This window comes from Lolium perenne, chromosome 2 (genome assembly GCF_019359855.2).
Source record: "Lolium perenne isolate Kyuss_39 chromosome 2, Kyuss_2.0, whole genome shotgun sequence".
Taxonomy (NCBI): domain Eukaryota; kingdom Viridiplantae; phylum Streptophyta; class Magnoliopsida; order Poales; family Poaceae; genus Lolium; species Lolium perenne.
In genome coordinates, this window is record NC_067245.2 from 153,542,092 (window position 1) to 153,593,348 (window position 51,257).

At 45.1% G+C, this 51,257-nt stretch overlaps 2 protein-coding genes across 2 annotated transcripts; both read right to left on the reverse strand.

The window, feature by feature from the left end:
- Positions 1-18,750: 18,750 nt before the first annotated feature.
- LOC127321979 (probable sucrose-phosphatase 1) lies at positions 18,751-23,599 on the reverse strand. The gene is made up of 9 exons (XM_051350930.2): positions 23,334-23,599; positions 22,632-22,700; positions 22,235-22,534; positions 22,033-22,134; positions 21,730-21,924; positions 21,342-21,629; positions 20,951-21,137; positions 19,292-19,338; positions 18,751-19,118 (listed from the first exon to the last, which is right to left on the reverse strand). The coding sequence occupies exons 2-9, from the start codon at positions 22,689-22,691 to the stop codon at positions 19,029-19,031; spliced, it is 1,269 nt and encodes a 422-aa protein (XP_051206890.1). The 5' UTR covers positions 22,692-22,700; positions 23,334-23,599; the 3' UTR covers positions 18,751-19,028.
- Positions 23,600-24,976: 1,377 nt separating this feature from the next.
- LOC127322077 (cyclin-L1-1) lies at positions 24,977-28,706 on the reverse strand. The gene is made up of 8 exons (XM_051351026.2): positions 28,403-28,706; positions 27,258-27,339; positions 27,027-27,167; positions 26,628-26,794; positions 25,980-26,241; positions 25,558-25,897; positions 25,430-25,471; positions 24,977-25,336 (listed from the first exon to the last, which is right to left on the reverse strand). The coding sequence occupies exons 1-8, from the start codon at positions 28,552-28,554 to the stop codon at positions 25,284-25,286; spliced, it is 1,239 nt and encodes a 412-aa protein (XP_051206986.1). The 5' UTR covers positions 28,555-28,706; the 3' UTR covers positions 24,977-25,283.
- Positions 28,707-51,257: the final 22,551 nt, after the last annotated feature.

Here is a 51,257-nt window from a genome sequence, read left to right on the forward strand (position 1 = left end):
CAATAGTGGAGTTTGTCCATCCAAATGAAGGATAGATATACTCCGGGCCCTATCGGTGGAATGTCATCCAATTAACTTGCAAGCATGTGACTGGCTCACAAGTGATGTCATATCACGGTACGAGTAAAGATTACTTATCGGTAACAAAGTTGGACTAGGTATGGAGATACCAACGATCAAACTTCGGATCAGTAAAATATCACGAGACAAAGGGAATCAATATCGTATGTAAATGGTTCTTTCGATCACGAAGTCATCGTTGAATATGTGGGAGGTATTATTGATATCCATGTCCTCTATTAGTTATTGCTCGGAGAAGAGTCTCGATCATGTCTGCATAGTTCATGAACCGTAGGGTGACACACTTAAGGTTCGATGTCGTTTTAAGTAGATATGGAATATGGAATGTAGTTCGAATATTTTTCGGAGTCTCGGATGGGATCCAGGACATCACGAGGATTTCCGGAATGGTCCGGAGAATAAGATTCATATATAGGAAGTCACATTCCAAGTTTGGGAATGGTCTGGTGCATTTATGGAAGGTTGTAGAAGATTCTAGAATCATCCGAAATAAATCCCTATGGCAGGTAGAGTCCCGGAGGGACTCCACCAGCCCTAGACAACCCACCAAGTGGGAAGGTGGAGTCCATGGTGGACTCCACCTTGTTGGCCGGCCATAGAAGAAGGAAAGGGAGAAATCCCTTTCCATCTACGTTTCCAATTTTGGTAAGTTTGGGAGTTGGACTCCAAAGTGGTTTTTGGGGGAACCCTAGGTTTTCCACCTATATATAGAGGAGGAGAGGGAGGGGCTGAACACATCAATCCAGCCGCACCACCAAGGGGCTCCCAGGTCGGTGCCCCAAGTGCCCCCTCTCCCAAACCCTAGCTACTCCCTCCTCCTATTTCTCCCGCGGTGCTTACGACGATGCGCTGTCGGAGATATTCACCACCACCATCACCACGCCGTCGTGCTGGCGGGATTCCGAGGAGGATATACTACATTTGCTGCCCGCTGGAACGAGGAGAAGGACGTCGTCATCAACATCGTATGTGTGACCGAGTGCGGAGGTGCTGCCCGATTGTGGCACCGTCAAGATCTTCTACGCGCTTTCGAAAGCGGCAAGTGATCGACTACATCCACCATGACATTTATCTCGTTAGCGCTTAGCGATCTTCGAGGGTATGTTGATGTTCACCTCGATGCTACCATCTACTAGATTAGATCTTGGCTTGTTATTCGTCCTTGCGGTATAATTTTTTGTTTTCTATGCTACAAATCCCCACAAAAACAATGCGGGAAATTCCAAGCGATCATCGAGGGCGACGAGAACTCCAAGTTCTTCCACGCGCGAGCCTCCCAACGCATGCGGTGCAACTCCATTCGTGTGCTTGACATCGGTGGCGTGAAGGTTGCTGCTCATGACGCCAAGGTCGCCGCTCTCTTCTCCTTCTACAACAACCTCCACGGGCGGCGGGCGGAGGTCCGGTGGGATTTCTACGTCGATGCTCTCTACTCCAGCTGTCCTCGCGTCAATGGAGATGCTCTGATTGGGCCGTTTTCGACCCAAAAAATCGAGGCGGCGGTCAACTTGCTCGACCGTGCGAGTGCGCCCGGGCCGGACGGTATTGGGCCGGCCTTCTACCGCGCCATTTGGGCCACGACCCGCCCGGGGTTCCTTCGCCTTTTCGAAGATTTCCATTCCCGGGCGGTCGACCTGGAGCGCATCAACAAGGCGCACGTCGTCCTCCTCCCCAAGCATATTGCTGTGCTCACCCCCGCCTCCTTCCGCCCCGTCTCGCTGTAGAACTGCTCCATCAAGACCCCGTGCAAAGCGCTCACCTGCCGTCTGCAACAACAGATTGGTGCACTCATCGACGTCGACCAAACAGGTTTCCTCACCGGGCGGAGCATTTTCGAGAATTTTGTATATGCAACGGATCTGGTTCAGACATGCTTTCGCCGCAAAGCTCTGACAGTCGTCCTCAAGCTCGACTTTGCCAAAGATTTTGACTCTGTCAGCTGGTCCAGCCTTCGCTCGGTGATGCTCGCCAAAGGTTTCCCCGTGCGACTGGCTCGATGACAACTTCACCTCCTCGCGCTCTGCGGTCCTCCTCAACGGTGTGCCTGCTAGGTGGATTCGGTGCATGAGAGGGTTGCGCCAGGGTGACCCGCTCTCGCCCTACCTCTTTCTCCTGGTCACCGACGTGCTCCAACGGCTGGTCCGCCGCGATGAGGTCCTCCTGCACCCTCTCGTCGACGGGGCTCCCTGCCCGGTTCTGCAGTACGCCGACGACACCCTCGTCATTCTGCGCGCTGACGACGCTGCTGCTCATCGCCTGAAGCTCCTCCTCGGACAATTCGAGCGCGCGACAGGGCTGGCCGTCAACTATGAGAAGAGTATACTTGTGGCAATACACGTCGCACCGGGGATCCTCAACGACATCCAAGCTGCCCTCAACTGCCGTGTCGAAGGGTTCCCTCAGACGTACCTCGGGCTCCCCCTGTCCACGGAGAAGCTGTGTTTGGCCGCGTTCAACCCTCTCATCGCAAAGGTGGACAGGTACCTTTCGGGCTGGCGCGCTCTCCTCCTTTCCTCCGGTAGGCGGCTGGTTCTGCTCAACGCGGTGCTGGATGCTCTGCCCAGTTTCGCCATGGGTGCCCTTGAGCTCCCTCCTGGAGTGCTCGCTGCCCTCGACACACTCCGCCGCGCCTTCCGCTAGTCTGCCACCGATAAAGTCACTGGTGCCCAGTTCCTTGTCGCTTGGGAGCGTGTCAGCCATCCTAAATGTGAGGGAGGGCTGGGCGTGCGCTCCATCGCCGACCAGAACTCCTGCCTGCTGCTCAAGCTCCTGCACCGGCTCCATTGCGCGCCCGGTGAGTCCTGGCCACGGCGGGTCCGGGACTCTCAGGCGGGGCTCCCGTTTGATCGTGACGACTCGGCGATGATCCTATGTGGTGCTCACTGGACGTTGCTGCGGCGCCTCCTTCCGCTCCACCGCTGCATCTCCCGTGTCAAGCTTGGGGATGGCACGCGCACCGCGTTATGGCTCGACTGGTGGCTACCCTCCAGGCCTATCGCCACCACCATGTCGGAGCTCTTCTCCCACTGCTCGCTGCAGTGTGCCTCCGTGCGGCAGGTGCTCAACCACGGGATCGACACCATCCTCGCCCCGCGCCTGTCCACTGTGGCCACTGGGCAGCGCGACGATCTTCTCCGGAACCTGTCTCCGATCCACCTGGATAGCTCTGTCGACGTGCGCTCCCTCCCGCTCTGCGGCAAGGCCGGCGGCAGGCTCAACACTTCTGCCCTCTACAAACTGTGCACCTTTGGCGGGGTCCAGGACGAGCATCACATGTTCATCTGGGGCAGTTGCGCCCCGTCCAGGGTCAAGTTTTTCGGGTGGCTCGCCGTCAAAGATCGCATCCAGTCCGGAGCAACCTCCTTCGCAAGGGGATCCTCGTCGCTGCAAACAATGGGTGCCCCATCTGCACGGCGCCCCTCGAGACAACGAGCCACATCCTGTTCGGCTGTCCATTCGCGCGGCGGTTCTAGGTCTCTCTCGGAGCGTCTCCCGACGGTGATCACCTCACGTTTGCAGCTGCGGAGTGCGCCCTACCTCTTGCTGCACCTCCGGACTCCGCTTCCACCCTTCGTCTGAACACCGGAACGGCGTTGTGTTCAACGAGCTCACGCCTTCGCTCGTCCGAATTCGTAAACGATGCCGGGATGACACTATGATCTGGCGCGCTCGCCTTCCAATGGAACGCCGTCCAGATGTTGACGTGTGGCTTTCTTTCTTCCTCCCCTGAGCTGCCCAAACCCCTTGTAGCTCTATTTCTCCCCTCTAAACCTCCTGTTTTCTGCTGCTGTACACACGATTTACACTCGGGGAATTCACCCGATCCTAGCTCACCCCAGGTGAAAAAAAATAAAAATAAAAATCAACAGATGAAAAGCTGTCGGCTTATCAGGAAAGCCTCACTGTTTTAATGTGGACGAACAGCCCCGGACATATATCTCACTCGGCACGGCCAAAGAAACACCCAATTTTTTCGCTCTATGCATGAAAACATCATCCGGAACCTCCATCCAACGAATATTCCGTAACTTGGGTTCAAATACTGGTGGATATTAACCGACATATTGCAATGGTACAAGGGTGGAAGATCTTCATTATCTGTACGCCGGCGTCTCCATCCACCACAGGTACTAGCATGCAACCGGGATAGTTTCCTTCATCACAACATTGTGCCAGCGCCTCAATAGAAGCTCAAGTGTAGCCGACCCTGACATGTCCACCTGTGAAGATAGTAACCTGACCTGACGGTGTATCGACTACTTAGCAGAGCGCCCCAATTAAGCAATGAAAATCGTCAAACACGTAGTGGACGCCGGTGCAATCGATGGACCACCATCGGACAAGCATAAGGATAAGCTGCGCGCGGCCAAATTAAAGGCGGACGACTCCGATCGAAGGGTGGACACGCTTCGCCGCGATTCCTTGGTGGGTGCCCTAGCCGTGCGCGCTCCTCTTCCTTCAGCCGTCGCCCCGGGTCGAGATCATGCCGGGAGGCAGACGCCCGCGCGCACTGCGTCCGTGGCTCTGTGGTCGCGCTGGGGCTGGGCGGAGATCGCATTGAGGCTCCGATCGGACGCTTGGCCTCGCGCGCGGTTCAGAGCAGATCGGTGCGATGCATGCGTGAGTAGTCAATGTTTAGTCCCACACCGCTTCCTTATGTCCGGATGAAGTGGTTCAAATAGTGGCGGATATCATCCGTGATCGCCGAGCCAAGTAGCGATGGTCTGTAACCCTAGCGGGGGCATTAAGGTGGCGGGATCGACCGGGCTTGGGACGCATTGTAGGGGCCGTGTTCCATTACGGTGCACGAATGTGCAGCTTGGCATCGCCCTACGTCGGCGCAGGCCTTCTGGACGCACTCCTGATTCGGCGGGAGTCACGCGCTGCTGGCATGCCGAGCAGCAACGGCACCTGTTCGCTGATGGGTGGAATCGGCTCGGTCCGTGCGGCCTCATCCCCGGCCAGACTGCCAATCCTTTTTTGTCGCTCTAGGAATTAGCATGATCTTGCACACTCTCTGCCTGCCAGTGACACACATTAAGCATCAGGTTGTGCTCCGAACTCCGATGCTTCCTTGTACTCTTACTGAATCTTTGATGCCGGGACTCGACAGTTATATCCTGTAATAGGTTCTAAGTCGAAAATTCGTTGTCTTCTCTGGTAATCATGCTGTTATCAGGGCGATATCAGGTACCTATGGATAAATTGGACAGTGTAGCCAGCAGCTATATATGCTCACCGCCTCATCAGAGAATGTGGTACCTGATCGACAAGCTCATTTCAGTTAAATCCACAGAGAGGAAGATAGCCTATGAGCCTATGAGGACAGAGAGAATGTGGTACTTGCATCCATAAGGATAAAGATAGTCTTTGATTGTTCCATCCTATGAGCCTAGGACTGCTATCTGCTCCGCATACTTAGCTTACTTTGTTGTAGAATCGATTTACTTAAAAAAATGTTACTAAACCAAGTTTCGAGAACTTCTTGGTGACTTGATTGGTTCCCTTCCCCCAATTTTCAAAGGATGATTCCCGTGAAGGTGATCTCGATCACCATTCTATGAGATTTCTGGATGCTTTTGATAAGCTTTTCCTATATCAGACTGACCTGACAAAAAATAATCAACTAATTTGGATTTATTGAGAGTTCAATTCGATTCCCTAAATCAATATTTTATATATATCTCTGGCCTTTGGTTTATACATTGATTTTCTCCGGGGCAGAGGTCAAGTCGAGCTGGGATCAGAGCAGGAATCGAGTCAAGGAAAAGCCAACTAGTAGCTGGGAAAAGGATCTTGTTTCTGGGAATTCCTGGTTTGAGGATATGCCTGGGTTCAGATCACCATTTGGCATGCTGTAAGGGTCATGCCGAGCTTTTTGTGATGCTCTCTGTCTAAGTCAATGTGGTCACAATATTTTCTCTTCGCTCCAGAGGCCACATAACCTGCCTGTGGTAGCAACTACCAGATGCCTATGAAACGAAAGCAAGCTCATATAGTGGCCTCTTGCGTTCAAAATGCTTCAGTAGCAGTTTCTTGTCACTCATGTTTGGTTTGCCATTCAGTTTTCAGTTTTTTTTTTTTGTTCCTCGTCAGATGATGTTGCTGCGAGCATGTCATTATGTTCAATTACGCTGTGAAATCAGTCTATGAATTCTGAAGGCATCACTAGTTGCTGTCCGTTTGCTAAGACTTGAACTAGTTGGCCATACTTCTGATCATGACCTGACACGAACCGTGAGTGTTTCCTCGTATTGATTCTGTCTCCTTAACATCTGAAAATCAGACTACGTACTTACTTTCTTGGTTGACACTAGATTATCTCTTGTAAAAAAATAGCAGGTCCTACTAGCTGGTATCAAGCAAACAATTTAAACCATAATGTGTCCCTTTTTCGTATTGTTTCCGTTGTTTACACACATCAGTTATTTCACCATTGAATCCCAAGATTTATTCAGTGATCACGTTATATTAACTTACTTAATCATGATGATATGCAGAGGCGGAGCTATGTACAAGTCGGGGGGGGCACCCCCCGCCAACTTTTTAAGAATTACTGAAGGAATTTTTTTTACAAGTCTTAGAAGAGATTGTTTTGAGCTGCTCCTGCGTGGAGGCAGGCGGAGGCGGGCCAGGTGCCAGCAGGCCGCGGTGACGGGCCGTGGCCCGGGAGGCAGGCCACAGGCCGTTTTCGGCATGGGCGTGACAGCAGGCCCTGGGCCGAATGTTGTGCGCCAAGTTTTTTCCAGTTTTTGTGTTCTGTTTTATTTTTCCAGAGGCATTTTAAACATATTTAGGATAGTTTGTGGCTAAATTTTGTCTAGTTTTTTCCTGCACAAATTGAACCAACGAGATATTTGTTTAGGAATTAAGAGTGAAAATAATGTCTCTGAAAAAGTTCAAAGCTCTGTTGGACAAGGCGACGCCTAGGCACCGCTTAAGCACGCTTAGGCCCTAGGCGATGGACAAACACCTCGCCTAGGGCATAAACGGAAGTCTAGACAGTGTAACCAACAAATTATATTCCACAATAAGAAATCATGTCATACTTCATGATCGAGCTAGGTGAGCATTATTATAAAGGTAGTTATTAAAAATTTACGCATTTACATGCTATAAATTAATGTTTATTCACATATAATAACAAATATACACACTCGATGGTATAAATTAATGTCATACTGCCCCCCCAACTTTTTAAGAATTACTGAAGGAAATTTTTTTACAAAGCTTAGAAGAGATTGTTTTGAGCTGCTCCTGCGTGGAGGCAGGCGGAGGCGGGCCAGGTGCCAGCAGGCCATGGTGACGGGCTGTGGGCCGGGAGGCAGGCCACAGGCCGTTTTCGGCATGGGCGTGACAGCAGGCCCTGGGCCGAATGTTGTGCGCCAAGTTTTTTCCAGTTTTTGTGTTCTGTTTTATTTTTCAGAGGCATTTTTAACATATTTAGGATAGTTTGTGGCTAAATTTTGTCTAGTTTTTTCCTGCACAAATTGAACCAACGAGATATTTGTTTAGGAATTAAGAGTGAAAATAATGTCTCTGAAAAAGTTCAAAGCTCTGTTGGACAAGACAACGCCTAGGCACCGCTTAAGCACGTTTAGGCCCTAGGCGATGGACAAACGTCTCGCCTAAGGCATAAACGGAAGTCTAGGCAGTGTAACCAACAAATAATATTCCACAATAAAAAATCATGTCATACTTCATGATCGAGCTAGGTGAGCATTATTATAAAGGTAGTTATTAAAAATTTACGCATTTACATGCTATAAATTAATGTTTATTCACATATAATAACAAATATACACACTCGATGGTATAAACTATGCCCGCCTAGACTACGCCTAGGCCACTTAAGCATCGCCTAGGCACTAGGCGAATGCCAACCGCCTCGCTTACGTCTAACGCTTTTTTCAACCTTGGTTCAAAGTTTAATGTTTTTTCACAATTTCCGCTAGAAATAGTTAAAGGGAGCATTTTAAATTTAAAAAATGCAAAAATGATAATTAAAATTAATGTTTTTTCATAGTTTCACCATGTCGACGCCCTCAGCTTCCTCCTCACAGGGAGAAGGTAACTCATCTCCCTCTCCCTCTCACAGCACACACATGATTTGCTTACAGATATGGTTCCTACTCGATTTGATCTACACTAGATGATCCAACGAAACTAACACCACGTTATTTCCAAATGTGCCACACCCTATAGCAAGCCAGTGTGGTTGTCTCCTTTCTATAGTCTTTGGTAACGCAAGTCTGAATTTTTCCCCACCAAGCCTTGACGGTGGTGGGAGCAGTCACTAGTCACCACCTCAAAAAAAGCATCATGATTGTCGTCAAGTCCGGCGAGGATGTAAGATGAAAATTCCCTAGCGAATCCGGGAGCGTCTTCATCTAGTGGAAGTAGACATTATCGTCTTGTTCTCCCTTTTCAGCTAGGCCATCTGTTTTCAAATCACTGAAGATCGTGCGATGGAGGTAGAGGCAATAACTCCACTGAGAGTCTTCGAGGCCTCAAACACGAGTTATGGAGGACAGCTTAGTCCTGGGTTCGTCTGCATGCTAATGCATGTCACCAACATGAGTGATGATGACGTGGGGGTTGGGGCAGAGGATGGAGCCATCAACATAGATCATGAGCAGATAATAGCCACTAGTAGAAAAAGGACCTGTAATCCAGGTTGGTAAGGGCCTTTAGTCCCGATTTTGGAACCGGGACCAACCATCCGGGGACTAAAGGCCCTCCCCTTTAGTCCCGGTTGTAAATTAAACCGGGACTAAAGGTTCCGCCACGTGGGCTTCTGGCGTGCGTTGAGGAAATGACCTTTAGTCCCGGTTTGTAACACGAACCGGGGCTAAAGGTTATTTCGTTATTTTTTTAATCCATTTGGTTATTCCCAATTATTTTTCGCTCTTTTTTTCCTATTTTTTTCAGAATTTTTAGTATTTCAGTTATTTAACTAGTTTAGTCTCTAACTACACTTAATCTCTAACTACGCTTAATCTCTAGTCAAATTACTTATCTGTGGTCCAACTTCCCGCTCGATCATCCATCCTTCCACTACTTCAGCACTAGCACGCTTAACTTCCAAGTTCCTTTCCCGTCCCACTTCCAAGAGCTTCGCGCGCATGTTGTGATACTAGTATCATATCAATCCTATTAACATGTTGGTCGATGTCACACTTATTTATTATTTGAATTCCAAATAATTATTTTAATAAACAAAACTAATGACGTAATAACATGTTGTGGTAATACTATTATAATTTTATTTTTTTAAAATATTAAAATATTAATTTGTATTATAATTGTTTGTTAATTTATTATTTTTTAATATTTTTTGCCAAACTTCAAAATTTGAAAATCTAAAAATTGGCTAACTTTATGGTTAAGTAATAGTAATCTTTATGCATGATGTAATTATTATTTTAAAAAATTAAAAAATATAAATTCCGAATTTCTGGCAAAAACTAAAATCTTCCTGCTTTCATATTTTCATTTGGAATTTTGAGAATCTAAAAATTGGCTAACCGGGTTTACCATTTTTCCCTAATAGTAGGTTTCATAACATACAAGAATCTGAAAAGATTTTATTTTTTGAATTTTCTATCATTTTCTTTTATATTTTACAGTGTTAAAAAAGGCGATCCACGGGGCGGGGGGGGGGGGGGGTGGAGGTGTGTGGGGACGTAAAAAAACCCAAAAACCCTTTAGTCCCGGTTGGTAATACGAACCGGGACTAAAGGCTTTTGCCCCAGAGGCCACCCCTTTAGTCCCAGATTGTATTACCAACTGGGACTAAAGGGTCCAAACGAACCGGGACTAAAGGGTTTTCATGATGAACCGGGACCAATGCCCCCCATTGGTCCCGGTTTGGTCAAAACGGGGACATTTGCTCCCAGGCAGTGGCGGAGCATGCATCAACTGGAAGATTGGGCCGGTCTGCAAACTAGGCCTAAACAACATATATATAATGGCCATTTTTATTGGTTGGCCGGAATAATACCAACAAAACTCAAATTAAAGGGTGGGCCACGGCCCAGGTTGGTCCACCTGTAACGCCGCCACTGCTCCCAGGGGCTTGGGACGAAATGCCTCGTCTCCACTGGTGAGCTGCAAAGGAGCGGACTAACTTGTGTACGTCAGAACATGTAGTTTTAGCTTGTGAGCTTAATGGCCATGGATGATTACCCCAGAAATGGGTACCCGGCTAGCCGTACCATGGTCGCCGCGACTAGGACATCGATGTAGATGGCCGCAGACGAGGACATTGGTGGCATCGAGTCGGTGGCCGTGAGCGCTGAGAGGGGCGGCATTGTGCCAAGGCCAGACATGGGCGGCACCGAGGCGGGCATAGAGAGGTTGGAGGTCTCCAACACCGGCATGGACGGCATCGAGGCCGAGGTCACCAGCATGGTGAGTGCCGGTGAAGAGCTTGACGAGGTAAGACACGACGGCCATCGCGCAAGGAGGTGCAGCAACAGCAGCGGCGGAACCGAAAGGAGACGTGGCGGAACCCTAGGTTTAGGTCAGGCCATAAGGGTCGCATGCTCTGATACCATGATAAAATTAAGACATGGACAGATTGGCCGTCCCGACGTGCAGTATGGATCTCTTTCAATATATAGGGGAAGTATTACAAATACAATCCTATACTGCTATACATATACAATACGATATACTCTAACAGATGATGCCGATTAGTGGACTATGCAAAGCTCGCCGAGAGCCACCTGATAATTTTGCTGGGAATTTTCATCTGCCACATTGTTTACAGGATCAGCTGCCGAGAGCCACCTGGTAAAGCTACTAGCTGAAGATAACCTGACCTGACCGTGTATGGACTGCTTAGCAGAGCCCCAGTTAAGCAATGAAATCGTCAAACACGTAGGGGACGCCCGCGCAATGCTAACGGTGCCGGATGGAGCTGCATCCGATCCGATCTGTGTAAAAAGCACTCCGGTTCGACCACCATGGGACAGTCCGTCTCCGTCTCCGAGAAGAGTCTGGCGTTGACATCGACTCCGAAGGATAAGCTGCGCGCGGCCAAAGGCGGAGCTGGCGTTGAGGCACGCACGAGTCCGATGGAAGAATAGATCGGTGAGTAATCTTTAGTCCCACACCGCTTCCTTATGGTTGGATGAAGTGGTTCAAATAGTGGCGGATGTCATCCGTGATCGCCGAGCCAAGTAGCGATGGTCTGTAACCCTAGCGGGGGCATTAAGGTGGCGGGATCGACCGGGCTTGGGACGCATTGTAGGGGCCGTGTTCCATTACGGTGCACGAATGTGCAGCTTGGCATCGCCCTACGTCGGCGCAGGCCTTCTGGACGCACTCCTGAATCGGCGGGAGTCACGCGCTGCTGGCATGCCGAGCGGCAACGGCACCCGTTCGCTGATGGGTGGAATCGGCTCGGTCCGTGTAGCCTCACCCCCGGCCAGACTGCCAATCCTTTTGTCTCTCAATCTAGTCTTCACTTTTTTATCGTGATCTTGTACTCTCCCTCACTGCAAGAAACCTTCCGATGCTTTACAGTCTCTGTCGCTCTAGGAATTAGCATGATCTTGCACTCTCCCTGTCTATCTGTCTGTCACTGAGACACATTAAGCATCAGGATGCTTTCTTCTGCAATGTTCTTTGAATCTCTGACGCGGGACTCGAGATTTATACCCTGCCCTGCCCAAGGCTCCTTGTATAAATAAACTGGACAGCTACCTGACGTCGATCAGTACAACATGGAAAATAGAGGCTGGCACCTATATATACTCATCAGAGACATGGTATCTCCTTTCAATCGCATCCATATAAGGATAAAGATAGTCCTTGATTGTATATCATACGAGCCTAGGACTGGTATCTGCTTCACATGCTTACTATGATGTAGAATCGATTTACTTAAGAAGAAAACTAGTTACTGAACCTCTGCTAAAATTTGAACCAGTTGGCCATACTTCCAGTTATGAAGACATCACTAGTTGTTCAACCTCGATCAGCTGCCAAGATTTGAACTAGTTGGCCATACTTCTAATGATGACTGTTAACCTACCTGACACGAGTGCTTCCTCATATTTTGCCGCCGTCTCCTGAACATCTGAATTCAGACTACTTATTTTGTTGGTTAACACTAGATTGTCTCTTGTGAAAAAAGAACATGTCCTACTAGCTAGCATCAAGCAAACAGTTTACACCTAAAGCATTTGCAATCATGTGTCCTTTCTTATTTTGTTTCCCTTGTTTACGCACATCAACTATTCACCATTGCATCCCAAGACTAATTCAGTAATCACGTTATATTTACTTCCAGATCCTGATGATATGATAGCAGTCGTCCGCTGTCGTTATGCTGGGATATTTTATCAGGCAGCGTTGTATTCTGGGTGCAGGGAATTCCTGGAAGATGGGCACCAACAATATACAGCATCATCATATGTCCTCTGAATCATCCATAATCCATTGACTGTCTGCTAGTAGACTACTACTTATCACAGCACTGTCTGCAGCTCTGCGCATGAATTTTGTTCACCTGAGACAGCATGCGTGGGCTTCTGTGGGGTTTGGATTCTTCCAGTGAGGTTCTGTTTGTTTGTTGGTTGGTTGGTTCATGCCCCTCCTCTGTTTGGCAGTAGATAGGCAGGCAGGTGCCTTAACTTTATTGGAGGTTTGCAAGCTTGATTGTTCTTTCGGTGGTGTTTGTTTTTCTTTTCCATTGCAATAAGTGTTTATCTACTTTTTACTAGCCAGAACTTCATGCAAATATAAAGGATATGCTTCTGATAATTGATTTCTGGTTGATGGGTTTGGGAAACGATGTCTTTTGATTCTCTTATAGGAGGGTTCAGCATTTCACTGAATTTTGGCTGCCCCCAAAATATTCATGCTTCTCTAAAGAATCATCATTTAAATTTTGGGTAAAATTTCCTGAATTCTGATTCACTATCAGTAGGGTTTGCCGTACTGAAGTCCGAATCACTCCAAATTTTTGTCAACTGTGCGGCCAGATTTTGATCGAAAACGAAACAGTGATATGTTTTCTTTCAAATCTGAAACCTGTAGGAATCAATGGAGAGAAATAGTAACCAAAAAGAAACTAGTACTATGTGATGGGTGCAGGGATGGTAGCCACTCCGACCTCAGAAAAACAACACTGCTACCCTCAGGTCCATTGTATTGTATGAGCAGTCACGATACACAGAGAATCTTCTGGATAGAGAAATGACCAAACTCAAGACAAATTCCTCTTTTTTTTCTTATTTCTTTTCTCAGCCTTCGGTCATACAAATCTCGTACTGAAAACGAAGAGATGGGACTATATACACATTTTTCTTCTTTGATCTTTCTGCCTCTTGGATGCAGGCACTCTCCCTCACTGCCAGAAATCTTCCGATGCTTCACAGTCGCTATCGCTCTAGGAATTACCACCGTCTTGCAACCTCCCTGTCTGTCTGTCACTGATACACATTAAGCATCAGGATGCTTTCTTCTGCAATGTATTAACCTATGACGCAGGACTCGAGATTTATAACCTGCTTAAGCCCCTAACGTCGATCAGTACAACATGGAAAACAGAGGCTGGCAGCTATATATACTCATCAGAGATATGGTAGCTTCCATATAAGGATTGATTTTCTAACCTATGAGCCTAGGACTGGTACCTGCTCAACGTGCTTAGCTTACTATGATGTAGAATCGATTTATTACTTAAGAAAAAAATGTATGATGTTCTCTGTCCTACTCAATATGATCGCCATATTTTCTCTGCGCTCCAGAGGCCACATAACCTGCCCGTGATATGTAGAAACCTTGGGACAATTATCTTGTCATCATCATGATATATTGTACTTCCACTCATGGCATCATGTCATTTAGTTGCATGGTTAAACACTTAAACCCCTCAAAACTTAAATTATGCAAATGTGCTCAAATCTTCCTTTCGAAAAATTATTAATTGCAATGGAAATTATCACTAAAATATTGAAGATGAGTGCGAGGAAGACGGCGGTAGCGATTTCTGTGGCGTGTGTAATGGCGTGCGCTCAGGGTGCGAGATCGCATTGAGGCTCCGATCTGGCCACGCTTGGCCTCGCGCGCGGTTCAGAGCAGATCGGTGCGATGCATTCGTGAGTAGTCAATCTTTAGTCCCACACCGCTTCCTTATGTCTGGATGAAGTGGTTCAAATAGTGGCGGATGTCATGTGTGATCGCCGAGCCAAGTAGCGATGGTCTGTAACCCTAGCGGGGGCATTAAGGTGGCGGGATCGACTGGGCTTGGGACGCATTGTAGGGGCCGTGTTCCATTACGGTGCACGAATGTGCAGCTTGGCATCGCCCTACGTCGGCGCAGGCCTTCTGGACGCACTCCTGATTCGGCGGGAGTCACGCGCTGCTGGCATGCCGAGCAGCAACGGCACCTGTTCGCTGATGGGTGGAATCGGCTCGGTCCGTGCGGCCTCATCCCCGGCCAGACTGCCAATCCTTTTTTATCGCTCTAGGAATTAGCATGATCTTGCAACTCTCTCTGCCTACCAGTGACACACATTAAGCATCAGGTTGTGCTCCGATGCTTCCTTGTGTTCTTCTTACTGATCTCTGATGCCGGCACTCGAGAGTTATATCCTGCAGTAGGTTCTAGGTCGAATTCGTTGTCTTCTCCGGTAATCAGGCTGGTACCTGCGGATAAATTGGACAGTGTAGCCAGCAGCTATATATGCTCACCGCTTCATTGGAGAATGTGGTACCTGATCGACAAGCTCATTTCGTTTCAAGTTGAATCCAGAGAGAGGAAGATAGCCTTCATGCTGTCTGATCCACATGCTTACGATATACTACAATCTATTTATTTAAGAATAAATTGCCTGATGTTCTCTGAGAAAGCCAATGCGCTGTAGCACTGTAGCAGTTACAGTAGTACTTCAATAGTAATCGCTCCTCTTTCTATTCCTCATTCAGCTCTGTTTTTTTGTTCCTCATCTAATGATTTATGCTCATATCATTCTGTTCAATTACCCTGCGAAGATCAATCTATGAATTATGAAGGCATCACTAGTTGCTCACCCTTGTCTAAGATGTGAACTAGTTGGCTATAATTCCAATCATGACCTACCTCACAACGAGTGCTTCCTCATATTTTGTTGCTGTCTCCTTAACGTCTGGATTCAGACTACTTACGATGTTGGTTAACATTAGAATATTAGATCATCTCATATAAAAAAAAAACAGGTCCTACTAGCTAGTATCAAGCAAACAATTTATACCTAATATTTATTTACCATCACGGGTTCCTTTTTCATTTGGTTTCCCTTGTTTGCACATATCAACTATTTCACCATTTCATCCAAAGATTGATTCAGTGATCACGTTATATTATTTACTGAATCCTGATATATGATAGCAGTTGTCGGCTCTTGGTTACGCTGGGATATTTCACCGGCAGAATTATATTCTGTGTGCGGGGGAATTCCTAAAAGGTGGGCACCGACCATATACAGCATCATCATATGTTCTGAATAACCCATCGACACTACAAAGACTCCAGAACCTTGCGTTGTGTCTCTGGTAACTGTCTGATGCATATGGAACGAAATTCTTCCTCTTGAGTGTACTTTTGCATGCAAAATGCTTCAGTAATAGCTATTTATCAAAATAGCTTGGACTCATGATTTAATCGCCATCCCGCTCTGTTTTCTTTAAATGATGTTACCGTGAGCTTAGCATTATGCTCAATTAGCCTATGAACTCAATCTATGAATTCTGAAGGCATTACTAGTTGCTGAACCTCTGCTAAGATGTGAACTAGTTTGCCATGCTCGAAGTTCTGAAGGCATTACTAGTTACTGAACCTCTACTAAAATTTGAACTAGTTAGCCATACTTCTAGTTCTGAAGACATCACTAGTTGTTCAACCTCTGTTAAGATTTGAACTAGTTGGCCATACTTCTAATGATGGCTGTAAACCTTGACACGAGAGCTTCCTCATATTTTGCCGCTGTCTCCTAAACATCTGAATTCAGACTACTTATTTTGTTGGTTAACACTAGATTATCTCTTGTGAAAAAAGAACAGGTCCTACTAGCTAGCATCAAACAAACTGTTTATACCTAAAACATTTACAATCATGTGTCCTTATTTTGTTTCCCTTGTTTACGCACATCAACTATTCACCATTGCATCCCAAGACTAATTCAGTAATCACGTTATATTAACTTCCAGATCCTGATGATGTGATAGCAGTCGTCGACTGTCGTTATGCCGGGATATTTCATCAGGCAGTGTTATATTCTGGGTGCAGGGGAATTCCTGGAAGGTGGGCACCAACCATATACAGCATCATCATATGTCCTCTGAATCATCCATCGACTGTCTGCTAGTACAGACTACTAATCACATCTGCGCATAAATTGTTCTCCTCGGACATCATGCACGGGCTTCTGTGCGGTTTGGATTCTTCCATTGAGGTTCTGTTTTTTTTTTTTTTTGACAATCAATACCACATATATTCATAGTAACAAATAGTACATGGTAGAGATTCACGAGCTGACTCCAACGATTACAAAATAAAGTCTAAAAGATACTAACAATTCTTCGAGGTCTCCATTTTTTTTCTTCCGGAACATAATCTTGTACTCTTCTGAAGGCAACCAAAAATAGATAACGAACCATAGACCTATAAATATCAACGAAGGCAGCCAAGGCTGCGTGCACGCGCGCAACCATTAAAACAGTCATTCAACATCGGCAAGAGTACCAGCACCAGTATATCAGGGAATAACAACCGACTAGCCTTGTTGATGTCGATGGAGAGCCGAGAATACGAATCACCATTGTCGAGGACGTAGCAGCCGGGACAAAAACTGCGAGGATAATCCTCCTCGCGGCAACAACGACAGAAGATCCAAAATCGATCTAGCGAAGCAAGATCCGAAAGCCCGTAGCTAGAGTATTGTAATCTTTCAACACCACCATTGACGTCGGGAAGGAGATCTCGTCGTCGAACGAAAGCCCGAAGATCACTTATTGCAAACGATGTCATCTCCATTGAGGGGAAACCAATAAGAAGACGACTACCAAAATCCTTACATTATCAACTGAACACACTACTTTTATTGGAAACTCCACCATGGTTTTAAAGGCGCCAAGGCGTCCCAAGGCGATGGGGGGCGCCTGGACGCATAGGCGCCTAAGGCGCGTTGCAAGGCGACGCCTCTGTTGAAGTTGAAGCTGGACGTGCACACGAGCACGTCGTCCTCTTTCAGCCCAAAAGCCCCTTTCAGCCCAAAAAACCCAACTAACTATCCTAACCCTAGCAATCCCAGGAACAGCGCACACGAGCACGTCGTCCTCCACTCGTTAGCTCCGCCTGCTCTCCTGGCTCTCCCGTCGCTGACCGCCGGCTCTCCCGTCGCAGCGACCGCCGCCTCTCCCGTCTCCATGGGGCAAGGAGGAGGAGGAGGAGGCCGGGCGGAGAGGCAGCCACAAGCTTGGCCGGAGCTGGGGAGGCCGCGTGAGAGGAGCTCCCTCCTCTCTCTCTTCTCTCCCAATCGATTCCCCTAGTATGTTCCCCTCTCCCTCTTCCCTCTCTTTCCCCATCCCTGGCCCCCAATTTCCCTCCCAGGACCGCCAATTTCAGTTTTCCCTCCCGCCATCGCACAGTTTCCCGCGACCTGACCGAGGCGTCCAGAAGCGAGGAAGGCAGAGATTTTCACGCCTAGGCGACGACTTGGGACGCCTCGGCGACGCCTTTGGGCGCCTTAGGCTCAAGTCAAAGGCGACGACGACGCCTTCCAGTCTCGGACCGCTCGGACGGACGCCTTTAAAACCATGAACTCCACGTATAGATCGGGTTCCCCACTCCTCCCGACGGCGGCGAAGCCGACTGGAGGAGGGGGAACAGATCTATGGAGGAGGCTGAAGTGGAGGCGGCTAGGGTTTTGGAGAGGCGGCGACACCGTGCAATGTTTTTGATGTAAAAGAGTGACAATTAGGTTGTTTGTTGGTTGGTTGGGTCATGCCCCTCCTCTGTTTCGTAGTAGACAGGCAGGCAGGTGCCTTATCTTTATTGGAGGTTAGCAAGCTTGATTGTAGTTTCAGTGGTGTTAGTTTTTCTTTTCCCTTGCAATAAGTGTTTATCTATTTTTTTAGTAGCCAGAACTTCATGGAAATATAAAGGATATGGTTCTGCTGATTGATTTCTGGTTCATGGGTTTGGGAAACGATGTCTTTTGATTCTCTTATAGGAGGGTTCAACATTTCACTGAATTTTGGCTGCCCCCAAAATATGCATGCTTCTCTAAAAAATCATCATTTAAATTTTGGGTAAAGCTTCCTGAATTCTGATTTATTTTCAGTGAAAAGAACATAAGGTTCAGGGTTTGGCTGACCAAAGTCCGATATCACTCCAAATTTTCGTCGACTTTGGTGCGGCCAGGATTTGATCGAAAACGAAAGTGAGATGTTTTTTTTTTTCAAATCTGAAACCTGTAGGCAAAAAGAAACTAGTACAAAATGGAGAGAAATAGTAATCAATTGAGGATGATTAAAATGGAAGCAAAATGAGCACACTAGCTCACACGGGAGAACTGTCATTATGCCGTGTGTATTTTGCGCCTTCAACGCCAAACGCAGTTGACCAGTTCAGTGCTAACCCTATGACCTTGTTTGCAATATGCGCGATATCACTGAACAATAACAAGTCCATCGACATAGTACCGGGACTGGGATCATTTACTTCAGCTTCTCACGCAGTAACAAGATATAATATTTTTATCTTACACATCAAGTAAGCATTAGCCGAAGCATCAAGACCTCCGTAGACTCCATCCAGTATGATATATGTAGTGTCTGGGAGCACTTATTAACATTATGAACAAGAAAAAGAAATTCTCGTGTTTTCTGTGCGCTTCTTATTTGATTCTCAAGAAAATTTCCTTCCCGTGCGCCGCCGGTGGAGATCCAGTCTAGAGCTTGGATGCTTGCTCATCCCCGGAATATTCTTTGAGCCATGTCTTGTGGATGTGTGTTACCACGAAACCCCCAGGGGTTTCAGGCTGAGATCATGAAAACAAAAACAAAAAAATCATAGTTTAACCCATGTTGAAATTTCAAAAAAATAAAATGAGGTAAAACAATGTTCACAAGTTGATGGAAGCACATATCAATCACAAAGAATAAGCATATTTTGAGGAGTGGGACAGGTTTTGGCTGAACAGAAGAGATATACCTTTACATTCAGCGCAAGAGTTGTCAAACAGCACACCCACTTATCACCTGAAAATAGCAGTGCATTAGAGTATTACACATTCAGCTGAGAATGATTTGTTAAGATAAGATTTACTTGCATAACACAGGAGCGTGTTTAAAAATTAAAGACAGGAGGAAAAACTTTGAAATCCAGGTCTCACTATTGAACAGGTTATGTGATATGCGGATATGATGGGTCATGTCCATCCGACAGAATCAAATGGCAAAGGCATGCTAAAGTAACCCATATCTCATTGTTAACAGGGAACATGTCAAATCAGGTAGCAATATCGTTTACAGGTAGCCGTTGTTAACAGGGAACATGTCAAATCAGGTAGCCGTATCGTTTTCAGGTAGCCATTGTTAACAGGGAACATGCCAAATCAGGTAGCTATAATGTTTTCACTAGCTTGCAGCACAATTTCTGTTAATCATATACCGAGATTGATTTTTGACATCCCCAACTGACCCAGGGTATGACTACCAACGCTTCAACCTATTTGTTGTCCTTTTGCAAAGCACTTCGAACCTATTGCCATTATCATCCAGTAGCCATTGATGCTTACATATTTAGTAGAGGGATTCATGTGTCAGATAAGTTCTACAATCTAGACTATTTCATACTACCTATAGTTTGACCAAGTTTATAGACGAGTATATCAAAACCTACAACGCGTTTTTATTAGCTTCATCATAGGATATAGTTTCATACTATATATATTGGATACCGTAGATTTTAACATATTTGTCTGTAGAACTACGAAAAATCATTTTGGCTCCCGAGCACCAGTGCTCTCACCATATTAGAAAATTCAAAAATTTATATTTACAGGTTTCAAAAAATTACGAAACAAAATTCTGAAGTAGCTAATGATATATCCCACTAACGTGCTAAATCTCAACTTTAAATGTTTTGTATTCTGAGTTGCACAAAAATGACAAAGTCTGTCTTATTTTAGAGATTTGAAATCACTATGCTCAGATCTACAATTTTGTTATTTTTGTGTAGCCCAAAATACACAGTATTTTCAATTGAAAATTTGCACGACTGTGAGATACATTACTAGCTATATCATGATTTCTTTTTAGATTTTTTTGAAACTTAGAAATATGATTTTTCATTTTTTTTAAATAATGAGATCACTGGTGCTCATGTGCACCAAATCTCTATCAGTAGAACTAGCCAAACTTAAAGAAGTCTGAATTGGGACAAAGTTAGAACTTCAATTAATCTGGAAGAGAGGAAGTACTATAAAAGGTCCATAACATCTGGCAAGAATAGAGTTATACAACAGTCTACACTGCAACTTTAGCATTGTACTTTCTGTAACTGATTAAAGCACTCATTATTTTGCAACAGAAAAAAAAGATATGTGCGCAAAGTAATATACAAAACCTATTAGCATGACCCTAAAACTATTGCTTGGCATCTACATGTCGAGTAAAGCAAAACCATAAATAACAACAATCTATGGAAAAAATAGAAATAGCTCTTATTGAGCGGATACAAATTGGGCAAAAATACATTACAATCTGAACAACATGTATTAAATTAAAAAAAAAATGGATTTCAAGATTTTTACGGCACAGTAACTGTATAAAACAAAATAGCATACTTTGCAGAATCACAATAACTCACCTTCTGCCTCCCACAAGTCAAATCTCACAAGCCAACTGTCAGAAGCAGTCTGTGAGATAACTAGTCTGTCCACCCATGATCGGTACTTTTTCCCTTGTTTGTCACCATAACATGAAGCCAACGCATCGATGGAAGAATGGATCGAAAGTTCAAGGCCAGAGGGATGAATAATAACTCCACTTGCATCCTACAACCACAATAAATAAATAAAATAATCTGAAAATCAACAAAATGTTAACATGGCATTACCATGTGCGTTTTCGAAATGAAAATATGGCATTTCCTCTGATTTAGAAAGCCTGAGAAACCGAGACAGAAGAGGGCGAGATTTACAAAAAATCTAACCAAACTATTTAAGAGTGTAGATCGAAGTGGAAAGCCAGATACATACTGTGATGTTTTTGAAGTACTCTATAACTGAATCAGTCTTTGGAACGTCAGCCCTACGCCACTTCTCGCAGAGAACATAGAACTTCACAACAGCCGCTGTAGGCTTGAAAGAGTCCTCCTTGACGTAAGGAAACTCAACGTCTCTTGGAGAAACATTAGGTCCTAGCTTGAAGTGCCCGATAGCTTGAATAATACCAGCAGCACACCTCTCAGTTGCATGAATTACCTTAGGGTTATCCTTCGCATTTTCTGCACGCCACTGGAGTAGTTCCTCTTGGGCATTGCTAACCTAATAAAATTTTAGAACATCGAGTTGCAGTGAAGTCATATTCATTCACAGGTGAAATTTTATAGACGCTTCAGCTTCATGCAAGTTACTGTATACTGACCATGACACCGTGCACACCAGGGATGCTGAATAATTCTGCATCATTGCCAGAGTCACCACAAACAAGAGTATTGTTTGGTGTTTTCCCGCATGAGGCGAACTTCTTGAGTAAATATGCAAGCGCCTGACCCTTTCCAGCCCCTTGAGCTAATATGTCAAGGTCTTGGCCACCACTATAGATTATTTTCGCATCTACCTGTTAAGAATAAATATGGGAGTTAACCACACAAACTCCAAAAGTACATGTTTCTAAGAATAAATTAAACAAAACTAAAACCTAACATCAATAAACATGCTGCCTCACCCCACGTTTCTCAAACTTGTCAGAGAGAGACTTGATCACTTCCTGCGCAGTCTTCTTGTCAACCAAGAAGCTGACCTTATGTGGACGCTGTTCTGTCTCTGCCTGCATTCATGCAAGTGTATGTCAACAGAGAGCTCTCTGTTTAGCAATCAAAATGAACATAAATGAAGGGAAAATAAGCAGTGCAAGTACTCAAACATGCCTGAAGCTTCAGCTCAGAATACTTAGCGGTCTCCTCAAGAACAATACTCTTGTCCCACTTATTGTTCAGATATTCCTCCCAGCCATCATCAGGAACCATGGCCTCGCCATAAGTTATCTCGCTGCCCACCGACATAATAGTGATGTCTGGAGTTAGCATAGGCTTCTCTTTCCTCAATTCCTTATAGAGAGTGGGTGATCTTCCGGTCGAGAAGACAAGTAGAGAATCCTGACAGTAAGTAGACTCCCAAAGGGCCCCAAACCTAAGCAGAGACAAGTTCTCTTCGTCATGATGATCAACCTGAAAGTTCGAACCCCAATAAGCTGCACGTTAGTTGGACATACAAAAATGTATAGTTATCTGTGGACAAATCCAAGCTAGGGGCTTAGACAAATACCATTGTATGGTCGAGGTCTGAAACAATCATGAGACGCGCAGAACCATTGAGCTTATCCATTTTAGCAACCTGCAAAGATGGCTGTCGCTCAGCGAGAAATTAAAGATTGGAAGGGAAGATATTGGGTGCATATTTACATCATTAACTATGCACCCAAGATCTTCACAGGCAGTCAAAGCAGCAAGTAAGATATAATGTTTATTCATATCGTTGACATTATTAACTATGAACCATTATTATTAACTATAAACCGAGACTTTCACAGGCAGCCAAAGCAGCAAGTAAGAGAAGTAGTCCTAATATGCTCTTTTGAAATAATAACTGATTATTTAACATCCTGTTATCCCAATTTTTCCATCGACCACAACGAGGGCATGCCATGAATCGCCTCCAGGCCACGTACGCTTCTTCCAGAAAGTAAAACACCACACCCAACCTTGATTACGCACGCACTCAATGCGAAACAGGAACACATTGTCAAGTTTAACGAGAAAAATCACAACCAAAGTCCCAATCAACCAGTGCAAACACGAAACTACGAAGCAACTAATTCTCCGCGTTTTCGTACTGCCAAGCCGCTACATGCCAGGCAATCACGTCACGTCAGCACGGCACTGCCCCTAGAATAGGGACGAGCGAGCAGCACAGCAGCCGCCATACCAGAATCTTAAGAACGATCCAAGCAGAGTTAGGGTTGGTTACCAGCGACGGAGAGCCCGGGTCGATCCCCGCTCGACGACGGCCCAGCCGAGCGGCGGAGGAGGACGGGAGGATCCCCTTGGAGGCGGCGCGCGAGATCCGGAGGCGCGTGTGGTGGAGATTGGGTCCGATCGAGGGGGCCGTGGCCAGGGGAAGAAGAGGGAGGGGAATGGGGAGGCGAGGGCAGGGAGACGGGTGGCGAGCGGTTGTTTCGGGAGGGAGAGATGGGCGAGCGGCGAGCGCCTTCGTGGTTCTTCCTCCCGAATTTCGTTGGTGGTGGTGAAGAGGCGCTCCTTGGCTGCAACCGTTCCCTCCTATCGATCGACACGTCCATGCCTACCACAGGATTCCATGCCCAGCATCTCCCACCCATCCAATGGCATATCCGACTATCATTTTTTGCGAAATAAGGTCATGCGTTTTATTTTTCTCTTATCCTTTTCTCTCTAGATGATATATGTAATACTCACTCCGTCTAAAAAAAGGATATTAGAGATTTATATTAATGCTCGAGATAATTTGCATACACAAACACCTTTGCAACGGTTGACCGGCAAGAGAGATATAAAATGCACATGTGCCAAGTTATCCAACATGTCACATTGGCATCCATTTCAGCCCCGGAGAAGAAGACCTATGATCTATCACCCAGCAGCGTTCTTCCCAAGGAAATTCCGAGCATATGCATAAGGCTGGTGCCAATGCATCACCCCACTATAGCCTCGCCACGTCAGCTTTTACCCTCACTCTCACCCCACGGTGCCAGTGCACGGGTTATAGTGACAGCTCTCACTTTCTCTCTCCTCCCTATCGCCTCCCTACCGCCCCCACTAGCACCGCTATCGCCTCCCTCTTGCCCCGCTCTCGCCTCCAACGCGGGCTATAGGCGGGCGGTACCGCCCCCTACCGCCGGGCGGTGGAACCACCGCCCGCCGCTAGCGTCTCGCCCGCCTCTCGCCCCGTCGCGGGCGGTATCGCCTCCACTCCAGCCCGCGTTGGCACCAGCCTAAGCTCTTTAGAGTCTTTTGAATTCAGTTTTGCTCCTCCAAGTTGTAATATTGTTGCCGAGATCGATTGTATTGGGTGGGCGGGTGCGGTACCAGACTTTGTCTCTGATTTAGATGCCATCGATATTGCTGAGCAATCTGGTTAATGGAAACGCTATTTCCACGTCAAAAAAAAAAAACTTCATCTCCCGCTGTTTACACCATCCGGACAACAAACTAGTCAACCGGATAGTCAAGTTCGGTCAACAAAAACCAAATCCTGAGTTTTCACCTCAAGCTGAGAAAATGGTACTCCCTCCTTTGGAACGGAACTACTTGAAGAACTCTGCTACACGTACGATAGATTGAAGGCCGACATTGCCTGATTGCCAGGCTTCCTCTATCTGTAGACACGTCGACAAAATATGCCGTATCTTATAATAGCTAATGTTCGATCGTATGCAACAAACGTTCATGAAGCATATTATTCCCCCTAAAAAGCACCACCAGCAGTTTCAGCATATCAATTATGTGAAGATACACGTGTCAGGGCCTGGATTAACAATTATGGACCTTCATATCGGCATGCTACCAGCCCTGGGGAACCGCCCGCAAGCAACACAACACCAACGTTTTTATACCCCTGGAAAGATGGAGCCGAGAGTTCAAAATGTTTATGTCACAATCAATCTGGAAAGCTCTCATGTTAAAATGGGAGTGGGCAAGTACTTGCAGACTCCTGTCCTTGTTCCCTCTTACAAGCCATCTGCTACTCTCTGTGTAGCAAAGTTGTTTCAGCAAAATCAAAAGTACAAAAGGATAGTTCAGAAGTACTACGAGTACTACATATAAGGCCTGATTTGCTAATGTAACACGTCAGATGATACCAAATTCATCTCACGCTTTTGGCGCTCCTTGGTGGTTCTCTACCCATATCTTCTTCGTACAACAGGGAAGCTCAGCTGGATCAATGACGCCGGTGCCGATCTTTGTCACCAGCTGAGTGGTAACCGCCATGGTCTGGAAACGCAACAAAGAAGACATATAAGAAACATAAGTTTTGAGATGAACAAAACAGGATCGATTTATGTGAGTCTTGCTGCGCAAGCATACCTCGTGACGAGCGGTGCCTTGATTTCTCCTTGTCCGAGTATCCTGCATAGGAAGGGACATCATGTCAAAATGAGGACGCAATACATCTCGAACAATATTGTCCCCAACAGAAATGTTCATGATAGTACCTGAACTTTTGTCCCTCGAACGGTGTCTCTTGGCTCTATCCCTGTCTACTTCTCTATCACGCCCCCTCTCGCGATCAGAATCTCTACCCCTGCTATCACGGTCACGGCCTCTTGATCTGCTTCTTTCTCTTTCCTCAGCCCGATCAACATTAGACTCTGACTTCAAATTCACTGCCTTGTCTCCTTTTCCGTTTAGCTCATCAGACAACGGCTTATCCTTGTTATTACTTTTTTCCTTCACCTTCTCTGTTCCTGCCTTGCCCAGTGAACTCTTCTCCTGGCTAGAACTCGAAGGTGCAGGGGTACCCCTATCACTAGCAACGGCACTTGCTGGACTCTCCTGCGTAAGTGCGAATAAATCAAATAATCATTAAAAAATAACTTCACAATTCCAAAATTAAATAAATAGTGGCGTTCCTTACCTTAGAAGCCTGTGGATCAGAGGCCCTTCTAACACTGAAGGAATCATTGTCTTTATACACTGGTATATATTGTGCCTTTGGGAGGCTGTAGAGATGAGCAAGAACCCTGCAAACTTCCTGAATTCCTGCCTCGTCAGCATCAAAAACTGTCCACCAAGCAGGATCTTCAGGGAGGGGAACCTTGTGTCTCCTAGCTGCAGCATACACGACTCCACATGCTACTACTTCACTCTTGAACCGTACACAAAGAGTTGTCCGCAAGCTGATACACCAAATGTTGAATATTAATGTGGAAATTTAACCGAGTACAACTGAAAAGGCACCTAAAAATGATACTGTACATAACAAGTAAAATGCAAGGTTTTAGCGTCCACCCACTGAACATTCCTTATGAGTGCATGTGCATATGGTGAGCCTCTTGACTATTCAAATTCAAAGCCCATCTTTTTAATATATCTGTTAGATGAAAATTTAGCAAGTACATTCCTGATGAATGCATGTGCACATGGGTCCCAACCAGGCTGCCAGAATAGAACATCAGAGCATATGACAGCATCATTGATTCATGTATTAGAATAAACAGTTTCCAGATACGATGCAACACAAATACAACTAACAACAAGAAGAAAATCTAGGATGGAAGGGTACCTATCATTAGCAAGGTTCCATGCTTCTTGTGTCAGCTCAGGGGCTTCAAGTGTTGCAAGGTAGTTCGAGATGAACTTGTGAGGATGTTCGACATGGCAAATGAAACCCATCTCCTTCAATAGATGCCGCTCGGTCCTTATCAGATCATGCCTGAGTTCTGAATATTTCTGCAGCAAAGATAAGAGCAACCGTTTTCAATTAATTATCCATAGAAGACATCATATATATTCAAAAAGTTAAAGTGACAGAACATGTCAGCAGCAACTCAAAAACCTAGGTAGAGATGCATAAAAAGTTTTGGCTTCTTGCTGCCATAAATATTAAGTACTTAAGCGTACAAAGGTTTCTAAGAAAAAGGAAAAAGGAAATGGAGTTCTGGTTATTTCAAACAAAACATACCGATGAAAATACATCCAAGTATTCTATTGGTAGGTTTTCTCTCCTGCATTCCATTCTATGGAAGACAAATATAATATGCTTTGATCTCCTAGGACTCTCCTCCAACTTCCCAGCTAGCCAAACACAACTAGCAGCAAGTCTCTGCAAGAATAAAGAAACAAGCTCATTAGCTCAGTATGTAAGAGTCTAAGAATGATTCGGCCAGAGTAAAGTGGAGAGGAACCTATTTACCTTAGCACTAAATCGTGCAAATGATTTCTTGCAGTAAAAACGATGGAACAGTACTTGAGCTGTGGCCATCACTGCTTGTGGTCTTTTTTACGTCAAGGAATACAGCACATATGTATAAACTAAAGTGAGAATAGGAAAAAATTAAAATGCAGTGATCCTACGCTCTTTGGCCATATGTCAGTATACGACCAAAATGCTGAATATATCTGAAGTTTTGCCATATACATCCTCGTGACATCTTCAAATAGGCAGTATGACATTTTTTTAACGATAGTGTATTATGGACCCCATCTTTACTGGTTTCTTAGATAAAAGATAAATTCACTGCGAATGGCATCAACTCTTGATACTATTCCATCTGACATTATTTTTCCCTATTTTGTGGCAACAATATCATGCACAAGCTAAAATGGTGTAACAAGGCAAATCAGCAAACTGTACTAACAACAGATCATTAACCAAAAGTGCCGCTTCATTCAACCCATATAACCAGGGACTTAAATCATACACCATCAATAAGGAGAAATCATGTTTCAACTTATATCTAACAGATGAAATGTGGCTTCTGGTCATCTAAAGGCATCTTAGTGATTCACAAAGACAGGAATTCTGCAAGCACCTAAAACTAATGCAGAGACCTAAAACTATTCTCAGACAAATCAGTACGGTAGGGGGCAAGAGAGTTCCTATTTTACTACTACATCATAAACAGCCGAACTAATGCAGAGATCTATTTGCAAGTTTCCTCCTTGAAACCCCCAATGGTCAATACGAAGTAACACATATAATCTCACAAAGTTCATTCTGCCAAAAGGGACCTCAAAACAAATATACGTATAAAGCATAAAAAGGGTATTGACAAGCAACTAGCCAACCAATAACTCAATTTGTACCTTCGAGTGTTTCATGTAGGTATTCCTAATCCTAGCACTGACAAGTAACTAGAATTGAAAAACGGTGTTTCATGTAGGCATTCCTGACCCTGTTGCGCTACTGCACTTCTTTTTTTCCGCAATTGCATGCGAAATTGCACTTTAAAGAACTCAATTTACACCAACTCCTACCGAAGCTAACCACGAAACCCTAGGAACTAGCGAAATCTGAGCGTAAACGGAAGGGTGTGGAGGGGGGTGACAAAAGGATACAGCCTGAGGAGGATGCCGCTCTCCTGGATGAGGTCGCAGCCGTAGACCCGGAGGGTCGTCTCGGCGGCCTCGTCTATCCCATCCTTCCGCGACGGCGAGTCCCGCAGCTGCTCGTCCGTGAGATAAAACGTGTCTATAGCCGTGTAGATCATGTCCTCCCTTGCTCACTCGCCGCCTCAAATCAGGCCGGAGCCGGCAGCCCCCTGCTGGGCGGGGCGGCGCGGCGGCGCGGCGGCTGGGGGAGAGACGCGGTGGGATGGCCGGCGAGTTCTCAACCAGAGGCAAAGCGGAATCGCTGGGCGCTGGCCCGAGCAAGGGGAGGCAGAGTTGAGGAACCCCAAGGGCACTTACTATACACCGACCAGGTCGGCGCCTACTGCGCAACGCACACACCCGCGAGCAGTACGGGCCGGCCCAGTTAGCTGCTGGCCGTTTCCTTTTTTTTTTTCTGTTTCTGTTTGCTTTTCTTTTTCTGTTTCTGATTTAAAATGTCAAATTTTGGAAAAATTGCAGATTTTAAAATTTTAACAATTAAAAAATGTTTAATTTTTTAAAAGCAGATTTTAAACAATTTAAAAAATTTAAATTCTTTTTATGAAAAAGTTCAATCTTAAACAATGTTCAAATGAGAAAAAATGTTCAAATTTGAAAAAAAATCAGTTTTTAAAAAATGTCCAAATTAAAAAATGTTCATATTTTGAAAAATATTTGAATTTGAAAAATTTCCATATCCGAAAAATGTTCAAATTTAAAAATATTAACATTCAAAATATTGTTCAAATTCACAAATTGTTCAGATTCAAAATTATTCAAAATTTAAAAATAATAGAGAAGAAATTGAAAGAAAAAATGAGAAACTGAAAACAAATTGGGCCGACCCGACATCCCCGCGCTGGGGTGTGCGGTGGTCCGTCCGTGCCGACCAGGTCGGTGCACAGGATCTCCCACACAAAGCGGCCATATTGATATTGAGTTGTGATGTAACACAATGATACGTCTCAAACATATCTATAATTTATTATGTTTCATGCTAGTTTTATGACAATACTCAAATGTTTTATATACACTTTATATCATTTTGATGCATTTTCCGGCACTAACCTATTAACAAGATGCCGAAGCGTCAGTTCCTGTTTTCTGCTGTTTTTGGTTTCAGAAATCGTACACAGGAAATATTCTCGGAATTGGACGAAACAAAAGCCCATGGTCTTATTTTCCACGGAGCCTTCCAGAAGTTCGAAGAGGAGACGAAGACGGGCGACGAGGCGGCCACACCCTAGGGGGCGCGGCCCCACCCCTAGCCGCGCCGCCCTATGGGGTGGGCCCCTCGAGCGTCCCCCGACTCTGCCCCTTCGCCTATATATTCTCTCCGTCGCGAAAACCCTATTACCGAGAGCCACGATACGAGAAAAGTCCAGAGACGCCGCCGCCGCCAATCCCATCTCGGGGGATTCAGGAGATCGCCTCCGGCACCCTGCCGGAGAGGGGAATCATCACCAGAGGACTCTACATCACCATGCCCGCCTCCGGACTGATGCGTGAGTAGTTCATCCTTGGACTATGGGTCCATAGTAGTAGCTAGATGGTTGTCTTCTCCTCTTGTGCTATCATGTTTAGATCTTGTGAGCTGCCTATCATGATCAAGATCATCTATTTGTAATGCTACATGTTGTGTTTGTTGGGATCCGATGAATATGGAATACTATGTCAAGTTGATTATTGATCTATTATATATGTGTTGTTTACGATCTTGCATGCTCTCCGTTGCTAGTAGAGGCTCTGGCCAAGTTGATACTTGTAACTCCAAGAGGGAGTATTTATGCTCGATAGTGGGTTCATGCCTCCATTGAATCTGGGACAGTGACAGAAAATTCTAAGGTTATGGATGTGCTGTTGCCACTAGGAATAAAACATCAATGTTTTGTCTAAGGATATTTGTATTGTTTACATTACGCACAATACTTAATTCAATTGTCTGTTGTTTGCAACTTAATACTGGAAGGGGTGCAGATGCTAACCCGAAGGTGGACTTTTTAGGCATAGATGCATGCTGGATAGCGGTCTATGTTCTTTGTCGTAATGCCCTAAGTAAATCTCATATTAGTCATCATGATATGTATGTGCATTGATATGCTCTCTCTATTTATCAATTGCTCAACTGTAATTTTTTCACCCAACATGCTATTTATCTTATTGGAGTGACACCACTAGTGAACTGTGGACCCCGGTCCATTCTTTTACATCTGAAATACAATCTACTGCAATCATTGTTCTGCTGTTCTTTGCAAACAAACATCATTCTCCACACCATACGTTTAATCTTTTGTTTACAGCAAGCCGGTGAGATTGACAACCACACTATTAAGTTGGGGCAAAGTATTTTGATTGTGGTGTGCATGTTCCACGTTGGCGTCGGAATCCCTCGTGTTGCGCCGCACTACACTCCTTCACCAACAACCTTCACGTGGCATTCATCTCCTACTGGTTCGATAACCTTGGTTTCTTTCTGAGGGAAAAACTTGCTGTTGTGCGCATCACACCTTCCTCTTGGGGTTCCCAACGGACGTGTGCATCACACGCCATCACACAATCCGAGTATGGGCTCCCAATTACGGAGTCAAGCCGACATGGATGCCCATTTCGTAAAATAAACAGTCTTCTAATATTCACAAAAAATGTACCAATCATTCCGCCCACTGTCTACACATAGTTTTTTTCTTCAAAATTTCACTAGTAGGAAAAGCCTCATCAGTGGCGCACAAAAAATGGATTCTATGGCGCATGGGAGGTGCGCCACAGAAACTTCGCCACAAAAATAAGCTTTCTGTGGCGCACCAGCCCATGCGCCACAGAGTTAACGTTTCTGTGGCGCACGTGCTCTTAGGTGCGCCACAGAAAAGAGTGCGCCACAGAATTTGCTTGTATTATACACGATTTTGTGCTGCCTGCTGTACACATGCAGTTTATAGACAGCAATATACAGATATACATGTTATATACAGCAACATTCAGATATAATATAAATATCATGTACATTGCACAGATATAACATAGACATCATCATCACATTACTTAGATCCCGATCGAGATACATATATAGTGGCAAGTGTCAAATGTTTTGCATACAACTGTTAATTCATACAAAATTCACAATTTCGAGATACAAAGTAGTCTTCATCCTACAAAGTAGTCTTCATCCGGTTCCTCCTTTGCTCCCTCATCTCTACCCACAAGGCTCGCTTGCATCGGGGTCCTTCATCCAGTTCCTACTATGATGAAAATGGAAGAAAGTGAGACCAACAAGTCCGATGCACAAGAGAAATGGAATAAATGCCTCATACATTGTTGGTCAACACAAATATTAACATTCAGGGACGGTGTAAGTGAGACCAAGTCCGATGCACAAGAGATTGATATTTGTGCTATCTTACCGGGCTCACTTACGCCGCCCCCGAGTGTACGGTGACCAAACATTTTAATCATCGGCATTTTGAAAATCTCAAAGCAAATGGAATGACAAAATGGAATAAGTGCCTCATACATTGTTGGTCAACACAAATATTAACATTCAGGGATGGCGTAAGTGAGACCAAGTCCGATGCACAAGAGATTGATATTTGTGCTATCTTACCAGGCTCACTTACGCCACCCCCAAGTGTACGGTGACCAAACATTTTAATCATCGGCATTTTGAAAATCTCAAAGCAAATGGAATGACAAAATGGAATAAGTGCCTCATACATTGTTGGTCAACACAAATATTAACATTCAGGGATGGTGTAAGTGAGACCAGGTAGGATGCACAAGAGATTGATATTTGTGCTATCTTACCAGGCTCACTTACGCCACCCCCGAGTGTACGGTGACCAAACATTTTAATCATCGGCATTTTGAAAATCTCAAAGCAAATGGAATGACAAAATGGAATAAGTGCCTCATACATTGTTGGTCAACACAAATACTATGGTCGTAAACCATAGTTGCGGTATACAACGCCGTATACTTTGCGAAGGGCCCCCTTTCCCCGGTCGGCGTTCCGTCAACGGGTGCTTGACGACACAACAACGCCGATCTGCATCTCCGGCGCGAACCACGGCAGTCCCTCGCTGTCCGATGAACGAGTCCTTGATGCAAAGACCGTTCACGCATCGACGGCGAGAGAAGAAAGTGGTGCTGCGCCGGAGAGGCATGTCGGCGTTGTTGTCTCGTCAAGGACTCGTTCACGGAACGGCGGCCAGGGAAAGGGGGGCTCGTCTACAAAGTATATTGCGGCGTATAGGTGACCAAACATTCTAATCATCGGCACTAAAATGGAAGAAAGAGCCAAGTGGTATCTCAACTAGATATCATATGCCTCATACTTTGTTGGTCGAAACAAATATTAACATCCAGGGATGGAGTAAGTGAGGCCAGGTAGGATGCACAAGTTGATATTTGTGCCATCACACCAAGCCTCACTTGCTCCACCCCCGAGTGTACGAGTGATCAACCAACCATCTAATCATCGGCAAGTACAAAAACACCAACAAACCAGCAACCATGGTGACATAAGTCAAGATGCTCAAACACACATAGCATGCATGGAGAAGATGCTCCAAAGGGATTATTCATCACTTGGTATATAGACCAAGTGATGCTGGCAAAAGAGAGGCCAATCAAGAACCAGTAGATCCAGTAAGTGATAGATATGCCTAAACAAGCAACAACACATAGCATATCCTAGCTAACCAGATGAGAGAAGTCTTGGTAGCCAACTGAATCACCTAGCACCACCTAGCCTTTTAAAACCATCAGAAACAGTCCTTTTTCTTCAAAGGATACCACAGTGGCATTCATTTACATGATCCCCTACTGTGGATATCTCTATTTTCATCAAAGCCAACAAGAAATAGAAATTTATCATTACTCAGTTGAGTTCAAAACAAAGCTGGGGTACCATAAGGGATTATTCATCACTTGGTAGTAACCAAGTGATGCTGGCAAGAGAGAGGCCAAGCCTGAGCTAGTTGATGGCGTGTAACTCACACGTTCGTTGGGAACCCCAAGAGGAAGGTATGATGCGCACAGCAGCAAGTTTTCCCTCAGAAAGAAACCAAGGTTTATCGAACCAGGAGGAGCCAAGAAGCACGTTGAAGGTTGATGGCGGCGGGATGTAGTGCGGCGCAACACCAGGGATTCCGGCGCCAACGTGGAACCTGCACAACACAACCAAAGTACTTTGCCCCAACGAAACAGTGAGGTTGTCAATCTCACCGGCTTGCTGTAACAAAGGATTAACCGTATTGTGTGGAAGATGATTGTTTGCAGAAAACGAGAACAAGATTGCAGATGATTGTATTTCAGTAAAGAGAATTGGACCGGGGTCCACAGTTCACTAGAGGTGTCTCTCCCATAAGACAAGCAGCATGTTGGGTGAACAAATTACAGTTGGGCAATTGACAAATAAAGAGAGCATGACAATGCACATACATATCATGATGAGTATAGTGAGATTTAATTGGGCATTACGACAAAGTACATAGACCGCCATCCAACTGCATCTATGCCTAAAAAGTCCACCTTCAAAGTTATCATCCGAACCCCTCCGTATTAAGTTGCAAAGCAACAGACAATTGCATTAAGTATGGTGCGTAATGTAATCAACAACTACATCCTTAGACATAGCATCAATGTTTTATCCCTAGTGGCAACAAGACAACACAACCTTAGAACTTTCATCCTTTGTCCCGGTGTCAATGCAGGCATGAACCCACTATCGAGCATAAGTACTCCCTCTTGGAGTTACAAGCATCTACTTGGCCAGAGCATCTACTAGTAACGGAAAGCATGCAAGATCATAAACAACACGTAGATATAACTTTGATAATCAACATAACAAGTATTCTCTATTCATCGGATCCCAACAAACGCAACATATAGAATTACAGATAGATGATCTTGATCATGTTAGGCAGCTCACAAGATCCGACAATGATAGCACAATGGGGAGAAGACAACCATCTAGCTACTGCTATGGACCCATAGTCCAGGGGTAGACTACTCACACATCACACCGGAGGCGACCATGGCGGCGTAGAGTCCTCCGGGAGATGATTCCCCTCTCGGCGGGTGCCGAGGCGATCTCCTGGATTCCCCGAGATGGGATCGGCGTTGGCGGCGTCTCTGGAAGGTTTTCCGTATCGTGGCTCTCGGTACTGGGGGTTTCGTCACGGAGGCTTTAAGTAGGCGGAAGGGCAAGTCAAGAGGCGGCACGGGGGGCCCAAACCACAGGCCGGCGTGGCTAGGGGTGGGGCCGCGCCGCCCTAGGGTTTGGCCACCCCGTGGCCCCTCTTCGTCTCGTCTTCGGACTTCTGGAAGCTTCGTGGAAAAATAGGCCCCTGGGCTTTGATTTCGTCCAATTCCGAGAATATTTCCTTACTAGGATTTCGAAACCAAAAACAGCGAGAAAACAGAAGCGGCACTTCGGCATCTTGTTAATAGGTTAGTTCCAGAAAATGCACGAATATGACATAAAGTGTGCATAAAACATGTAGATAACATCAATAATGTGGCATGGAACATAAGAAATTATCGATACGTCGGAGACGTATCAGCATCCCCAAGCTTAGTTCTGCTCGTCCCGAGCAGGTAAAACGATAACACAGATAATTTCTGGAGTGACATGCCATCATAATCTTGATCATACTATTTGTAAAGCATATGTAGTGAATGCTGCGATCAAAACAATGTATATGACATGAGTAAACAAGTGAATCATAAAGCAAAGACTTTTCATGAATAGCACTTCAAGACAAGCATCAATAAGTCTTGCATAAGAGTTAACTCATAAAGCAATAATTCAAAGTAAAGGCATTGAAGCAACACAAAGGAAGATTAAGTTTCAGCGGTTGCTTTCAACTTGTAACATGTATATCTCATGGATATTGTCAACATAGAGTAATATAATAAGTGCAATATGCAAGTATGTAGGAATCAATGCACAGTTCACACAAGTGTTTGCTTCTTGAGGTGGAGAGAAATAGGTGAACGACTCAACATTGAAAGTAAAAGAATGGTCCTCCATAGAGGAAAAGCATCGATTGCTATATTTGTGCTAGAGCTTTGATTTTGAAAACATGAAACAATTTTGTCAACGGTAGTAATAAAGCATATGCATCATGTAAATTATATCTTATAAGTTGCAAGCCTCATGCATAGTGTACCAATAGTGCCCGCACCTTGTCCTAATTAGCTTGGACTACCTGGATTATCACCGCAATACATATGCTTTAACCAAGTATCACAAAGGGGTACCTCTATGCCGCACTTTGTACAAAGGTCTAAGGAGAAAGCTCGCATTTGGATTTCTCGCTTTTGATTATTCTCAACTTAGACATCCATACCGGGACAACATAGACAACAGATAATGGACTCCTCTTTTAATGCTTTAAGCATTCAACAACAATTAATTCTTTTCTCATTAGAGATTTGAGGATGTTTGTCCAAAACTGAAACTTCCACCATGGATCATGGCTTTAGTTAGCGGCCCAATGTTCTTCTCTAACAATATGCATGCTCAAACCATTCAACTCAGTGTAGATCGCCCTTACTTCAGACAAGACGAACATGCATAGCAACTCACATGAAATTCAACAATGAAAAGTTGATGGCGTCCCCAGTACACATGGTTATCGCACAACAAGCAACTTAATAAGAGATAAAGTGCATAATTACATATTCAATACCACAATAGTTTTTAAGCTATTTGTCCCATGAGCTATATATTGCAAAGGTGAATGATGGAATTTTAAAGGTAGCACTCAAGCAATTTACTTTGGAATGGCGGAAAATACCATGTAGTAGGTAGGTATGGTGGACACAAATGGCATAGTGGTTGGCTCAAGTATTTTGGATGCATGAGAAGTATTCCCTCTCGATACAAGGTTTAGGCTAGCAAGGCTTATTTGAAACAAACACAAGGATGAACCGGTGCAGCAAAACTCACGTAAAAGACATATTGAAAACATTATAAGACTCTACACCGTCTTCCTTGTTGTTCAAACTCAATACTAGAAATTATCTAGACCTTAGAGAAACCAAATATGCAAACCAAATTTTAGCATGCTCTATGTATTTCTTCATTAATTGGTGCAAAGCATATGATGCAAGAGCTTAATCATGAGCACAACAATTGCCAAGTATCACGTTACCCAAGATATTAATAGCAATTACTACATGTATCATTTTCCAATTCCAACCATATAACAATTTAACGAAGAAGAAACTTCGCCATGAATACTATGAGTAGAAACCAAGGACAAACTTGTCCATATGCTACAGCGGAGCGTGTCTCTCTCCCATAAAGTGAATGCTAGGATCCATTTTATTCAAACAAAACAAAAAACAAAAACAAACCGACGCTCCAAGAAAAAGCACATAAGATGTGATGGAATAAAAATATAGTTTCAGGGGAGGAACCTGATAATGTTGTCGATGAAGAAGGGGATGCCTTGGGCATCCCCAAGCTTAGACGCTTGAGTCTTCTTAATATATGCAGGGGTGAACCACCGGCGCATCCCCAAGCTTAGAGCTTTCACTCTCCTTGATCATGTTGCATCATACTCCTCTCTTGATCCTTGAAAACTTCCTCCACACCAAACTCGAAACAACTCATTAGAGGGTTAGTGCACAATATAAATTAACATATTCAGAGGTGACACAATCATTCTTAACACTTCTGGACATTTCATAATGCTACTGGACATTAGTGGATCAAAGAAATTCATCCAACATAGCAAAAGAGGCAATGCGAAATAAAAGGCAGAATCTGTCAAAACAGAACAGTTCGTATTGACGAATTTTAAAATGGCACCAGACTTGCTCAGATGAAAATGCTCAAATTGAATGAAAGTTGCGTACATATCTGAGGATCATGCACGTAAATTGTCTTAATTTTCTGAGCTACCTACAGGGAGGTGGACCCAGATTCGTGACAGCAAAGAAATCTGGAACTGTGCAGTAATCCAAATCTAGTACTTACTTTTCTATCAACGGCTTAACTTGGCACAACAAAACACAAAACTAAGATAAGGAGAGGTTGCTACAGTAGTAAACAACTTCCAAGACACAAAATAAAAACAAAGTACTGTAGGTAAAACATGGGTTGTCTCCCATAAGCGCTTTTCTTTAACGCCTTTCAGCTAGGCGCAGAAAGTGTGTATCAAGTATTATCAAGAGACGAAGTGTCAACATCATAATTTGTTCTCATAATAGAATCAAAAGGGTACTTCATTCTCTTTCTAGGGAAGTGTTCCATACCTTTCTTGAGAGGAAATTAATATTTTATATTACCTTCCTTCATATCAATGATAGCACCAACAGTTCGAAGAAAAGGTCTTCCCAATATAATGGGACAAGATGCATTGCATTCAATATCCAAGACAACAAAATCAACGGGAACAAGATTATTGTTAACGGTAATGCGAACATTATCAACTTTACCCAAATGTTTCTTTGTAGAATGATCAGCAAGATTAACATCCAAATAGCAATTTTTCAGCGGTGGCAAGTCAAGCATATTATAAATTTTCTTAGGCATAACAGAAATACTTGCACCAAGATCACATAAAGCATTACAATCAAAATCTTTAACCTTCATCTTAATGATGGGCTCCCAACCATCCTCTAGCTTTTTAGGAATAGAGGCTTCGCGCTCTAGTTTCTCTTCTCTAGCTTTAATGAGAGCATTTGTAATATGATGCGTGAAAGCCAAATTTATAGCACTAGCATTAGGACTTTTAGCAAGTTTTTGCAAGAACTTTATAACTTCAGAGATGTGGCAATCATCAAAATTCAAACCATTATAATCTAAAGCAATGGGATCATCATCCCCAATGTTGGAAAAAATTTCAGCGACTTTATCACAGCGATTTCGGCTTTTAGCAGCTTTCAGCGGTTTCTCGCTTTGCATTAGAAGTGGAAACATTGCTAACACCAATTCTTTTATTATTAATAGTAGGAGGTGCAGCAACATGTGTAGCATTAGCATTACTAGTGGTGGTAATAGTCCAAACTTTAGCTACATTCTTCTCTTTAGCTAGTTTTTCATTTTCTTCTCTATCCCACCTAGCACGCAGTTCAGCCATTAATCTTATATTCTCATTAATTCTAACTTGGATGGCATTTGCTGTAGTAGTAATTTTATTATGATGATTCTCATTAGGCAAAACTTTTGATTTCAAAAGATCAACATCAGCAGCAAGACTATCGACTTTAGAAGCAAGTATATCAATTTTCCCAAGCTTTTCTTCAACAGATTTGTTAAAAGCGGTTTGTGTACTAATAAATTCTTTAAGCATGGCTTCAAGTCCAGGGGTGAACTCCTATTATTGTTGTAAGAATTCCCATAAGAATTAGCATAGCCGTTGCCACTATTATAAGGATATGGCCTATAGTTGTTACTAGAATTGTTACGTAAACATTGTTGTTGAAATTATTATTTTTAATGAAGTTTACATCAACATGTTCTTCTTGTGCAACCAATGAAGCTAATGGAACATTATTAGGATCAATATTAGTCCTATCATTCACAAGCATAGACATAATAGCATCAATCTTATCACTCAAGGAAGAGGTTTCTTGACGGAATTTACCTTCTTACCTTGTGGAGCTCTTTCCGTGTGCCATTCAGAGTAGTTGATCATCATATTATCAAGAAGCTTTGTTGCTTCACCAAGAGTGATGGACATAAAGGTACCTCCAGCAGCTGAATCCAATAAATTCCGTGAAGAAAAATTTAGTCCTGCATAGAAGGTTTGGATGATCATCCAAGTAGTCGACCCATGGGTTGGGCAATTTTTAACCAGAGATTTCATTCTTTCCCAAGCTTGAGCAACATGTTCAGTATCTAATTGTTTAAAATTCATTATGCTACTCCTCAAAGATATAATTTTAGCAGGGGGATAATATCTACCAATAAAAGCATCCTTGCATTTAGTCCATGAATCAATACTATTCTTAGGCAGAGATAACAACCAATCTTTAGCTCTTCCTCTTAATGAGAAAGGGAACAATTTTAGTTTAATAATATCACCATCTACATCTTTATATTTTTGCATTTCACATAGTTCAACAAAATTATTAAGATGGGCAGCAGCATCATCGAACTAACACTGAAAATTGCTCTCGCATAACAAGGTTCGATAAAGCGAGTTTAATTTCAAAGAATTCTGCTTTGTAGTAGCAGGTGGAGCAATAGGTGTGCATAAGAAATCATTATTATTTGTGGTTGTGAAGTCACACAACTTAGTATTTTCAGCGTTGGCCATTTTAGCAACAGTAAATAAAGCAAACTAGATAAAGTAAACGCAAGTAAACTAATTTTTTTGTGTTTTTGATATAGCAAACAAGATAGCAAATAAAGTAAAACTAGCAACTAATTTTTTTGTATTTTGATTTAGTGCAGCAAACAAAGTAGTAAATAAAACTAAGCAAGACAAAAACAAAGTAAAGAGATTGAGAAGTGGAGACTCCCCTTGCAGCGTGTCTTGATCTCCCAAACAACGGCGCCGAAAAAGAGCTTGATGGCGTGTAACTCACACGTTCGTTGGGAACCCCAAGAGGAAGGTATGATGCGCACAGCAGCAAGTTTCCCCTCGTAAAGAAACAAAGGTTTATCGAACCAGGAGGAGCCAAGAAGCACGTTGAAGGTTGATGGCGTCGGGATGTAGTGCGGCGCAACACCAGGGATTCCGGCGCCAACGTGGAACCTGCACAACACAACCAAAGTACTTTGCCCCAACGAAAGCAGTGAGGTTGTCAATCTCACCGGCTTGCTGTAACAAAGGATTAACCGTATTGTGTGGAAGATGATTGTTTGCGTAAAAACAGAGAACAAGTATTGCAAGAGATTGTATTTCAAGAAAGAGAATTGGACCGGGGTCCACAGTTCACTAGAGGTGTCTCTCCCATAAGACAAGCGGCATGTTGGGTGAACAAATTACGGTTGGGCAATTGACAAATAAAGAGAGCATGACAATGCACATACATATCATGATGAGTATAGTGAGATTTAATTGGGCATTACGACAAAGTACATAGACCGCCATCCAACTGCATCTATGCCTAAAAAGTCCACCTTCGTGTTATCATCCGAACCCCTCCGGTATTAAGTTGCAAAGCAATGTACAATTGCATTAAGTATGGTGCGTAATGTAATCAACAACTACATCCTTAGACATAGCATCAATGTTTTATCCCTAGTGGCAACAACACAACACAACCTTAGAACTTTCATCCTTTGTCCCGGTGTCAATGCAGGCATGAACCCACTATCGAGCATAAGTACTCCCTCTTGGAGTTACAAGCATCTACTTGGCCAGAGCATCTACTAGTAACGGAAAGCATGCAAGATCATAAACAACACGTAGATATAACTTTGATAATCAACATAACAAGTATTCTCTATTCATCGGATCCCAACAAACGCAACATATAGAATTACAGATAGATGATCTTGATCATGTTAGGCAGCTCACAAGATCCGACAATGATAGCACAATGGGGAGAAGACAACCATCTAGCTACTGCTATGGACCCATAGTCCAGGGGTAGACTACTCACACATCACACCGGAGGCGACCATGGCGGCGTAGAGTCCTCCGGAGATGATTCCCCTCTCCAGTGGTGCCGGAGGCGATCTCCTGGATCCCGAGATGGGATCGGCGTTGGCGGCGTCTCCGGAAGGTTTTCCGTATCGTGGCTCTCGGTGGGGGTTTCGTCACGGAGGCTTTAAGTAGGCGGAAGGGCAAGTCAAGAGGCGGCACGGGGGCCCAAACCACGGGCCGGCGCGGCCTGTGGGGCCGCGCCGCCTAGGGTTTGGCCACCCCGTGGCCCCTCTTCGTCTCGTCTTCGGACTTCTGGAAGCTTCGTGGAAAAATAGGCCCTGGGCTTTGATTTCGTCAATTCCGAGAATATTTCCTTACTAGGATTTCTGAAACCAAAAACAGCAAAACAAAGAATCGGCACTTCGGCATCTTGTTAATAGGTTAGTTCCAGAAAATGCACGAATATGACATAAAGTGTGCATAAAACATGTAGATAACATCAATAATGTGGCATGGAACATAAGAAATTATCGATACGTCGGAGACGTATCACTAGTCAATCCAGTAGAGATGGATATGCATAAGTAAGCAAGAACACATAGCCTATCCAAGTTAACCAGATAAAACCAACCTTGACAGCCAACTTAATAACCTAGCATCACCTAGTCTTTTAAACCATCAGAAACTTCCCATTTTCTTCAAAGGATACCACAGTGGCATTCATTTACATGATCCCCTACCGTGGATATCTCTATTTTAGTATACCATCATAAGCATTCCATTTAAATCACACATTTTAGTATCCGTTCTTATCCAAGTTTTTGCCTCAGCCTTTGCATCATTGGCTGAGCCAAGACATCAAGCATCTGGCCAGGGAGCATTCTTAGGCCAACCAAGAGCAACTACAAATATGTATGTATACAAGCCCACAAGTAGCATAGTAGCATACCATAAGCTCACAAGAATCCATCAAGTAAATATGTACAGAGACATAGCAACAACCATGTCAAACACAAGCACATAGGGTGGAATAACAATGTTTGGTCATCATTTAATCATAGACCAAGTGAAGCCTGGTACAAATGGCAAGGACCAGGAATTTGACCAACTCAAGTCACCATGGTTATGCCAACCAATTGAATAGTAGCATCTTCCAAATGGAACTAGGAAGGAAACCATCCCAGATGATTTACCAAGAATACATAGACTACACTAGTCCTTTTAAAACCATCAGATAAATGCGGATTATATATATCTGCGAGTATTTTCTACATCAAAAGCTAATGTCAATCAAATATGATCACCCAGCAAGCATGTATCATTTTCCCAACAAGCCAATAGTAGTGGGAGCTACCTAAGCCAGCAGTTCATGACTGCAAAGGCCAATTCAACCACCAAACCATCCAAACCACCAAGCCTACACACTTATCATTAACCAACAGGATTCAAAATGAAGCTAGGGTCCCCAACAATAGTTGGCATCCATCTAGCTTAAGTAAATACAGTAATAGAATCATTACTGCAAAGTAGTTCATCTCAATTATCTACATCAACAAGATAAAGTTTCACAGATAAATGAATTAGTCAACTGCTAGGCAACAGGGATGCTTGGCAAGCATCATGCATCCATTCATATGCTTTTCAAAGCATAAGCAACCACCAGTACATGGTGAGAAGCTATACAAATCAAGCAACAACACAGTATATCAAGCAACATGCATAGATAGAGAAAGCAGTAAGTAATTATCTATACTCCTATATAGTGTACCAATAAGGAAGCATGACAGTCGTCGGATCATTTCAATCGGATGGTTCACAATTGAAACATGTTAGATAGGAATAGCTGAAACCGTCGGATCATGTGTATCCTACGGCCATGAATGCAAGGATTCGCCACTTCTTTGATTTGACTTGGCTGCACCCCGTACTGACTACCTGGGACCCAGTAGCGGTAGTTTGTGGTTTTCTCTGGATGGTTCGTCCGTCCAAACTCCAAACGAGCCCGCCTCCTATCTCCAGAGCCGAGCAGGCAGGACCAGCAACGCGTGCAAGGCGGCCCTGCGGGCGCTCGAGAATGGAACCAGGGGAGGAGAGAGCATGTGAGGGAGGCGGAGCAAGGAGGCGAGCAGAGCGTTGGCTGGGAACGTTTGCTAATTGCCTGAGTACCATGTGGAAGCGGCGCAAGGCGTGGCCGCTGCCTGGACTGGGCAAGGTCGACCGCAGGTGGAGGCGAGGACGTCGGGCTCCCGGCCGCGGAGCTGTGCAAGGAGAGATCGAGAAGGAGGGCGGCTGGTGAGGCGCGTGTGGCCAGTACGAGGTCGGCGGCACGCGAGGAAGGGGCGCATGGGGCAGCGGTCGAGCAGGGCAAATGGCGGCGAAGCCAGGGGCCGACCGGCGCGGCGTGGGGCTCGCCCGAAAGAGAGAACTGAGCTCGGGGTGAGGGAGACGAGGCTGGCAAGGCAGAGGACAGGTGAAAGCGGCTGCCAGCGCCGGCGGTACAGAGACAGGCGGCGGCTCGCTAGAGGAGGCGCGGATGTCGTCTGGCTGGGCCACACTGGGATGGTTCACGTGCCTGTGCGAGGAAGCTTGGGTTTGGTTGGTGGGCTGGGGCATGATGGGCGTTGGGCCGGAGGGTCAGGTGAGGCTCCTCACTTTTGATTTAAAACTTTTTTTTCCAATCTTTGGAGAGTAGTGGACTACTTTCAGCGAAAACAACAATTTGAAGAGAAAACGATCAATGCTACCTCAAATTCTTGTATGTTTGGACATAATCCTGGTGATCGAGGGTAGCACCTCTAAGCTTAATGCAATAGCTAATTAAAGTAGTGGCGCATCAGTGCCAATTTTCGGTTTATTGTGGCAAAGAGACTCCCATATTTGGAAAATGTGTTATCACAATTTTTCCAACACAATATAAACTTGATCAAATCTGCATCACCGCACTCATCACGGCACTCGAACATATTATGTGTTTCTATCCAACATGCGAAGCATGTACCCTTAACTAGTCAACCAATTGGTGATCAAATGATCATCAGAGCTTGCAAACACAAGCCATAGGGGCAGCGGAGGAGGAATTAAGAGGGAGAGGAGGGGAGGGGAGAGAGATCACCGATGACAGGGGTGGAGGATGAGGTTGAAGATGACGGCAGGGGTGGAGGAGGAGGAGGCGGCGGCTCCTCCACCTTGCCGCGACGGCGGCCCCTCCTCGCGGCGGCCCCTCCTCGCCGTAGGGGCAGCTTGTGCTGCAGGTGGCGGGGATGGGAGGACCGTGGCGGCATGCGCCCCTCGCGGAGGAAGGCGGCGGCGACGGCGATGGCGACGACCACGGCGGCGCGCGGCGGATCCAGGCGACGGAGGAGAGGGGAGAGGGGAGAGGGGAGGGGCTCGGGAGAGGGCAGAGGTGAACAGGCGGGGGAGGGCACGGGCGATCGAGATGATATAAGTTACCTTAATTCTGTGGCGCACCCGAGCAGGTGCGCCACAGAATCAACTACTTCTGTGGCGCACCGAAGCACGTGCGCCACAGAAAGAGTTATTTCTGTGGCGCAGCACGCCATGTGCGCCACAGAAATACCTTCAGTAATAATTGGTGGTGGCAGGATGTGGGCCCCACATAGTTTCTGTGGTGCACTGCTGAAGCGTGCGCCACAAAATTAAGCTATTTCTGTGGCGCACCCAGAATGGTGCGCCACAAAATAATATTCTGTGGCGCATTTTTAGTGGTGCGCCACAGAACTAAGCTCCGCCTATAAGGGTTTTCCTACTAGTGTTTTGCCGGTCTATTCCTAATCATCAATAACAGTATAAACAGATCCAAAAGTTATAAAAAAACAAGTATCATCAGCTTTATGAAAGTGATAAGGGCTAAGCCCAAGGATGTGCCCGATCTTCACGGATTTGGGTGGAACTCGTGGGGGCAGGTGGATGAACGCGATGAACACGAAGAACGCAAAGGGGGAATCGTGGGGATACAACACACACACACACACACAAACCGGTTTTCCCTCGTTGGCCCGATACACCAACTCGATAGAGGTTGCGAGAAAAGACCTTCCGGTAGAAGTCCCGCAAAGAGATCGACAAATCGAAGCTCGCAAGATCTAGAAGGGTGAAAAGACCGGAAGGTTGATAGAAGTGCAAGCAAAAGACCAAATAGGTAGAAGTGCAAGCAAAAGATCAAACAAACGGTAGAAGTCACCAAAGAGATCTTGACAAGTCGATAAGGAGCCCGGGTGGGTACAAGATCAAAGATCTAGGTAGGGTTCCCACAAGGGTGAGCTAAGCTTAGGTTTAATTTCACATCAAGTCTAATCTCAGATCTGAGCCAACAAGGCTATTTATAGGTGGGGGCGAAGGGTTAAGTTACACGCTAAAAAGTGCTGTTTTGCTGAAGTTCGATGGGGCGGAAGTTCTGGTCATCTTGGGCGGAAGTTCCGGTCAGGGGCGGAAGTTCCGGCCAAGTTCCGGCCTTGTTCCGGAATTCCGCCGTTGTCCCGCAGTAGCATCCAGTAAGGTTTTCGCGGACTTTCGGAACTTGGGCGGAACTTGGGTGGAAGTTCCGGTGGGCGGAAGTTCCGGTCCCTCGGGGCGGAAGTTCCGGCCTGATCCATTTCGCTGGGCGCTGGAAGGCATCTGGAGGGCATCTGGCCGGAAGTTCCGGTCCTGGGGGGCGGAAGTTCCGGCCTGGAAGCTGTAGCTCCATCTTCATCATTTCCAGCTCTCTCTCCATTGGCTTGGTCTTCATGGCTCGCTTCTTGGTCGATGTACCTAATTGAACATAGGGTATTGGCATGAAGTAGCAAGCCATCCAAAGGGGTGTCAAAAGCATACATGGAGAGGAGCGAATTCACCTCTTGGTGTAGGGCTTGGGCTCGAGCTCGTGTCATTGGACCACGAGGAGGGCTTGTCGGTCTTGATGTAGTATCGACCTTGGGTAGGGCCACATCATCTCCCCCCCTTGGGAAAGAGTCGTCCTCGACTCTAACGTCTCTTCATCTTCATGGTATGGCGAGAGGTCGGACACATTGAATGTGTTGCTCACCAAGTACTTGGATGTTGGTATGTCGATGACGTAGGCGTTGTCGTTGATTCGCTTGAGGACCTTGAAGGGACCATCGCCTCGGGGCTTGAGCTTGGAGTTTCTTTCTTGAGGGAAACGGTCCTTGCGAAGATGTATCCACACTAGGTCCCCTTCATTGAAGATCCGTGCCATTTTCTTCATGTTGAGGCGTGTTGCTTGACGAAGAACTTGTTGCTCGATTGTTGCCCTTGTATCTTCATGTAGCTTCTTGATGTATTGTGCTCGCTTGTCGATGTCCATGTTTACTTGCTCATGTAGCGCTAGAGGAAGGAGGTCAATCGCCGTAGGAGGCTCAAAGCCATAGACAACCATGAACGGGCTTCTCATTGTAGTAGTGTGCTTGGCGCGGTTGTAGGCAAACTCCGCATGCGGGATGCAATCTTCCCATGACTTCAAATTCTTCTTGGCAAGGATTCTTAGTAGTGTTGAGAGGCTTCGATTCACCACTTCGGTTTGCCCATCGGTTTGTGGGTGTGAGGATGAGGAGAACAAAAGCTTGACGTTGAACTTGGCCATTAGTGTCTTCCAAAGGTAACTCATGAACTTGAAATCTCGATCCGACACAATGCTTCTTGGTACACCGTGGAGTCTCACAATTTCCCTAAAAAACAAGGAAGCAATGTGTGAAGCATCATCCGTTCGGGAGCATGGTATGAAATGTGCCATTTTAGAGAATCGATCAACCACTACGAAAATGGAATCATGACCATATTTGGTTCTAGGCAATCCTAACACAAAATCCATACTAATGTCGGACCAAGGAGCATGAGGAATAGGCAATGGTGTATAAAGACCATAGGGGTTGGAAGTTGACTTAGCTTGTAAGCATGTTGTACACCGTCGGCAAAGGCGCTCCACATCGCGCTTCATTCTTGGCCAATAATAGTGAGTGGAGAGCATGGCATATGTCTTGTCTCGTCCAAAGTGTCCCATAAGACCACCACCATGCGATTCTTGTAAGAGCAAAAGGCGAAGTGAAGACATGGGAATACAAAGTTTGTTGCCCTTGAACAAGAATCCTTGGTGCAAATAGAAATCATCGGTGCCCTTATCACTAGAACACTTTGCAAAGATTGGGCCAAAGAAAGTATCGGAAGCATATAAATCTTTGATTTCATCAAGACCCAAAACACTAATATCCAAACGGGTGAGTAAGAGGGTGAGTTTGCGGGAAAGAGCATCCGCCACAACATTGTCCTTGCCCTTCTTGTATTTGATTACATATGGAAAGGACTCAATGAACTCAACCCACTTTGCATGTCTTTTGTTCAAATTGTGTTGACTTTTCAAATATTTCAAAGACTCATGGTCGGAGTGGATAATAAACTCTTTTGGCCAAAGATAGTGTTGCCAAACTTCAAGAACACGAACCAAAGCATAAAGTTCCTTGTCATATATAGGATAGTTGAGGCGTGCGCCATCCAACTTCTCGCTATAGTATGCCACGGGTTTTCCATCTTGCATAAGCACTCCACCAATACCGAGTCCACTCGCATCGCACTCAATCTCAAAAGTTTTGGAAAAGTTCGGAAGAACAAGAAGTGGTGCCTCGGTAAGTCTCTTTTTCAACTCATCAAAAGCTTTTTGTTGTGCCTTGCCCCACACAAATGGAACATTCTTTTTCGTAAGCTCATTCAAAGGGCAAGCAATGGTGCTAAAATCTTTCACAAAGCGGCGGTAGAAACCGGCAAGTCCATGAAAACTTCGAACTTGACCAACATTGGTAGGAGTGGGCCAATTGTGGATGGCCTCAACCTTGGAAGAATCAACTTCAATGCCATTGGCGAAAACCACAAAGCCAAGAAAAACCAACTTGTCTTGAGCAAAGGTGCACTTGGGAAGGTTTGCATAAAGCTTCTCATGACGCAAGATGCACAAGACTTCTCTCACATGTTGCACATGGTCCTCGAGATTTTTGCTATAAATGAGAATATCATCGAAATAGACAACCACACTCTTGCTAATGAGAGGTCGCAAGATGTGATTCATGAGGCGCATGAAAGTAGATGGAGCATTTGAAAGACCAAATGGCATGACAAGCCATTCATAGAGACCAAGTTTGGTCTTGAATGCCGTCTTCCATTCATCACCTATTGCCATGCGGATTTGGTGGTAGCCACTACGCAAATCAATCTTAGAGAAAATCGTGGCACCACTCAATTCATCAAGCATGTCATCTAAACGTGGAATGGGATGGCGATATCGAACGGTAATGGCATTCATGGGGCGACAATCCATACACATTCGTTGCGTCTCATCCGGTTTAGGAACAAGAATCACGGGAACCGCACAAGGGCTTAAGCTTTCACGAACATACCCTTTTTCGAGGAGGTCTTGTATTTGGCGTTGAATCTCCTTTGTGTCTTCGGGGTTGGTGCGGTAGGCGGCGCGGTTTGGTAGTGGGGCGCCGGGTATGAGGCCGATGCGGTGCTCAATCCCTCGAAGCGGTGGTAGTCCATGAGGAAGCTCGTCGGGGAAGACATCTTGGAACTCCTTCAAAAGAGACAACAAAGACGAAGGAAGTGTTGTTAAGTTGTTAGTCTCCGAAGATGGCCCCTTGCAAATGAGCACATAGTGCAATATGGTGGATGGGTTGTGGTGCAATTCTCTCATCTCACTCTTGGTAGCTATGAGGACACTCTTCATCTCACTCATATATGGCTTGTGGCGCTCACTTTCTTTTTGGTGGTTCACTCTCTCACCACTCATCTCACTAGTGATAGTAGCTTCCTTAGCCCTCGCTAAAGCCTTTGCATTGTCCGCAATCACTTGGCTAGGAGTCATTGGGCGTAGGATGTATGTCTTGTCGCCGACCTTGAAGCTATAGGCATTTGTGTAGCCATCATGACTTGCTCTTTTGTCATATTGCCAAGGGCGACCAAGTAGCATGTGGCACACCGTCATGGGCACTACATCACAATCAACGGTGTCTTCATAGGCACCAATCTTGAAGGATACGGAGACGGTGTGTTGTATCTTGACATTTCCATTGTCACTTAGCCATTGCACATGGTAAGGATGGGGGTGTTTCCGGAGTGTGAGGTTGAGCTTGGAGCATAGTTCGGTGCTTGCAAGATTGTGGCAACTCCCGCCATCGATGATAACCTTTATTGACTTGCCATTGATTCTGGCTCTTGTTTGGAAGATGTTGCACCTTTGATCTTCATTGGGTAGTGCATGGGTTGTCAACACTTTGGTCACCACAAGGGATGGACTTGCATCATGCACACATAGGACTTGCTCTTGGTCTTCCAAGTCATCATCGTCTTGATTGGTGGCGGCTTGTACCAAGGCTTCATATTCACCTTCACTCAAGTACTCCACATCTCCATCATCTCGAGTTATCATAATTCTTGTGTTCTTGAATTCAAAGGATTTATGTCCTTGAGCTCCACACTTGAAGCATGTGATGTTACTAGATCCCGTTGAAGCTTTGGAGGACATATTTGATTGATCCGGCTTGAAGCTTGTTGTCTTGAAGGCACTCTTCATTTGCTTAGGAGGATCCTTGGGAGCAATAGCACTTGTGTTCTTGATGCTTGAGGAGGTATTTGTTGCATTTCTTGCGGCGAAGAAGGACTTTGTTTTTGCACTTGCTATGTCTTCTGGCACTTGGCGCTCGGCTCTTGTAGCTTGATGAAGCAATTCAACCATGTTGGTGTAAGGCAAGAACTCCACTATCCTCTTGACGGGAATGTTCAATCCATTCAAGAATCTTGCCATTGTTTGCTCTTCTCGCTCATCCACATTGGCACTCATCATTGTCATGTGCATCTCCTTGTAGTATTCCTCAACGGACTTGAAGCTTTGCTTGAGTTGAGTAAGCTTGTTGAAGAGGTCGCGTTTATGGTGGTTGGGCACAAAGCGTTTGTGCATGACTTCTTGCATCTCTTCCCATGTAGCAATGGGGTCTAGATCTTCCTTGTCACGCTTCTTGTTCACTTCTTCCCACCAAACATTTGCATACCCTTCAAACTCTAGTGATGCCATGGCCACTTTCTTTGCTTCGGAGAAGTTGTGTATGCGGAAAATCTTGTCAACCTTGAGAACCCAAGATAGGTATGCATCGGGGTCTTCTTCTCCGTGGAATTTGGGCATGGTGAACTTGAGCTTCCCAAAGATTTCCTCTTCATTGCGGTCATTGCGCCTAGGAGGTGGTCTTTCTTCACCAAGGTCTTGACGTTGTTGAGGTGGATGTTGTGGACCTTGAGCATCTGTATTGTTGTTGCTATGTTGTTGACGAGGAGGTGGTCTTCCATGACCTTCATCTTGATCATCATTGTTGTGGCGTCGTCGAGGCATCACACTTTCTTCACTTGATGCTTGGTGATGACTTGATTCTTCATTTCTTGCCCTTGGAGGAGGTCTTCTAGCATGAGGACGATCATCATGATGATGTCGATTGTCTTGACCTTGAGGGCGTTGAGGATGAACAACATTGATGATTTGGCGCTCTTGGTGCGCTTGCCTTTGTTCCTCTTCATGAAGGCGTTGTCTTCTAGCTTGAGCTTCTTGTACTTGTCGTTGCCGCTCTTGTTCTTCAAGTGCTTGTTGTTCATTGTGGAGACGCTCTTGTTCCCTTGCTCGAACTAGCTCTTGATCATGTCGAAGGCGTTCTTGCTCTTGTTGGAATTGAGCATTGAGGTTCTCTTGGTGAAGGCGCTCTTCTTCAAGGCGTTGACGCTCTTGGACAAGTCGAAGTCGAGCTTGCTCCGCTTCTTGAGCTTGTTGGTGAAGCACTTGAACATCCACATTATGGTGGCGTGGGTCTTCATTAGAATCATGGCGAGACGGTGTAGGAGCTCTTGACCTTGAGCTATGAGAGCGCGAAGACCTTGAGTGGTGTCTTCTCTCTTCTTGACGGTTGAGTGTGTGGAGGATATTGTCCAACGCCGTCTTCATTTCCCTTGTCTCTTGACCTTGTATGGCGAGTGTGGCCTTCAATTCATTGCCTTGAGTTTCAATCTTCTCATTGAGGTCTTGCACTTGATTGTTGAGGTCATTCCTTTGCACTTGAACTCTTTCTTCATAGCGGACATTGGTATCCTTGAGCATGGCTTCAAATTGATTTAGCTTGGCGTGGACGGCTTGAGTAGCTATCCAATGTTGGTGCCGCGTCATCGGTAGTTGGTTCCCTTCTCCACTAGACATGGTTACAACTAAAACAAGAACTATGTGGTGGGTGGTT

Coding starts and splice junctions, on each gene's coding strand:
- LOC127321979 (XM_051350930.2), bottom strand. CDS start 22,691: ATGGATAAGCTCAATGGTTCTGCGCGTCTCATGATTGTTTCAGACCTC. Junction 21,138..21,341: donor AGTACTTCAAAAACATCACA/GTATGTATCTGG, acceptor TTGTGGTTGTAG/GATGCAAGTGGAGTTATTAT. Junction 19,339..20,950: donor TGACTTGTGGGAGGCAGAAG/GTGAGTTATTGT, acceptor TGCTATTTTCAG/GTGATAAGTGGGTGTGCTGT.
- LOC127322077 (XM_051351026.2), bottom strand. CDS start 28,554: ATGATCTACACGGCTATAGACACGTTTTATCTCACGGACGAGCAGCTG. Junction 25,898..25,979: donor CTGATCCACAGGCTTCTAAG/GTAAGGAACGCC, acceptor GCACTTACGCAG/GAGAGTCCAGCAAGTGCCGT. Junction 25,472..25,557: donor TTCGAGGGACAAAAGTTCAG/GTACTATCATGA, acceptor CTTCCTATGCAG/GATACTCGGACAAGGAGAAA.